The sequence below is a fragment of the Thermobia domestica genome, chromosome 1 (genome assembly GCF_964235325.1).
Source record: "Thermobia domestica chromosome 1, izTheDome1.hap1.1, whole genome shotgun sequence".
Taxonomy (NCBI): Eukaryota; Metazoa; Arthropoda; class Insecta; order Zygentoma; family Lepismatidae; genus Thermobia; species Thermobia domestica.
This window is the reverse complement of record NC_137454.1, coordinates 211,880,904-211,952,992: the sequence shown is the minus strand read 5'-3', so window position 1 is coordinate 211,952,992 and position 72,089 is coordinate 211,880,904. Positions and strand designations below refer to the sequence as shown.

The window sequence follows — 72,089 nt, the reverse complement described above, 5'->3', positions numbered from 1 at the left end:
CTGGGTTCGAATCCCCGCCGACCTTGTTTTATCTTGCGTTTTTTTCTTATCACGTTGCTTTGTTTTATCAAAATAATTTCTGTTGGCATTGCGTGAACAAAATATTTTCGTTATTACAGACATAGACGCAAAGGATATATTTATACGCTAACTGTTGAGATGGTCTCGAAACTAGGCAGTATGTTCGTGTAAAGTTTCGAGACGATACTGAAGTATTTAAAATCAAACATATGTAGCATTGGAAATGGAGCATCACCAGTGTCTCTATCGGAAGCAATGTTCGGGGGGGGAATATTACCCCGGGGGCACTGCTGATAACATTCTATTTGTTATTGTATTATATACGTATTATTTTGATCTCGCCAGGGGCGCTCTGAGGAGGCGGTGTTCCCCAAAAAGAGTCTGAAAGAAACAATGGTCATCTTTTTCACGATATAGTGTCCATACAAGACAACAATACATTTTGTCTCGCGACAACAGTGTCTACTTCAAACCGGAAACGATTGCAAAGTATCTCTCTCCCCTTTTATGTCCCTCGTTAAGATACCTGCGTATACCAAATTTGGAGAGAATACCACAAATAGAAAGTATAAAATATTAATTTTAAGGAAATACACACACATACAGGGACGTACGCAGGGGGTGGTTCCTGGGGGTCCGGACCACCCCCGAAATTCCAACTTTTGTGTAAATGTAGCCTAATTTTTGGGACAAGTTTAGGAATTTCAATATAAAATACACAGATATTGAGTTTTACCCCTCCCGAAATAAATTCCTGCGTACGCCACTGCACACATACGCTCATACACACACACACAAATGGGCCCCTCTTGAAAATTGTCTCGTCGGCAGCGTACATATTTATAATATATAAGATACGTGGGAAAGTGCCCCTTTCGATTTAATAGTTTTAGTTGCGGGTCTGGTTGGAATGAAATGCCGTATATGATAGGGTCAAGCTTATTTTCAATCACCTATGCTATAAAAATAAACTTTCAAAGAAAGAAAAAGTGAGAGAAAAACTTGTTGGGAATCGAACCCAGGTCTTTTGAACAGTAGGCTTACGTCGTTCCCCTACACTACTCAATTCGTTAGAATTTGGATTTCCTACTTACTGCTCACATAGTACTGGTACGTAGCTGGCCCGCGTCCGTGGAATTATATACCTCTATAATCGGAAACACACTTAATTGTTTGCATACTTCCACAAAGCATACAAACACCAAATTTTGCATACTTGTTCGTCATGGGATGCGAGTAATGGGAAAATTCCGATATCACGAAAAAGGCGACATTTTCCATGTAAATGAAGTGTCGAAATTTTTCGTCGGTTTGAAATGCTGGTTTTTAGAGTAGTTCCGCACACCATAGAAACGTCATATTTTGTCAGGCAGTGAAGCTAGGAACATAGTTTATGATAGAAAAAAGAGCATTAAAATTCGTTTTCGTTTCGCGGCGCAAATCGAAAAAATGTGAAATTTTTAATGGCTGTATCTAGGAGGTAGAAATTTCGAGGTGATGTTTATTCTGATGCGTAGTTTGCGAATCCGCCCTTAATCTTGAAAAAAATAGTCATGTTCGGTGTAAGAAAGTGCTAGGAATATTATAAGGGGGCGTCTAATTCTACACAATTTGTAGATATGGTGGAATCACGAAATTGCGTTCAAGTGTGTAGAGTACAGCGCATGTGAGGGGAAAATTCCGACATGTTGGAAAAGTCGTCATCTTCGATTCAAAATGGCGGCTCAAAAATTTGTAACCATGAAAATTGTAAGTTGTGCTCTTGGTAGGTAAGCCAGGTTTCGCTATGTTATTAAGGACGTAGTTCAGTTTAAGTGAAGAAACAAATCATTGGAGAAGTCGCCATCTTGAATTCAAAATTGCCATATTTTTGAATTGCCTTCATTTGGCCTCTTATGTGGTATATTGAGGAGAATAGAACAAGCAGAATTCAACGTAGTAAGTTAGCTCCGCGGTAAAGTGTCTGGTATCTGCGTAGCAGGTCTGGGTTCGAATCCCCGGCGACCTTGTTTTATCTTGCGTTTTTTTCTTATCACGTTGCTTTGTTTTATCAAAATAATTTCTGTTGGCATTGCGTGAACAAAATATTTTCGTTATTACAGACATAGACGGAAAGGATATATTTATACGCTAACTGTTGAGATGGTCTCGAAACTAGGCAGTATGTTCGTGTAAAGTTTCGAGACGATACTGAAGTATTTAAAATCAAACATATGTAGCATTGGAAATGGAGCATCACCAGTGTCTCTATCGGAAGCAATGTTCGGGGGGGAGTATTACCCGGGGGCACTGCTGATAACATTCTATTTGTTATTGTATTATATACGTATTATTTTGATCTCGCCAGGGGCGCTCTGAGGAGGCGGTGTTCCCCAAAAAGAGTCTGAAAGAAACAATGGTCATCTTTTTCACGATATAGTGTCCATACAAGACAACAATACATTTTGTCTCGCGACAACAGTGTCTACTTCAAACCGGAAACGATTGCAAAGTATCTCTCTCCCCTTTTATGTCCCTCGTTAAGATACCTGCGTATACCGAATTTGGAGAGAATACCACAAATAGAAAGTATAAAATATTAATTTTAAGGAAATACACACACATACAGGGACGTACGCAGGGGGTGGTTCCTGGGGGTCCGGACCACCCCCGAAATTCCAACTTTTGTGTAAATGTAGCCTAATTTTTGGGACAAGTTTAGGAATTTCAATATAAAATACACAGATATTGAGTTTGGACCCCTCCCGAAATAAATTCCTGCGTACGCCACTGCACACATACGCTCATACACACACACACAAATGGGCCCCTCTTGAAAATTGTCTCGTCGGCAGCGTACATATTTATAATATATAAGATACGTGGGAAAGTGCCCCTTTCGATTTAATAGTTTTAGTTGCGGGTCTGGTTGGAATGAAATGCCGTATATGATAGGGTCAAGCTTATTTTCAATCACCTATGCTATAAAAATAAACTTTCAAAGAAAGAAAAAGTGAGAGAAAAACTTGTTGGGAATCGAACCCAGGTCTTTTGAACAGTAGGCTTACGTCGTTCCCCTACACTACTCAATTCGTTAGAATTTGGATTTCCTACTTACTGCTCACATAGTACTGGTACGTAGCTGGCCCGCGTCCGTGGAATTATATACCTCTATAATCGGAAACACACTTAATTGTTTGCATACTTCCACAAAACATACAAACACCAAATTTTGCATACTTGTTCGTCATGGGATGTGAGTATTGTGAAAATTCCGATATCACGAAAAAGGCTACATTTTCCATGTAAGTGAAGTGTCGAAATTTTTCGTCGGTTTGAAATGCTGGTTTTTAGAGTAGTTCCGCACACCATAGAAACGTCATATTTTGTCAGGCAGTGAAGCTAGGAACATAGTTTATGATAGAAAAAAGAGCATTAAAATTCGTTTTCGTTTCGCGGCGCAAATTGAAAAAATGTGAAATTTGTAATGGCTGTATCTAGGAGGTAGAAATTTCGAGGTGATGTTTATTCTGATGCGTAGTTTGCGAATCCGCCCTTAAACTTGAAAAAAATAGTCATGTTCGGTGTAAGAAAGTGCTAGGAATATTATAAGGGGGCGTCTAATTCTACACAATTTGTAGATATGGTGGAATCACGAAATTGCGTTCAAGTGTGTAGAGTACAGCGCATGTGAGGGGAAAATTCCGACATGTTGGAAAAGTCGTCATCTTCGATTCAAAATGGCGGCTCAAAAATTTGTAACCATGAAAATTGTAAGTTGTGCTCTTGGTAGGTAAGCCAGGTTTCGCTATGTTATTAAGGACGTAGTTCAGTTTAAGTGAAGAAACAAATCATTGGAGAAGTCGCCATCTTGAATTCAAAATTGCCATATTTTTGAATTGCCTTCATTTGGCCTCTTATGTGGTATATTGAGGAGAATAGAACAACCAGAATTCAACGTAGTAAGTTAGCTCCGCGGTAAAGTGTCTGGTTTCTGAGTAGCAGGTCTGGGTTCGAATCCCCGCCGACCTTGTTTTATCTTGCGTTTTTTTCTTATCACGTTGCTTTGTTTTATCAAAATAATTTCTGTTGGCATTGCGTGAACAAAATATTTTCGTTATTACAGACATAGACGCAAAGGATATATTTATACGCTAACTGTTGAGATGGTCTCGAAACTAGGCAGTATGTTCGTGTAAAGTTTCGAGACGATACTGAAGTATTTAAAATCAAACATATGTAGCATTGGAAATGGAGCATCACCAGTGTCTCTATCGGAAGCAATGTTCGGGGGGGGGGGAATATTACCCCGGGGGCACTGCTGATAACATTCTATTTGTTATTGTATTATATACGTATTATTTTGATCTCGCCAGGGGCGCTCTGAGGAGGCGGTGTTCCCCAAAAAGAGTCTGAAAGAAACAATGGTCATCTTTTTCACGATATAGTATCCATACAAGACAACAATACATTTTGTCTCGCGACAACAGTGTCTACTTCAAACCGGAAACGATTGCAAAGTATCTCTCTCCCCTTTTATGTCCCTCGTTAAGATACCTGCGTATACCAAATTTGGAGAGAATACCACAAATAGAAAGTATAAAATATTAATTTTAAGGAAATACACACACATACAGGGACGTACGCAGGGGGTGGTTCCTGGGGGTCCGGACCACCCCCGAAATTCCAACTTTTGTGTAAATGTAGCCTAATTTTTGGGACAAGTTTAGGAATTTCAATATAAAATACACAGATATTGAAATTTACCCCTCCCGAAATAAATTCCTGCGTACGCCACTGCACACATACGCTCATACACACACACACAAATGGGCCCCTCTTGAAAATTGTCTCGTCGGCAGCGTACATATTTATAATATATAAGATACGTGGGAAAGTGCCCCTTTCGATTTAATAGTTTTAGTTGCGGGTCTGGTTGGAATGAAATGCCGTATATGATAGGGTCAAGCTTATTTTCAATCACCTATGCTATAAAAATAAACTTTCAAAGAAAGAAAAAGTGAGAGAAAAACTTGTTGGGAATCGAACCCAGGTCTTTTGCACAGTAGGCTTACGTCGTTCCCCTACACTACTCAATTCGTTAGAATTTGGATTTCCTACTTACTGCTCACATAGTACTGGTACGTAGCTGGCCCGCCTCCGTGGAATTATATACCTCTATAATCGGAAACACACTTAATTGTTTGCATACTTCCACAAAACATACAAACACCAAATTTTGCATACTTGTTCGTCATGGGATGTGAGTATTGGGAAAATTCCGATATCACGAAAAAGGCTACATTTTCCATGTAAGTGAAGTGTCGAAATTTTTCGTCGGTTTGAAATGCTGGTTTTTAGAGTAGTTCCGCACACCATAGAAACGTCATATTTTGTCAGGCAGTGAAGCTAGGAACATAGTTTATGATAGAAAAAAGAGCATTAAAATTCGTTTTCGTTTCGCGGCGCAAATTGAAAAAATGTGAAATTTGTAATGGCTGTATCTAGGAGGTAGAAATTTCGAGGTGATGTTTATACTGATGCGTAGTTTGCGAATCCGCCCTTAAACTTGAAAAAAATAGTCATGTTCGGTGTAAGAAAGTGCTAGGAATATTATAAGGGGGCGTCTAATTCTACACAATTTGTAGATATGGTGGAATCACGAAATTGCGTTCAAGTGTGTAGAGTACAGCGCATGTGAGGGGAAAATTCCGACATGTTGGAAAAGTCGTCATCTTCGATTCAAAATGGCGGCTCAAAAATTTGTAACCATGAAAATTGTAAGTTGTGCTCTTGGTAGGTAAGCCAGGTTTCGCTATGTTATTAAGGACGTAGTTCAGTTTAAGTGAAGAAACAAATCATTGGAGAAGTCGCCATCTTGAATTCAAAATTGCCATATTTTTGAATTGCCTTCATTTGGCCTCTTATGTGGTATATTGAGGAGAATAGAACAAGCAGAATTCAACGTAGTAAGTTAGCTCCGCGGTAAAGTGTCTGGTTTCTGAATAGCAGGTCTGGGTTCGAATCCCCGCCGACCTTGTTTTATCTTGCGTTTTTTTCTTATCACGTTGCTTTGTTTTATCAAAATAATTTCTGTTGGCATTGCGTGAACAAAATATTTTCGTTATTACAGACATAGACGGAAAGGATATATTTATACGCTAACTGTTGAGATGGTCTCGAAACTAGGCAGTATGTTCGTGTAAAGTTTCGAGACGATACTGAAGTATTTAAAATCAAACATATGTAGCATTGGAAATGGAGCATCACCAGTGTCTCTATCGGAAGCAATGTTCGGGGGGGGGGAATATTACCCCGGGGGCACTGCTGATAACATTCTATTTGTTATTGTATTATATACGTATTATTTTGATCTCGCCAGGGGCGCTCTGAGGAGGCGGTGTTCCCCAAAAAGAGTCTGAAAGAAACAATGGTCATCTTTTTCACGATATAGTGTCCATACAAGACAACAATACATTTTGTCTCGCGACAACAGTGTCTACTTCAAACCGGAAACGATTGCAAAGTATCTCTCTCCCCTTTTATGTCCCTCGTTAAGATACCTGCGTATACCAAATTTGGAGAGAATACCACAAATAGAAAGTATAAAATATTAATTTTAAGGAAATACACACACATACAGGGACGTACGCAGGGGGTGGTTCCTGGGGGTCCGGACCACCCCCGAAATTCCAACTTTTGTGTAAATGTAGCCTAATTTTTGGGACAAGTTTAGGAATTTCAATATAAAATACACAGATATTGAAATTTACCCCTCCCGAAATAAATTCCTGCGTACGCCACTGCACACATACGCTCATACACACACACACAAATGGGCCCCTCTTGAAAATTGTCTCGTCGGCAGCGTACATATTTATAATATATAAGATACGTGGGAAAGTGCCCCTTTCGATTTAATAGTTTTAGTTGCGGGTCTGGTTGGAATGAAATGCCGTATATGATAGGGTCAAGCTTATTTTCAATCACCTATGCTATAAAAATAAACTTTCAAAGAAAGAAAAAGTGAGAGAAAAACTTGTTGGGAATCGAACCCAGGTCTTTTGCACAGTAGGCTTACGTCGTTCCCCTACACTACTCAATTCGTTAGAATTCGGATTTCCTACTTAATGCTCACATAGTACTGGTACGTAGCTGGCCCGCGTCCGTGGAATTATATACCTCTATAATCGGAAACACACTTAATTGTTTGCATACTTCCACAAAACATACAAACACCAAATTTTGCATACTTGTTCGTCATGGGATGTGAGTATTGGGAAAATTCCGATATCACGAAAAAGGCTACATTTTCCATGTAAGTGAAGTGTCGAAATTTTTCGTCGGTTTGAAATGCTGGTTTTTAGAGTAGTTCCGCACACCATAGAAACGTCATATTTTGTCAGGCAGTGAAGCTAGGATCATAGTTTATGATAGAAAAAAGAGCATTAAAATTCGTTTTCGTTTCGCGGCGCAAATTGAAAAAATGTGAAATTTGTAATGGCTGTATCTAGGAGGTAGAAATTTCGAGGTGATGTTTATACTGATGCGTAGTTTGCGAATCCGCCCTTAAACTTGAAAAAAATAGTCATGTTCGGTGTAAGAAAGTGCTAGGAATATTATAAGGGGGCGTCTAATTCCACACAATTTGTAGATATGGTGGAATCACGAAATTGCGTTCAAGTGTGTAGAGTACAGCGCATGTGAGGGGAAAATTCCGACATGTTGGAAAAGTCGTCATCTTCGATTCAAAATGGCGGCTCAAAAATTTGTAACCATGAAAATTGTAAGTTGTGCTCTTGGTAGGTAAGCCAGGTTTCGCTATGTTATTAAGGACGTAGTTCAGTTTAAGTGAAGAAACAAATCATTGGAGAAGTCGCCATCTTGAATTCAAAATTGCCATATTTTTGAATTGCCTTCATTTGGCCTCTTATGTGGTATTTTGAGGAGAATAGAACAAGCAGAATTCAACGTAGTAAGTTAGCTCCGCGGTAAAGTGTCTGGTTTCTGAGTAGCAGGTCTGGGTTCGAATCCCCGCCGACCTTGTTTTATCTTGCGTTTTTTTCTTATCACGTTGCTTTGTTTTATCAAAATAATTTCTGTTGGCATTGCGTGAACAAAATATTTTCGTTATTACAGACATAGACGGAAAGGATATATTTATACGCTAACTGTTGAGATGGTCTCGAAACTAGGCAGTATGTTCGTGTAAAGTTTCGAGACGATACTGAAGTATTTAAAATCAAACATATGTAGCATTGGAAATGGAGCATCACCAGTGTCTCTATCGGAAGCAATGTTCGGGGGGGGGGAATATTACCCCGGGGGCACTGCTGATAACATTCTATTTGTTATTGTATTATATACGTATTATTTTGATCTCGCCAGGGGCGCTCTGAGGAGGCGGTGTTCCCCAAAAAGAGTCTGAAAGAAACAATGGTCATCTTTTTCACGATATAGTGTCCATACAAGACAACAATACATTTTGTCTCGCGACAACAGTGTCTACTTCAAACCGGAAACGATTGCAAAGTATCTCTCTCCCCTTTTATGTCCCTCGTTAAGATACCTGCGTATACCAAATTTGGAGAGAATACCACAAATAGAAAGTATAAAATATTAATTTTAAGGAAATACACACACATACAGGGACGTACGCAGGGGGTGGTTCCTGGGGGTCCGGACCACCCCCGAAATTCCAACTTTTGTGTAAATGTAGCCTAATTTTTGGGACAAGTTTAGGAATTTCAATATAAAATACACAGATATTGAGTTTTACCCCTCCCGAAATAAATTCCTGCGTACGCCACTGCACACATACGCTCATACACACACACACAAATGGGCCCCTCTTGAAAATTGTCTCGTCGGCAGCGTACATATTTATAATATATAAGATACGTGGGAAAGTGCCCCTTTCGATTTAATAGTTTTAGTTGCGGGTCTGGTTGGAATGAAATGCCGTATATGATAGGGTCAAGCTTATTTTCAATCACCTATGCTATAAAAATAAACTTTCAAAGAAAGAAAAAGTGAGAGAAAAACTTGTTGGGAATCGAACCCAGGTCTTTTGCACAGTAGGCTTACGTCGTTCCCCTACACTACTCAATTCGTTAGAATTTGGATTTCCTACTTACTGCTCACATAGTACTGGTACGTAGCTGGCCCGCGTCCGTGGAATTACACCTCTAAAATCGGAATAGTTATCGTGTTATATATGTGTTTTTTACGATGATTAAGGAAATGATCTCTTGTTATTTGATTGTAATAAGAAATTTGAAAGACACGATTCTAATACAATGTTTTACTACAGTGTAGAAAGTGGTGTTGTTTTAGTTGCTATAAACATTTTTTTTAAAAGCCTCCAATAATATTAATATTTAAATTACCTAGTAAATAAACGTCTTCATTGAAAATATAAGAGTAAAGATACAGGAAGACTGTATGTAATTGTCCAGTATAAATAATCATTTCAACAAGTCCTGCTGCCCAATAATTACTTTTGTACCAAAGGACAGCATTGTAATACAGTGTACTACGTTACTGTGCAAAAACTGGTGTTCAATCAAATGTTATGACTAATGTTTAAAAAGCGTTAACAAAATTCATATTTGTAAATTACGAACAAATTTAGTCTTCATAAAAATGCAAGACGAGAGATACAGGTAGACTGCAAGAAATTGTCCAGTAAATACGAAATATTTCGAAAAGTCTTGCTGCAGGTAATATGTACTACTATGCCGAAGGGTTCTTTTATAAGGGACTTTTCTATATTACAGTGCAAAATAGTGTTTTCTTAAATGATACCAACAAATGTTTAAAAAGCCTCCAACAATAATCATATTTGTTAATCACCTACAAATTGTAGTCTTCATTGAAAATACATGAATAAATATACAGGGAGACTGCAAGAATTTGTGCAGTATATATGAAACTTTTCAAGAAATCTTGCTGAGGTAATATGTACAACTATGCCCAAGGTTTCCATTATAATCCACTGTACTACATTATAGTACAAAAGTAGTGTTCACTCAAATGCTATGAAATAATTTAAATAATCTCCAACAATATTCATATTTGTAAATTATCTAGTAAACTGTAGTCTTCATTGTAAATACAAGAATAAATGTGCAGGAAGACTGAAATATTTTCCCACCCTTATATCACAGATATGAATTACTTTTCCTGCTGGTAATATGTACAATTAACTACAAGGACACTATTATATTACATTGTACTAAATTACACTGCAAAACATAATATTAAAAAATGCTACGAATAAATATTTGATAGGTTGCAAAAATCACATTTGTAAACAGTGAGTGTTTTCGCAAAATGCAAGGTTTAATAGGTAGGCTATTGGAAGACAGTGTCCGCTGTATATGTTTCAGAAAATAAATTCTGTTATTGTCTCTAACATGTATAGGTGTGCGCAAAGTGCACATAATAAGCCATGCACATGATAGCCAGAGTAGAAGTAGTAATAGAGTTCTTTCTAATAAATTGTGTTTGGTTTTCAAAGTTACATGGAAGGAATAATACCGGTTGAATTGAAGTATGTGTTGGTAACAGGTGTCTGCTGTAAAGGGAAGTGAATTCCTGAAGGAATAATTTTCTAGAACATGACACCTCATGGCAAAGGCCTGACCGGGGGCCTGGGGGCGAAGCCCCCAGCGAGCTTTAGCGAGTATTTAATATAAAGGTAAACAAGGGGAATAATAACATTTTCGAACTCGAAGCAGTTGTAATCATAGAATAGGAGCTTAACAGGTCAGAACTTATCCCAATGAATTTTGTCTATTTCAAAGACTGATCACAGCCAGTGATTTTTGTTTTATTTCATTGACATACAGTACGAAATGCTTTCAATTTGAATGAGTTTATTGGGATCATTTCTTTATCAACTACTTGTATCACCAGGATTTTTTTGTGCAAACGTATTATTTTTTGTGTGTGATATTTTTATCTATTTATCTACATACTATATATATATATATATATATATATATATATATATATATATAATTTCAAACACACGTAGTAGCCAAACTATATTTTAGATTTTAAGTGCAAACATTAAACATACTCTTCACCTCTATCGATCAATATTTAGAAACTCACAAAGAAGGCTACTTCTGAACTTCCGTTACATTTCACAAACGATTTTTTACCGTAAAAGAATCGAAATTAGAGTGCTATTTGTGTGACCACATACATAATACGATTACAAAAGTTTACAATTATTACTGGAAATTGATACTGTCACCCATTTCGAACATTTTAGAAGCGCGTAGTTTCTAATGTATTGAAATTTCATTTCTTACAGATAGTATGAAATGTTGTTAATTTCCATAACTCTTCTCCAAGTGGATTTGTATACAACCAAAGGTAGTTTTGTCAAGTTTAACAAAAAGTCCACAATAAGCGTCTTGAAAACAGCTTGTACACATAATGATCGTTTTCAGATGTTGCAATGATCTATCCAAGCAGGTGTTAAACCTGCGGAAATTATTTGTCGGATGCAAGTGCAGTATGATGACAGCTTTTTATCGCAAAGCAAGATCTGCAAATGGATAGAGCGTTTCAAACACGGAAATACTTCTTAATGTGACGATGGAACATCGGGCAGGCCATCGACATCAACGACTGAGGACAATTTGAACTTCGTTGAGGGTATGGTGTTGGAGAACAGACGAATCATAGTGGACGAAATGGCCAATATTTTATATATCAGTCTTGGTTCAGCGCATTCCATCTTATATTGAAGGAAGGGCTCAGGGGAAGAAGATTTGCAACCGATGCAGAAGTCATTGATGCGGTGCAAAATTGGTTACAGGTGCAATCGAAAAACATTTTTCCGACGGAATAAAAAAAAAAAACTTGTAAAAAGTTAGGAAAAGTGCGTTGAAGTGAGGGAGGTTATGTAGAAAAATAATATGTTTCAGTTTTCTATCATTAGAATAAATGCACCTTTTCTCATAAGTCCCTTTACTTTTTGACTTTCCCTCGCATATTGCATATGTCTGTGAATTTTACTGTTTGCAGATTGGAGTCTAATGAAGTTTACTGGGGACACTAATTTAGTAGAGTACGGGATAAAGTGGTCAGTTCCTTCTTTCATGTAGTTCGAAAAGGTATACGGAAACTGAAAATTAGAAAACTGGATTAAACGTATGGAATGAGAATTAGAAATAGCGATACTAAGAAATTGTAGCTTATTTAATAGACATTCGGTTCTACATGTTAATTAATATATGAATATGAGTATCAGTCTTTCTTCGTAGTTCATCACGCAAAACCTGTAAACTTTCTGTTGGCACATTTCTCTTCTTCCCGGAAAAGCAGAAGTAGTTTTACACCAGAACTATTGAGACTGTTGAAGGTTAGAACAACCCTGACCTTCAACATCCACTGTCTAAGTATCACCTTGGGTAAAACGTGTTGTTATTATATAGATACAATATAATTTGTGAATTTTTACTTTTCAGTGAAGATGGGTAGAAAAAAAATATATAGTGATCATGAGAAAATCTAATTCGAGATTTCAATGGAATTACACGATTCATGTATGGCACAATAATAATAATAATAATAATAATAATAATAATAATAATAATAATAATAATAATAATAATAATAATAATAATAATAATAATAATAATAATAATAATAATAAACATATTTGGATGAATCTGTCCGTTTGTCCGTACGTCTCGATGTAAATATGTTCACTTTCCTAAAGATCACACTTTTCAACATATCGAAACCGACTTTGGCGTGGGAGACTCGGGTTCAATTCCCGGCGGGAGCTCATGTGGTTCGGATCCCATATTAAAACTGTAGATTCACGTCTCATATATCCTCGCTGCTGAACGGGACGCTAAAATCAAATCCTAAACCAAGTATCGAAACAGAGTTTTTAATTTAAGGTTTTATGATATTCCCTAGTTTTTTTTCGAATGTTCTTCCTGTATCCTAAAAGAAGGGTAATTTACCGAAGTGTGAAAATAACTTTTTTATTATTTTCTGGAAAATGACCCTAATCGAAAATGATTTTGTTCATATTTAATTGATCAACGTTTCATTGTAAATTCTATAGAGTAATAAATCGTTTTCCTAAGAAAATCCAGAAAGGTAGTTCACAATTTGGGTATGAGTTCCCCTCCTTTTTTTCGAACGATTTTCTCAAAAAGGACTTAGTAATTTTGTTCATATTTCATAAATAAATGTTTCAATAATAAACTGACAATACGACATAAATCTTTGCCCTAAAATATTTTAAAAGGGGTAATTTACTGTTGATTGTGATTTTTTGGACGATTCTATCAGAAACAACTCAAGAGATTTTGTTCACCTTTATATAAAAATATTTCAACAATAACCTGATAATACGGCAAAAGTCATTTTATTTGAAGAAGGCTAAAGAAGACGTGATAATAAGAAATAAGTGAAATGGGGAAATGATGAAAGTGTGAGGAAACGGGAATACTCCTAGAAAACCCATGCACACGGTATTTGACCACAACAAAGCTCACTTGGAGCGAGCTTGGAACTAACCAAGGACACCATGTACCAGAGGTGAACGCTTTACCACTAGGCCACCGCTTTCCCATTGTCTTTGAAGAACCGAAAGTGATAGCTTATTATGGGGAGGAAGATATTTTCGAACGATTTCCTCAAACATAACTATATCAATTGTGTTCTTATTTCACAAATAAATGTTTCATTAATAACCTGACAATATGGGATAATTCATTTGGCCGGAAATATTAAAGACGACTGATATGATTTTGTTCATAATTCATAAATAAACGTTTCATTGACAACCTCATATTGTAGTATATTTCATTTATGTCGAAAAAGGCATGAGATAGTTTGCTCAAGGCATATAGCGATTTTCTTAGGCATTTTTTTTTTTTTTTTTTTAGGTTTCATCATTAAATCCACAAGTGGTACTTCATTGTTGGAAATGAGTTTATTTTTATTTTATTTATTTATTTATTTATTTATTTATTTATATTTATTTATATATATATATTTATTTATTTGTAAATATGAGTTTGTTATGTGTTCAACAGCGGCGCAAATCTGTCGGCAATATTGGGGGGACGGATAAGACCTTTCCCTCATTTTTTTTAAAGCGATGTTCAAAATATTAAAAACAATGCTGTGGAGGATCAAGGGAACAGAGTTGTCTTCAACATTGGGAGGCGGGCAGATGTGAAGCTTATTCTGGGCGGGACATCGATTTCATCTTACTTTCTTTTGTTTCAATTGGACACAAAACATCACATTTCTTTCCAAAAACTACATTTCAAATCGGATAATTGGGGGCTACAGTCCCCCCATTACCAAGATTGGAAGGGACATGTCCCACTCAACCCCCCAGGATTTGCGCCAGTGTGTTCAAATACGTGATTTTGTTATCTTATAAACAAATATTTCATTAATAACCCTAACATATGGTACGTCATTTCTCATTAAAAAAAAAAAAAGTCCATAAGAGGATACTTTTGTTTTAGGGCTGAATTTTCTTGGAACGAAATTTTTGAAAACATATTTTTCTTCGTATTTCATAAATAAATATTTAATTTTGTTCAGCTAGACTTAGGCTATCAATCTCTAAGAAGGATACACTCTCTTTTAGGGAAGTAAGTTTAATGAACTAGGGAAATTAGATATTGATAAATCGGCCATGGGTTGATTTAAATGTTTCGCTAATAACTGCAGCCCAACATGAGTTAGTTGAAGAAATTGGAACAATAAAACTGACCACTACTCTTTCCTAAAAATTAAGTTTTTAATGATTTTTCTGTTGAAGGAAATTGGAAATATGTTAACCAACCTTTTCCTTGTTACTTCTAATTTGAATGATGTACTTTGAAACAGAATCCAAAGGAATTAGGATTCACGCTCCATTTACTGACGAAAAATGGACGCCCTAGAAACTAAACCATGCAAGTGTGGGATTTGGTGTTGAAAGGCTTAATTATCAATTAAACGCAAATAGGCTTACAAACCACAAGTGTCCTCTATGTGGAGATGGTGTTTACACCTAGGTATATACCACACTCACCCGTGTTCAACGGAAGCTCAGCTAAGTGTTTATATTTCACACCCGTTTATAGAGGGTTAATATTAGTGCTGTCAAAGTAGAAATTTCAGGAAAGTCTATATCTAGTTTTCAAAATCGGTTTTTGGTTCCGGATTTTAAATTGATTTTCGATTTTCAAAACCGATTTTCTATTTTTAGTCTTTAAACCCGATTTTCAAAATGTTTTCAATTTTTAAAACCGATATTCGTTTTATGGTTTTTAAAATCGAATTCCGGTTTTCGTTTTCAAAAATGGTTTTCAGTTTCAGATTTCAAAACTAAAATTAACTTTTTTCTTCACTATGTTAACGTTATTTAAGGGAATGTGAACGAAAACAACGAAACGACGTGAAATGATAAATAGAAATATTACACTCACATCTCTGAATAGACCCCTATGTTTAATTTGTGCTAGAAACTGTGCATATGGTAGTAGTATTCTACAACACACAAACAATTTACATACATTGCATGAGTGCACGTTTCTTAGGAAAAATGCACCTGCGAGGCTTACCTCCAGGGCATTTTAGCCCTGGTTTGAGTCCGAAGTTGTTGCATTGGAACATAGTGACTGCAGCTGTCAAGTAGTATCTATTCCACGACATGTGAGATAGCATGAAAAGATACCGCCAGAATACAGAAAAAAAATACAGAAATCTGATTTGAATATGGATCGCCTGGTTGATAGTCACATACTTATTCGTACTCTGCACCGAGCAATGGCAATCCTTTGCTGCTAGACACTGATTTTGCCATCTGTCATGAGACGTTGCTCAATAGCCATATTTTTCTGGGATCTACCACCAAAACAAGGCCATGGAAGTTAAAAACTGCGTGATATTTTCGCCTTCTTTTTACTTCTAGTAAAAAGTATAGTGGAATTATACTTTACCTGAAAACCCTCTGCTAGTTAAGGATGTACCAACTGAAAATGAAATGAAATCTTTGAGGTTTACGTCCCACGATTATGCCGGTTAGGCTAAAGGAGACGGTGAAGATGAGAAATGAATTAAATGGTGGAATGAAGGAAGTGAACGAGGCGAGGAGACGGGAGAACCCCGAGAAAACTCACGAGCACGATGTTTGTGCACCTCAAGGTCCACACGGCGCGAGCTGGACCTAACCCCAAGCACCGGAGGTAAACGCTCTACCACTGAGCCACCGCGCCTCCCGATGTATACATACTGAATCATGGTCTCTCAATATATGTATAATTAGTGTTTGTGTTATTTTCCTTACTTAGCAAAGTGCATTAAACATGAATGTTCCCTAAGGCTGTTAATGGTCCCTTTATTATCCCTTAAAACAATTTTAGGTACGGTACTGCTTGTAAGATTGTTCTGTTTTATATAAAATATGGCATATTATTATTATTATTTTAAATGTCAGTTGTTATTTAAGTTAAGACTTTGATTATTATGTTTCAAGTTTTCACGTGAATTAGTTTACACGAATACAAAAGGAATACAATAGAAGCATGGCTCTTGAAAATACTCATGTAGTTATTGTAGTAAAAAATTAAAATAAATATTTAACCTTTACGTCCCACGATTATGTCGGCTAGGCTAAAGGAGATACTGATGATGAGAAATGAAGGAAAATAATGGAATGAAGAAAATGGGAGGAAACGGAAGAACTAGAAAATCACACACACGGTATTTGTCAACCACAATGTTCGCTTAGTGCGAGCTGGGATCGAACCAAAGATCCCATGCATCAGAGGTGAACGCTGTACCACTGAGCCACCGCAGCCCCGTTTGTAACTGTAGTTACACTCTAATGAGTAGGGGAAACTATACAGTCGTGGGCACTCTGATAGTGATGGGCACCTATGCTAATTATTTTCAAATAATAAGAGTCTGAGCGCCTGTAACGAGCTATTGACGACTTTCAAATGTTGGTACGCCTTTCTTCTTTACGCTCACAGTTTGTCAATTGTCTTCCTTCTTTCGTGTGTGTGGCAGGGTGTAGAAAGGTGCGCGATGTGAAACGTTGTGATGGTTGTTGTTCATTTCTAAAGAATTCTTTTAATCAGATAGGTGTACTGATTAAGGTTTCGTTTCATTATAAATGAATTTGAAATTAAAATTTTGTGTTTGGAGTGATTATTAAATGTTAAGAGTACTTCATGCTAATGAGATGTAAGTCTAAATGAGTTTTGCTCTCAAATCATGAGGTGCTCACCACTGTATTTTAATTTAATGGAACATGACAGTGATGGGCACCTAGTGCCCATAACTATATTTTACTATACGAATTTTTTTGTCGTTATTTTAAGCCTAAAGTGCATTTCAGACTGTTGTGTTTCTTGCTCGAAAATTTCATGAAATTTAAAGGTTATTTAACAGTGATGGGCCCAGTGCCCATTACTGTAAACTCACTATGCCCATCACTGTATGTTTATATTGGATTAAGCCAAGGCCTCCTTTGTTATACAAGCCAGAACCTTGAATGTCGCAACTGCGCAGATCGGCCTGCCACAGATTATCCACCTTCAACAGTTGGCAGTTCACAGACTATTTCTCTACCATTTTAGCGAGGATCCTCCCTTTCTCTAGACATTAATGCTGAGAATTTGGGCAACCGGCTGTGCTGGGTGGATAGTCTGTGGAAGGCAAAAAGGCGCAGTTGCCATTTCAAGACTGGCCTGTATAACAATAAAGGCGGCCGTGATTAAGCATAACAATAGAACTAGGCTTATTTTATAGAGACCCCTTTCTGGAAAAAATGTACAAGGGAGTGTATAACTACGATCTCGGTATAGGGCCCATTTATAATCAGGTTACTTAAGTAGATTTAAGTTTCTCGTGTATCTGATTACATTTAATTTTAGGGAAAAGGAGGAAATCTGCACTATTACCAATATGAAAGGAAGGTTTCGACGCTTCGACTCAGCTAGACCTAGATCATGATCCCAAAATAGAACAAGAAGGGAAAGCACTTCACAAACGTCAGTGTGCGTTGGAAGTCCGAAGCCTCTTTTTTCATATTGTTAAGTGTACAGTTTTTTCCTTGAAAATTAATAACAAGGCCTACAGCCCTCGCGCTAGGAGAAACGCCAGTGATTTACGTTGTGGTCATGCACAGTACTTACACGTCAAGTTATGGAGTATGAAATAGGCCTAGTTGCTTTTTAAGCTGAATTCTGTGATGTAATGGCCAGTGTCTATCGGTGGTTTTTGCATTGATGCCTCGGATGTGATTACTCAGCACATCATTTGCCACTGCTGTTAATACCGGCTTTTAAGAAACTAATCACTCAGGTAGCTACCCAAGTTAGTTTGCGGCGCTGAGTGAGGACTGAATTATTTCCAAGAGTATTTAAATACAATTTAAATGCAATCAAGTTTTCGTGATTTGACTCATGAGAAGTTTTGTGAATTACTTGGGCCCGAGAAGTATAACCAAATAAAACAGTTTACAGATAAATCTCCAAATGGTCATGAAGGAAAATGTGAAGATTTTTGCCTTTGTAAGATATTTGAAGAATTTTCTAAAGATGAGACGCTCATAAAAATCCACAAAATGATGAGTTGCCGTCAGATAAAGCCTCAAACTCACCAAGATTACAACAGACTGAAAGTGCTTTAGCAGAACAACTTGAGGAAGCAAGCACTTCTCTACAAGTTGAGGTGACACCAGAAGAGCAAAACAGAACTACTGACCGGCTAAAATGTATCCAATCAAGAAATCAGATATGCCGCTTTTTAAGGACTGTTTGGTATGGCCAGAAACGCCAAAGCGGAAAGGTCGCAATATTCAAAGGTTCTCATTTGTAATAGCATCAGATAAATGGAAAGAACTGCACAAAGAGGAAAGAATTACAGAAGAAAAACAAGAGAGGGAGAAAGAGGAGAGAAAGAGGAAAAGAGAAGTTAAACAGTCAGGTCCAGCTGGGAAAGTAGAAAAAAGACACAAAGATAATACAGGTATAACTGGAGCTGATGTGGAGAAATTACCTTGTGGCTCTCCGGCTAAACGAGTGCCTTTTGGCGAACTGCAAGAGAACAAAAATGAGGGAGTTCATTCTTCTTCAGCATCCAAAGAAGATTCAAACATATTGAAGGTGAGGGTGTTGGAAAACAGTACGGAGCAATCAGAAAACCGTCCTTTTTCACTTTCTGGATTGTGTAACCAGTGTGGTGAGAGTGTAGGATCTCGTTTACCAGGAATGAACTGCAAACGCTGTGGACAGGCTTTTCATAAAGCTTGCCTTCTTGCTGTGGAGAAGCCTACGATTATGATGTATGTTATTGTATCCAGTGTTTGCAGATCTTAGACGAAAGTGAGAGTGACAGCGATTAGGCAAACAGAGTGCCTAATTTCATAAGTTCTTAATTTTTTATTAAAAGTGTTACTATAAAATTACAAAAAATCAAAACGAGATGCTGTATTATGCATTTATGTAACAAAGTAATGTATCTTGACATCATTAAATAATTTTAGAAATTTCTGCACAGGTGCCCATAACTGTAATCAAAAGTGCCCAACTCAGTCTCTGTAGGGCCCATCACTATAAAAGTTATAGTACTTTTTTAAAAAATATGTTACACGCACCTAACATTACATTTCGGTCCGATATCATATTTATTTTAAAGCCCATACTGTAACAATATTATTTAACAAATATTAGATACATATGGCCAAATGTATAAAAGTTATAAATTAATTACTTTAAAAAAAAATGCCTTAAGGTGCCCACGACTGTATAGTTTCCCCTATGTGATGTTGTAACACGAAATTACAATTCGATAAACTATATTTGTCCGGTAACAATTGAATGGTTTTTGCACATGTTATGCATAAACGTATTTGCATTATCTAAAACATACACCAAAATCACACTCTCGACTGGTCTAGAGACCTTTGGCGTACGCGAACGTAAGTTGGATTCCTGGTGGCGATAGCGTGCTAAAAGAGAACATAAGAAATTTATCCATGTTGTATTTTCTTTCGTTCTTTCTACCATTCATTCTGAATATCCGAAAGTTAGTATTAACTAATGGTAGAAGTAGCTATATTCAGAGCCGTAACAATCGGCGTCGTAAACGTTCCTGACCCGCTTCCGAACCACTCTTTGATGCTAATATTACATATTACGACAGATGTTTGATTTCAAAACCTGAAAAACCGGTTTTGGTTTTCAAAGCCGAAAACCTATTTTCAGATAATCGATTGAAAAAATTAAAACCGAAAATGTTATGAAAGTGCAGAGATAATATTCTTCCATAAATTTTTTAAAAAAGTTTGGTTTCTTATAGTGTTAGTAAGCATATAGCATACATGTTCATACTCGCGAGTTCAGACCTTGGGCTCAATCGGTCTCTAGTTCAAAAGTCAATATCTTATTGTACTGGTTGTTAGGACGATTCTCACTGGAGTTACTGAGTTACTGAGTTATATATAATATCAAGCGAGAACATAATTTTACATGAAGCATTGTAACGCCGAAAGGATTTAGACTGTTATCTTCAAGTGTCCAAACTTCAAAATTTGAAATTTTTCAGGAGTAAAGTTTGAAGCTGAATAGCTCATGGAAAATTTATATTTCTGTTATATTTACTGAGGCCGCTGTGGCTCAGTGGTAGAGCGTTCACCTCTGGTGCATAGGGTCCTTGGTTCGATCCCAACTAGTGCCAAGTGAACTTTGTGGTGGACAAACACCGTATGCCTGGATTTTCTCGGGGTTCTTCTGTTTCCATCCACTTTCTTTATTCTTCCATTTCATTCATTTGTCATCATGTCAGTCTCTTTTAGACTACCCGGCTTAACCGTGGGACGTAAAACTTAAAAATTTCATTTTGTTGTTGTTGTTGTTGTATTGGCAACCAAAACTATACTCTATGGTATATAGTTTCATAATTTACATTTTGCGAAAAGTTTACAATATATAGGCCTATATTTTTTTAAAGTACCCGTCTACAGAATTGAATTAAATCCTTAGTTTTGTGTGTGTGTGTGTGTGTGTGTGTGTGTGTGTGTTAGACTTCGTGGCATTAAAACATTATGCTTCTCGACTTCTTTTGGTATAGACTACTTTTCCTTAAGGAAATACATTAAAAAATAAGAAAAGGAATAGACTCTAGTGCGCATCTGTGTTTGAATTTCCTTGTCTTAACTGCGTAATGAAGCGTCCGATATAGACATATCTATCGCTGTTTCCTGCATGTATAGTTTCCTCAGAGAGATATACAATAACAACGACTTCCTGTATTATTCATTTTGTAATGTAAAGAATACACAACATTACCATCATAGAAAACCAACACTCAAAAGGAAAGAAAAATTATGTATACTTCTAGATTCTTCATTTAGTGTAACAAGACCTCATAACTTGTGATAATAATATGCGTTTTGAGTGAGATGTTCCTGTCATATTACTATACAGTTTTGTTATTGCTTCCCTGAATTCTTATTGTCAGATTGATGACAAATCTATATCTATAAGAAATATAAAATATTAGTTGACCAAAATGAGTAGGCCTAATTAGTATTGTGCCAAATACCAATAAAGGAGTAAGGCAATACTTTCGAAAACAGCTATATAAATAATTCGAGTGAGTAGGAATAGGAAAATCAATTTGAAAGAAAAAATATATATATCGTGTGCATAATTTGAAGAATGCCAGTGCCAGCTGTGAAAATTCTTCTTAAAATTAGTGTCGTGTTTACGCTTATAAAGTGGACATCATCTCTATCCAAATGCTGTCCGAGAGATGAAAGCATAGATTTGGAATTAGGTTGCATTGCTAACTCTGAAAGTAATACTGAAAGCTTAGATAAAATGCTTGCAGGTTTTACATTTAACAAGATTGGGTTTCCTTCTTGTGGTTGGATGGATTTTGTTGACTTAGACGAAACGAGAACCGAAAATTCGTTCGGACTTTACGATAACGACACTTTGGTTCAGAAGACAAAATACAATCAATATCGTTATTTTGAAGATGGAAGTTATTGTGTGGACTTAAACAACAACAGTTTGATATTAGCATTGTGTCCTTGTGAAAGATATAGTTGTATGTACAAATGTTGTGATAAAGGTGAAATGATCGATTTAGTGGAACAAGAGTGTGTAACCTTACAGAGACAAAGTGGAAATCAGTTTATTGACGCATTCAAAGAATTTAATATCAGCAACTATTACGTGTTCAACAATCAGCTTTCAAATGGATTTTGTACTCGTGAGATGATTCAAGCTTCCGAATTTGGCCTTAATTTTGAAATAACCAAAGATGGTAGTGCTAAAATATCTGAAAGAGTTATCGGTTACAATGAGTTTTGTATTGATATTGCCATTACAAGAGACGGCAATGTAATTAAGGAACTGCTGCAGTGCTCAGATCAAATAACCAATTCGGAAGTTCAGAATACTGTTTATGCTATTTTCCTTTACATAGGAAGCCTATTTCTCTTTATTTCTTTTATGGTGTATGCATTGTTGCCTGAACTGAGAAGAAATATCCATGGAAAGAACTTCATGTGTTACTCTGGAAGCCTCTTCATTGCCTTTATAGTGACGGCTGTAAACAGAAGTCTAAAGGAAACTGAAAAATACGAGTGCCAAATTCTTGGTAAGAAATATTCTTTTCTAAATAGCTGTAATTTTTTTTTTCATTATACAAAGTAATTCCGTTATATGAACTCATAAATGTCAGCTAAGTGTATTGAGAGATAATTAGTATTTCGCGGTAGTGGAAAGCTGTCCGAGAGATACGTAGCTGTAAGCACAATGTTGTTTGACAATCGTTGCAGTATTATTTCATGAGGTTCCAACCAAGCTCACTGATTTCATTGTTACCGGTAATTGAATGCTGAACATCGTGACAAGTATTACAAATACTACTATTTTTGTTATGTGGAAATCATATGTTACAAGCCATTAACACAATACATAAGTTTTTATAAACACTACTCTGTAAGTTCTACTATCATGTATGTCTTAAGAGTTAGGAAAGAAGTTGGATATATTGTTTATATCACTTTGGTAATGTGATCTATCTGTCTATATCTATCTACCTTCTGATATAGAGTGAATGCTGATAATTTGTGAAATCTACACTTTCCCCATGAGACATATCTTGTGTATTTCTCAGTAAACAGGAAAACTGTCTATTTTGGAACTTAGTTGCCTTAAAACAACGCTATTGCTGTGCTGTAAATGTAAAAAATATATCTCCTGAATGTAGGAAAGTAGCTAATTCTTCCACTGTATAAGTGATCGTTTCAGTTATAATAATAATAATAATAATAATAATAATAATAATAATAATAATAATAATAATAATAATAATAATAATAATAATAATAATAATAATAATAATAATAATAATAATAAAGTTTTAAGAAGCTTTGTTAAAAATAATAATTATTGAAAAAGTGACTCGATTTATTAAGATAGTTAAGTAGTGTAAATAGGTAAAGAAGTTAAGAGTAGCATTTATGTGTATGCATTTTCAAATTTGTTGATAACGATATTTTCACTCAGTTGCTAAGATGAACAAATCAACAAATTGATAAAGTTTGATTTTAAAACGAACACGTGTCATTAGCCGGACGCTGCACAATGTGCGAAGCACGTAATAAGGAAGGAACACATTTGAGTGCGTAAGCTACAGGCCTTATCACCGGAAGATATCCCACTTGTCAGGAAGTTTGGTAATGGGTTTTCCATCAAACTCTTTTTTTCTGTTTTTTTTTTACCGCGGTGGCTCAATGATAGAGCGATCACCTCTGGTGCTTTGTGTCCCGGGTTCGATCACAGCCCCCGCCAAGTTAAATTTGTGGTGGACAAACACCGTGTGCGTGGGTTTTCTCGGGGTTCTCCCGTTTCCTCCCACTTTCTTCATTCCACCATTTCATTCATTACTCATTATTACCGTCTCCTTTAGCCGAACCGGCATAACCGTGGGACGTAAAACTCAAAGATTTCATTTCATTTTTCTTTTTTTTTTTACCGGATTTTCCAACACTAGTTTTGTACGCCAACAATGAAATGAAATGACATTTTTTAGTTTTACGTCCCACTGTTATGCCGGCTAGGCTAAAGGAGACGGTGATGATGAGAAATGAATGAAATGGTGGAATTAAGAAAGTGGGAGGAAACGGGAGAACCCCGAGGAAACCCAAGCACACGGTGTTTATCCACAAGAAAGTTCACTTGGCGGGAACAAAATTGAACCCAGTACCCCATGCATCAGAGGTGAACGCAATACCACTGAGCCACCGCGGCCTTGACGCCAACGAATTAGTATTCACAAAGAGAGATATGAGGCGCCTAGTATAAAAATCCACCAGATCCATTTCCCTTAGTTTCGACTAATCTCGCAAAACGTGCATTGAAGTCCCATATTTGAACTAGTTTTTTAGTATAAAATATTAAGCTTTTAAAGAAAATTCTGTTACCATGAAATTCCTTTAGATCAAACATATAACAAGCGATATATAACTCGATTTCGGTTAAAAACAATGGATTTGGCGGCTTTTGATGGAAGCCTCATATGAAATAATTGTGTGTAGGATATTGGAAATCCTCATGCTACTCCTCTGCAATACCAGCAACATAGATTTATATATATGGTGTAAAATCGCATAGGATAAGGTCCTGAAACCCCTTCACTGAAAAAGTTTGCAGTCATTATAATAGCTTAACAATTCTTGAAGTCAGAACCATTCATGTCAAGACTACTAAAGGTATCATTCAACCGATAGCATTTAACAATTCATTTGCTTTTAGCCGAATAAGTTTTAACTGAGAATGTAGGCACAAGTTATCACTCACATCGAACATAGTGAGAAACCACTAATTCGCTCTGGACGTTTGTCATCACGCAGGCCAATTCATAATGAAATGATACTTTGAAACTAAACTTAGGTCATCACCTCAGACCTCTTAAGTGATCTTAGTTTGTTCTTTTCTCTAACATTGATCATCAGTTAGGGCAGCTCCTAACAGAAAGGGAAAAGAATTTATCCTTTCTATATATGCCTGCTCAACTTTCTTCTTACGCTGGACGCCAATGACTATACATTGTTCGGCGTAAGCTCTAAACTACGATAAACAAAGCCACGTGAAACTAAATCTCGCTGATTTGCTGTTGTCCTACCGACGCTTGTACTCCTCCGCAAAATAGTTCATGTGATTGCATTATTACTTTTACTATGAAGCTTCATATAAACATGCTATATTATTATAAATGACAAAAATATAATACGGATCATCTAATAATACTGCAATCGAGTGTGGCTAATGAAACAATAGAAATAAACACTAAGCATGCGCAGTAATTATGGCGCCAACTCAACTGTGGACGGGTGTTCTGCTTTTAAAGTCTGAAAGATGACTGGCATGAATCCCGGTTCCGCGAGTGTTGTGAAACACCAACAAGGCAAACCTTTACTCACTAAACAACAATTGTTTACGAGGGAAATTCAAATACTTTTTTTTTTTTAATCTTTCGAGTTTCTTTTCTTTCTTTTCTGCTGCTGCTGTGAGTATCTGGACAACACGAGACAGTATTGTGAAAATGCACGTGTATAATTTTGCTCCTCCCCGTGGGGAGTGGGAGTGACACATCACTAGCCAATCGTATTTGTGACAAGCGGAAGGATACAAATATTTTGTTTATCGGAGTTTAGAGCTTACGCTGAACAATGTTTAGAATTGTGAGTTCGAGCGGAGAATTATAGCTGCATGACATTTTTCATCATTGTTTATAATGTAAAGGAAAGAAGACAAAATACAAGCTATCTATTCACAAGAATATACAAGTTATATGTTGAGTTAGTATGATTCAAATATTCAATTTTAGGGCCGGTAGAAAACAGCCCTCTGTATTGCAATCAATAGATGAACCAAGGTCACGCATAAAACGTCACAGATTCTATATATGTTCAAAAACCAGGCTAGAGAGGGTGCTCAGTCAGTTGGGGGGCAGTATGTTATTGAACAGGGTCATATGAAAATGCACTTCGGACTGTACAGAATTGCGAGAGATTTTCCGTTAGGAGTTTAAAGTGAGACATTCTTCACGTGGCAAAAAACATCAACAGATCATTTGAGTCAAACTGGTGAACAAACGCACCATACGCAGTTTGTGCAATTCAGCATCGATAACACAACATTGAACAATGAGCCTCACGTCCACCGATAAACTCCATGTACTGTTGAGATCCTCTGTATCTCGGTAAAGTATCACGTAATTGCAGACAACTGATTGGTTGGATCTTAGTTTAGTGCTCCTATCAGCACTGAGGAAGCTGCTACCAGGAATCGAATCCGAGAGTTCGCCGAAGGTGCATGCGCTAGTCATACAGGCACGAGGAACTTTAGTTGCAGACTAGTTAGTCATACACTATACCACTGTTGTTCGGCAGCTGTGTGTAATCGGTAAGGCCAAGTTGGGCTCATATGTGGCACATTATTTGACACCAGCTAACAAGGATCTCAGTCTTAATGTGTGCAGTTCTCTGAGTGTATGGAATAACTGGGAATATTTTTGTATGAGATGGTTACCTATGATGAAAAATTGATTTTTTTATGACAATCTTAAACAGGCAAAATGGTAATTGGGTCGTAACCAATGTCTACGATTATCTTCCGAACTTGTGGAAGGTATTTCTGGTACAGAGGTCTATAGTTGGAATGATCCATACTTTTCTTCCTTTTTCTTTTCATGGCGAAATCATCACTACAGATTGTTGCAATGCCACAAATATTTAACAATGATGAACACAGATAGCGTTTTCGTATTTCACGAATACGCACGCTCTCACATTGCTCAAATGATAGCGGAGATTCTCTCAGAGTTGTGGTTAGTCTGGAAGTTTCCTCACCTATCGTATTCTGGTGTACTGTTACTATCGTATTCTGGTGTACCCGCCGACTACTATCTCTTCTGGCATCTCGACCACTACATGGCGGGAAGAACTTCAGTGATGATCATATGGTGTAACGTGCAGTTGAGAACTTCTTCGCATCATAGATTACATATTTATTTCGAGATGAAATTCAATCTTGGCGATGGCAAGAGCATGTCGCACAAGAGTTGAGCTCCTTGCAACTGAGCCGCAGGTTACTAACAAACTAACGAGCAACTATCGTAAAATGTTATTCAATTTACAAATAAAGTATATAAAACAACATTGCATAAACTACTGGAATGGAATCAGGCCAATTTTAAGTGGGCACACCTGATATATTGAGATAACTCACTTTTAATGATAGCTTCTGGTCTTCTCTCTTGAAAATGAAATCTTTGAGTTTTTACATCCCACAGGTTAAAGAAAACGCTAATGATGAGAAATGAATGAAATCGTGGAATGAAGGAAGGGGAAGAACCCCGTAAAAACACGCATACGGTGTTTGTCCACCACAAAGTCCACTTACCGCAAGCTACGATCGAGCCAGGGAACTGAAGCACGAGAAGTGAACAGTCTATCGTTGAGCCACCGCAGCCGACTAGCTCTCTCTTTAATTCAGACTCTAGTAATCAAATTTTTAAAGCATTAAGACGGAAAAGTTTCGGGATATGGAGTGTCTATCTCCATACTGAGTTCTCTCAGTTTATTATTATTATTATTATTATTATTATTATTATTATTATTATTATTATTATTATTATTATTATTATTATTATTATTGCTACTACTACTACTACTATTAATAATAATAATAATAGTAATAAAAGGTACATACTAAGGCAGAAACAAAATACAATTCTAAATTACACAAAATCTTCATCCGAAATCACTCATAGGAAATTTTACATAAGATCTTCCAAACAAAGATTTTGATTCTCTCTGTTGCATATACCTTTTATTTCGCTTTACAATAAAGCCATACTAGAGATATTGTTGATGAAGACTTTATGTTAAAGCGAAACAGGCATTTTTGTTTTATTTTCAGGTATGATATTTTCATATACGACGTGAAATTTTTGGATCAGGAATTTTCTGTTCACATCGGGAAATTTCCACAACCGAAACAAAGCAAACTGGAATAAATGTAGTATAATTTGAGGAGGATTAAAATTAGGAATGAGATTTGTGGATTTCTGGCATCTATGGCCATGCTAGCACATCACGTATGAGGGATGACGTCCCTCGGCCGTGACACTATTTGAGGAAAGGGAAGGAAGGAAACGGCCTGGAAACTATTTGTTAGGTACCATCCTTCACTTGTCTGGTGTGAATGAAGAAAACTCAGGGAAACCTCACTCAGGTTGGCTGGCCTGAAAAACCTTTGACATTGTTTCAACAAAGTGTTCCCATTGGGAATCGAACCCGGAACCGCTCACACCAAAGACAAGGAGTTTGGAACACTGATTGATATGTATGAGAGATTTGGCAACATAATGTACGTCACCACGCTTGATATTACTCTCTGTTTACATGTTCTCGCTTGAATCTTTCCAACAATCGCCTACTTCACAAAGCAGCCCTTCAAACGCTTGTCCCTATGTATTATGTAACCAGATATTTTTCGTGACCAAAGGAAATATCTGTTTCGGTCAGCAGACGAAACTGTTGGAGAATAAGAAATAGGGTGGAGCTCATTGATTGTGCTAATACAGAGCTCAGCTTTCGCCTATTTCCTCTTCTCCAGCGATACCGTCTGCCGACCGAAACGGATTTTTTCTGTTATCACCTGAGCGAAGTGGGGAAGAATTTGATCCACTTCTTGCGCACACACAAAAGAATGGCTCATATTACATCAAAGAATCTATAGTAGAATATCGAATCATTGTTTGTTTGTGAGGCTCATATTCAAATCATTATATAGGGAAAACAGAACACTCTTCGTGATCTTACAATTTCGGAATTTAAGAACACCCGACTTATTTTTACGAAAGTTTTTTTTTTTTTTTTTTTGTAAGCATTTACGGAGAAAGTAAATATTCTTCAAGTATATTTTAAATTGATTTATCACTGAAAGGTTACCGCGAAGGCAAATGCACAAAGGCACAGACAAATATGTAAGTGTTACATTTGTAATTCTAATAAATAATGATAAAACACCAATAAGTAGAGAATAATCAATTTATCAACTCATTTAGAGTTGGTTTAAGACGGACAATACTCACAGGCTGTCAGTAAGTTTGTCTCAGGTAGATTTGCGAAATATTATGCAAATTTTCAAGCTTCCTCGTGCGTATATGGTTTGAAAACGTGTGTTTGGTATGGGATACAAGGGATCGATTCCCGATAGGAATACACGTGATTCAGAATCTACGTTAAACAGTAAATATAGGTCTTGTTACTGAAAATGAATGGTTGAATGAATTATTCATTTGGTTCGAAACGATTGGAATTGAATGCGTACTTGCTTCAATGCATAATGGAAATGTTATTGGATGTCTATACGATAAACGAAGCTAAATATCTTTTGATCTATGACTATGACGATGATCTTTCACTATGACTTAGTTCTTGAATTCGTTAATTACACTCTTTAGTATGCATATCAATGGATTTGTAACCGAATGAGTTCTACGGGATCGATTGAGAGAGGAGACACAGTTGCTCAGTTGCAAGGAGTTCATCTCTTGTGCGAGGCGTCCCTAGTTTGATCCCCACCCACTCGAGTTCCTGTCGGAAATTTCGTGTTTCCTTGGGTCTTCCAAGTTCTCTCATTTCTTCCCACATTTTTATTCCATAATTCAATTTCATAGCTCCATCCGTGTGTTTTAGCCTAGCTTAGCATGAGATGGGACTACACTTAGAAATTTGATTTCATTTACATTAGCAACAGAAAAAAATCAATTGAAGAAATAGGATGAGTAGTGTTGACAATATCAATTCTTTTTCATTTCTTCAGTAACTTGAATTCTTTCTGCCGAATAAAGTATGTAAAGTTAACTTGAATAATGTAAGACATATATATGTCTGTATGTAAGACATAACATTATATATTGTATATATCATTATACAATAACATGTTTCCTGTAGTATTTGTACCTAATATCACAATTTTTAAAGAATGTGTTTAAAGTAAAACACCACTCACAATATATGTGAATGTAATTTACACGACATTACCAAATCTTAAAGAGTCAAAATGTCGAAACAAATAATGACACAAATATAACGACCATCTGTTAGTCGTCAGACTCACGCTTTTAGATACTACTAGAACAAGAACCTATGAAAAATTTACACATAAGCCACATTATAAATCTCTTTTGAAATCAATCTCGTTCATTTAGTAGGCTCAACCAGTATGGAAAGTTAATCATTTAACATTCCATATTGGTTGAACCTATCAAAAGTCCGTCTTCTGTAACTGTAAGAAAATGTACACTCTAATTCTTTGCTTCAGTGAACTATTCGAATGTTTATGTTCCTCGTAAAACTTTCCCTTACTTTTCCTAAAATATTTCCCTGATCGTATGAAATTTCCTTTGAAATTGTTAGGTGAAATAGGAGTGCTTTTTATGCCTTTAATTAAAGTTTGATGTTGTGCTCATAATAACGCAAGGAAGTAGAAAAGGGTGGAAAACTTGTCTAAGTCGAAAAAAGAAGACTCAATAGGTTTTATTTAGATGCAAAAATAGCACATAAAGAGTTTTATTCTAAAATCAACAACTATTTTATTTATGTTGATACTAAGAAGTATTTCTAATATCCTTCTATTGGAGTAAAATGATACATAATCCTAGACTGCACGCGAGAAAGACTATAAGTCAAAAAAAAAAAAAAAACAGATTTTCAGGAGGCGATTTTTTATTTTACCAAGCATAAGTATGAATTACTTATACTAAAGTACCAAGACGCGATTATTCAACTCACGTTTAGAATAGACTTATGCGAAATTAACCGGAGATGGAACATGTCACATATATATCTCATTTTTGGTTTATCTTATTTTGGCCAATTTCTGACTTATATTGTTTCTCCCACGCAGTCTAGAATTCTTAGAATGCTGTATTAATCCATGCTGAAGGAGGAGGAGATTTCCAATTCAACTCAACGTGTTCATATATATATGTTTCGTAGGCCAAGTAATTTTATTTAAAGTTAATGTCCTATATTTAGTTTAGATATCTAAACTACTGGGATAACAACAAACTGGAAAATTTAAACAAACTAAAAACATAATAAAAATAAAAATAAGTGACTTCAAGAACACATTAAAAAACAATAATAATAATAATAATAATAATAATAATAATAATAATAATAATAATAATAATAATAATTTCCTTTCAAAAAACGTTAACCGATTTCAACGAAAGAGTTAAAAGGTAGAAATAATATAAATGCCAAAACGGAGAAAATAACGATGAAGTGTTTAAAAGTAGAAAATAAATCATTCCATTATCTATAAAGAAAGAAAATATCTGCAAAGTCAAACAAATTAATACCTTACCTAAAATTTGTTTCAGTATTAATTTCATGAAGCATTAATTTGTTTGGTTTCGCAATTACTTCAAATTATTTAATAGATAGTGATAATGAATTATTTTCTGCTTTAAGTGCTTTATTATTATTATTTTCAACTTATTAACGCTTTTATTATTTTCTACTTTTTAGCGCTTCTGTTGAAATCGGTTAATACTCATTAAAAAGAAAAAAATGTTATGTTTAATTATTGTTGAAATATCAATTTATTTCCTTGGAAACTAAACTGAATAGTTTTGAAAGTATTGATACGTTTGATGACTGTTGGAGATTTCAATGGTGAATGTGATTTTCGTTGGCAAGATGGTGTAGAATGTTTTACATCATAGAGCGTCATGCTCTTTAATTCTTTCAATTTAATTATTAACAACAATTTCCATTCTGGACATAATATAGTGCATTCCAGTTTTTATAGTGTTTTACATAATTTTTTTGTATGTTCTACGCTTCTGCCTTCCTTTTTCAATAACAAACTAGTGTGGAAACAGAACTATCTGAAACAGGCCAATTCGTCCATTTTGGAACGGGCCATCTTTTTACAATTATAATAACAACAAGAAGATTTAAGACAATTTTAGTGAAACAGTCAACTTGGCCTTAGTGCTGTGACTTTAATTTTAAAATCTCCCGCAAGGGAGATGCATAGATAGATTGATACGTTTACTGTCCATTTTCAGGACAGAGTCTCATTTGACCTTACACTTGTAATAAGTTCTTCAAAGATCAATTCGTTATTCTATAACGAAAGGCCATCTTTCTCACTGTTCATTACGTATCATTTGAAAGGTTAAGCATCTCATTTCTTTTCAAAACATCATCAGTCCTGGACTTCCAAGAACTTTTTCTCTAATTAAAGTATCTTCCTTTCTTTGACCGAAGCCCTGTTGTAAAGGAAAAAACCAAATTATTGATTTTTAGTTCTTTTAAGAGAAATGGAAATTGAAAACAGAATAAATTGTATATCTGAAGGCAATGCTCTAGGTGCAGTGTGTTATTCTACTCCAGAAATAATTCTCTTTTTTTCTTTTCTTTCTTTCCAGTATTGATAACGCAATACTTTTTTGTAGCATCGTTCCTTTGGCTCAATGTAATGTCTATTGACATTTCTTGGACTTTCAGGTAATGAACTTTTTAGTTAATTTAAATTTAAAATCACCTTTAATTTACATTCAAAAATATATTCAGAAACTAAATAATTAATTATCTTTATATGGCAGCAAACTCTTTTTCTTTTGGTTATAATTAAGACTTATAAAGTTTTTAGTATATATTTATATTTAATTGGTCTATTTAGTTATTAAGGTACATATGAGCTCACTGGCTCAACTTTCTGAAATTATCCTCTTACTAAGTTGTAAAAACGTTGTAAAAACTTAAAAACGTGCTGAGAAATTGGGCTTTGAAATCCTTAAAATTAGTATTGGAATAGCTTAAGATGGTAATTGTTATGCACCAGTTGACTAGTATATGGACAAAATATCGCGGCCGAAATCCCCAAAACAAAAACTCATACGTTGGTCTCATCCGAAGAGGATCAAACTTGGCATGGTAGTGCACTTTGATCTGTTTGTTAGCGTGTGAAATATTACGTTGTGTAGGCTGAGAGTTCTCAAGTTTGAGAATGTACAATTGAATTTATAAATCACTGGACATAATACAACATAATAAATGCCAATTTAATAACAATCAGTCAGTCAGTCTTGAACAAGAAAATAAGAATCTATGCGTATTTCACTTGTAAAATGATTATCTATGTCAGGGCGCAAAATTTCAAAGGCAGACGCATTCGCCGAGCCAAAAACAATGGTCGCCAGTATCTCTCACGTACAAATTATGAAAGGTCCCCTCTTCCACGGCCTTTGGTTTGACAAAGAAAGAGATTACATCAGGGCATAAAATATTAAAACCAGACAGTTAGATTCAGGATAATCAATTTTGAATTGGACAATTCATATACATGTTAGATGAATATCTTACTTTAAGACTTCACTTTTGTGTAATGCTCTTTCTCTGCACTGAAGTATCAATTGTCATTGCAGTTTTCGGATCAAAGTCCTTAAGTGAAGGGCCATTGATGGAAATTGTCAAGAAATCATCCAGTAAGGAAGGGCGAATTACAACATTGTGAAGACCTCATTTCCCACGTCCGTTGCGAAGATTTCATATTCCATGCTTTCCCTCACCCAGTGACAATTATTTTCGTACGAATCAAAAACTATGCAGCCCAGTGAGTTAGACAGAAACCATTCCTACTGAACACTGGTCGCCATTTCTAAATTGCTAGTCGCCAATAGCGACCTGGCGACTAGAAATTTTGCGCCGTTATCTATGTGCTACCTTTTAAATTTAAAGTTATAATGATATATAAAACATTCTACACGGAAAAAGTCATTGTGGTGGATTTTGTACTGTCGGAACTCTTTCCTAGGTGAGATTACATCCCGTGAGATTCTGGTCAGGCAAGATTCTGTCTTTCGAGATTTTGAACGGCGAGGTTGTGTCCAGGCAAGATTTTGGCCCTCGAGATTTTGCTTAGGCGAAATTTTGGCCAGTCAAGATTTTGGGTAGCGAGGTTTTGGATACGTCTCATTTTGGCCAGTCGAGATTTTGGGCCGCGAGGTTTCGGACACGCAATGTTTTGGTCGGGAGGATTTTCGCAAGCAAAATTTTGATCCGCGAGGTTCCAGGCGCGATGTTTCAACCAAGAGGTTTTGTATCAAAACCTAGTCGATCTTATATTACATCTTTAATTTATGTGGAAGAGCAATTTCAGCTTAAATCATTTTTCGTTATAGAGAAACATAGAGGAAAAAAATTCAACACAGGAAAATTTACTTAGGTTGTTAAAGTTTTCATGTTGTTAACACAAACATTGTCTGTGTTGTTTGAAACATCATGTATATATATAGGGCTAATTAACATATATTTCATATGCATACCTAATAAATGAATGAACTAGTGGTTGAGGTATTCCTAATCTTACATAGTTCAACGATTAAGTATGTTCAAATATGTGAACTCTGCATTTCGTAACATACCGGTACCAGTATGAAGAGCTTTTTTACAGTTCTGTTTCCCTCCTCCCACTTTGTTATGATTTCGGTACCTGAACTGATCGATATTTTGCTGGCTGTTTGGTATTCTGGTTAAGTTCAATTATATGTTTCAAGATTTAAAATTGAATTGAGCTGCTCAAACGAATATAATTGTGAAATTAAGTTATTAGGTGGAATGGATTGTGAACGAAACACGGAATAGTATGTAAGTAGTTTAATTTCGGAAATATATCTGTAGATAGCAGGAGAAAGTTGATTGGTATGTGATGGCTCTTAACCCAAGTTGTTAGAGTCTTCAAGATTTGTGGTTGTAAGCTGTAACTGCATTTATTTCCGGTGGTTGAAGGAAGCCATGCAAAAATGAAAGCTACACCGACAAGGCTCACACATAATTCATGGATTTTAAAAGAGTTGTCCAATATTTGCTGTAAAAGGTTAACAATATTACCTATTCATAATTGTGTCTATAATTCATCGAATATAAAAGTCATTTACACCATTTGATTGAACTCGCTTTCTTACTGTGTCCAAATACTTCGCATTCTATTATCAATTATTTCTGCTGGCCAAATCTTACATTTAATGGAATGCCTGTTGCTTTAAGTTTTAAAATAACTTTCTCACCGTTTTTCTAGTTTTTACTTAATCTAAGTTTTCCAAAATATGCATAAACAGAGTGTCATTTATGTATACTGGGTGTTTCAGATAAAACGTCCTGTGCTTTATAAATCATAAACAGTTGGAAACAAACGAATGAAACAAAACGTGAGATTGGGAAAATGTCAGAAGGTACATTAAATTGAGTGTTCTGCTTGCCCTACAGAGTCTCTTTTTATGTGACCTCGGGGCACTCGAAAATTTTAAAATTGTAAAGTAAATAATTTGATATTTTATTTACAGGATCATTGAAAAACAAATAACTTTTATAGGAATTACTTTTTCGTGTGAGGCACAGTTTAGGAAGTGACCACCATTTATCTGTGAGTTTTATAAAACTATGAAAGGATTCAGAATTCAATGGTGTCAAGTTCGCAAATAATGCCCTACTTGACAGATTATTCCCTACAAAAAAGATTTTCCATGAACTTTTAAATAATGTATCAATATAAAATTACTTATCGTGCAATATATATATATATATATATATATATATATATATATATATATATATATATATATATATATATATATATATATATATATATATATATATATATATATATATATATATATATATAGGGAGACGCTGTGGTGCATATAAGTTCCCTATTCGATATGTCCTCTGTCATCTTCGGATCTCACTTTTTATATTGTGTGGATTTTAGACCATGGACATTCAGAATTTTATAAATTTTGACTTTATTTGTGTGACGTAGATTTAATTTTTTGTAACAACAAATATAACCAATATAAATTTATTCTTTCTCTTAATCCTAGGGATGTAGCCTATTTTATAAGCTGATGTTGTTTTTACACACAAAATTAATTTTACTACTATTGCTGTCACTCAACTCCATCTACAAGCATTATCTTCCCGTATGGTTAACCTGATTCTATTCTATCTGCAGTTTTTCTTTCTTTCCTTTTTTTTTTTTTTTTTTTTGAGTCTTACGGGAAGAAAGTTATATTTATTCGACTCGGGCACATTTACATACCATTATTTGCTTTTTAGTTAAAGAAAATCTTCTGTATAAAAATAAGTATGCGTGTGTTTGTGATTCTTTGCTAGCAATGGCTTGTGTAATGAAGCTGTAACATAAAATTTGGAATTAAAAGATTTTACTATTTACTTTAAATATAAAAACCAGTAAATATTAACCCATGACTGATTTTTAACATGTATATTACTTGTAAATTTATTTGAGTTCTTATAAGGTGTAAGAATAAATTCAGAACGAGCGAGTTAGTTATTGGCATTCCACGTGTTTGTCTTGTTTAAAAAGCAATAGTGTTCACGGCTATAGAATGGAGCTGTTGTTCACATCTTTGGCTTGGAACCTTATTGAGACAAGAAACAGCTCATACGAATAGCGACGCGACACAGTGGTACAAAATGCCAAAAACGTGGCCAAAATTCAAAATCTCTTTCAAAGTGCACAAAAACGGGCATGCTGTGGTTTTTGTCCTCACTAACCATGAACTTGATATCCAAATTGAAAACTTCAAAATGGCGGATCAAATTTTGAAAAAAAAAAAGTAAAATAAGGTAACAAAAATTGTATACTAGGGGTTTTCATATCACTGAATACAAATTTGATATCAAAATGGAAAAATTGAATATGGTGGATCCAATATGGCGAATAAAATTAATACATTGACATATATGGGTACAAGTAAAGCCTTTTGCCAGTGCACTGTTTTCCAACATTAGGTATTTTCTTCTTGATATTCCCATTCATCATTGATATACACGTCCGTGTGTCAAGACATTGATGTCCCAGCTTTCATATACTTGAAAATAAAACGTCTTTGACAACTTTTGAAGCACTCAATTTTCCGAAAGGGCGAATACTCATTTGCTTAGCGTAAGCAAATGTTTTAACGTCATTATTATTGTGAATTTCTTCAGTTCTTTGGTTTGAACATTCGCTCAAAGATAAAAATTTCGAGAAAGGTGGTCGATCTTTGTGTTTCCTTGATGTTTTAGCAGTATTACGATGTATACAAAACGATAATATAACACTTAGCCATTCATTATTCTTGTAAGAAAAAAATTCGCTCATCCTTTCTATTGGCCTCTTGATATTTGTCTCTCATTCTACAAAATAAAGATGCAATGCGTGTCTTCATATCGCACAGTGGGACGAAATGTCGAAAACGTGGACAAAAGTCCAAAAATTAAAGGTTCGATTTAGTGATTTTTATCTTTTGGGTTGGCTAGAGTATTGTTGGCACTACTGAAATCCGGCAATGGGATCGGTCAGCTGTTGTTTGTTGAAGGGACGCAGCCGGTCAAATGTGGAGTTCGTTTATTAGTGTCGCGTTAGGATATATCCACGAACAATAAAGTGCATGTTCAAACGTGGATACAAGTTTGCAGTCAACACTGATTCCAAATATTGAAAATGGAGGGTGTTGAGCAAGGTATGTACTGAATTATAAATGCATAGTCACTTGTTATATGATGTATAAACCATTGTTATTGTTATAAACCATTGGTTGATATATAAACCATTGTTTTCAAAGAATTATATTGAAAAATACTTTTAAAAAATCATATAATTTAGTTGAAAGCAAGAGATAAGTTAAAAGTTCCACGGAGTTCCACTCAGTTACCCTTTTTTTTTCTAAGCTAGGCTATATTAACTTCAAGATAAAACGACAAACTCCTTCTACTAGCTTCTATTCCGTCAATGAACAACAGATGGAGACACGGCTGCAATATTTCATTTTTTCATATCTATATTTAAAAGTGCAGGAAAATTCTTAATAGTGTTCAATTTGGACGAAACTTGGTTTTGTATAGTAATTGACCTTGCAGATTACGAATATGATGTCAAAATTTGAAAATTCTAAATGTTGAGCCCAATATGAAGTAAATTGCAAAATTGATATACAGAAGTAGAAATTTTTGGTGAATAATTACGCGATATTTTATTTCGTTTTCTAATGCTATTGATTGTATGTTATGATATGATGTTGAAAGCTTCATTTTCTTTTCAATTTCTGCTAGTGACACTAATACCATGCAGTATTCCAGAAAAGAAATCTTTTTGGAAATAAAGCAGCATTTAAAGTGCGACATCATCGTCATAGTTGAGAATCTGGAAAAGTCTCTAAGTGAAAAGAGTGGGCATCCTGTTAAAATACCGGAAACCATGAAGTCGACTATTAAAGTGTTATGTACCAAACTAAAGACTAAATTTTGTGAGGCGAAGGGCCGGGAAGATTATTTCTTAACGAAAAACGAATCATGGCTGGATGCTAAGCTAGACTTCTCTGTGACCAAGACGACTGAAAAGCGTAAATCAACTGGACGACCACCAGCAGAATTTGATAAGATTTCAGATAAATCTAAACGCAGAAGGACGGAATATTTTCTTGCAAATTATTAGATATATAACTCATTTTCTAATTTTTGTCGTATTGTATCAACTATTTATCCTTTTGAATTTTGAACATTCCCTGTACGATTCATCATCACCTACTTATCAACATATAAACACAAGTTTCGGACTTGATTATTAATTCTTTTTTTAAAATTTTTACCGCCATATTGCATCCGCCGTTTTGAATTCCCCAATTGTAAAATAAAATTCATAATCTGCATGCTCAAAAGCATGTAAATACAAATTTTGGACTTATTGATTTGACTTTTTTGAATGTTTCCCGCCATATCAAATCCGCCATCTCGAATTTTGAAATTTGAACACCAAATTCGAAATCAGCATGCTTGGAAACATATATTTACACGTATTGGACTTATTTACACGATTTTTTCAAAAATGATGTCCACCATATTGGCTCCGCCATTTTGAATTTTGCAATTTTGACATCATATTCGTAATCAGCACGGCCAGTTACTATAAAAAGCCAAGTTTCGTCCAAATTGCACAATAATTAGACTTTTGTCCACGTTTTCGACATTTCGTCCCACTGTGTATCGCCACATATTTTAATACAACGGCCACTCTTCGAAGAGAGGCGATGTTTCAAATTTTCAATTATGATTTGTAGATCGCTTTTCAAATGGTCTTTCATCAAAACAAATATTATTCGATAATTGGATGATTTCATCTGTTGGATCTAAAATTAATAATTAATATTGTCAAATAATTACTTTTGTATTACTAAATTATTTACCGTTATTCAATTCAATTTATTGTATATATTTCTATGAATTATAAAATAATGGAAACTAAAATATGAATACATTGATTATCCTTTTCTATGTTATACTAAAGTATTTTTCTTCTTTTTTATTTGTTGCCTTTCACTATCTTATTTGCATGTATCTTGTAAACATCATTTTCATTTATTTTATAATAATTTTGGCTTTGTTTTTTACTTTTTGTTTAACATTAACAAAATACTTAAATATTCTTTAACTGCAACCTTTTATTCAATCGCAACGTAGAAAAAAAGGCGCAGGTAAGCGCAGCTGTTTTTATCACATTCTTGTGGTAAATTGATCATAGATTATGCGCTAATACAAAATTTAGCGGAATGGGGCGTCTAGTGTTGTAAAAAACGGTTTTTTTTCTGTGAAGTTTTTTTTCAATAAAAAACATCGTTCTTTTTCATGTTTTTTTTTCAAAAATCTGTTTTTTTTCTGGCAACTATTATTTATTGATTTATGTTGCAGATTATTGAAATAATCAACAGAACTTGAGTCGAAGCCCTCGTAACTTACAAATCGTTTGTTTCTTTGAACCTATACGAGCAAAATTGTGTGATTATTCCTTTCGGTCCCAGGTCATTTTTGGCGTTTTCCTACATTTCCAGTTAGTGACTTATTGCTCAAAAACTATTCATTCGATTGATATGGTTAAGGCCTTGTTTTTAAGAAAATGGATGTGGCTATTTTTTGGTGTAAGTTGCATTGCAGTGTTACCAACGGGTGGGAAATTATTGAGGGAAATGTAGGGGTGAAAATTTACAAAAAATTCCCTAACCGAATTGCAAAATTTTTTTGTATCTAGCACCACTGCTGCTATATAGGTTCAAGTCACCTAAACAAATCTTTGGTGTGTTGGCAAGGTACAGTGAAATCCTGAAGTCGCTGGCTTCCATTCAAAGAGGGAAAGAAAAAATTATGTCATACACATGAAATTTTGACACTTTTTACGCCTCAGAGGCAAAAATCAAATATGCCGGGGTACAGACAGCTTCTCTAATTATCCTATTGAAACTTTTTATGGTGCGTTCTATAGAGCAAAGAGGAAGCTTTCAGGTAGTGGTACATTTGTTTCAATGTAGCCAGTAAGAGGGTAATAATGGAGGGGAAAAGAGAAATTTTTCGAATTTTTTACCTAATAGCGGGAATTAATTGTTTTGGCTGGAAACGCTGCCATCAGACAGACGAAAGCTATCTGAAAATAAACCGTAGTACTCAAAGAATATATCCTACAAGTATCATGGCGATATATAACAAAGTAAACATGAAATTAAAAAAAAAACTCTCATTCTACCTCAGAAATTCACCATTTTCTTACAATTTCCAGAACATGGTTTATTATAAACCTCAACTGTGCTTCCCCTAATTATTCTAGTAAAACTTTTTATGGTGCGCTGTGTAGACTAAGGATGAGGCTGTTAGACACTGGTTTGAATGTTATGTTTGAATGTAGCCAACAAGAAGGAAATAATAGAAATAAAAAAGGGAATTTTTTCCAAAATTTGCCCCTAAAATCTGGAATTAAAATTTTCTGTAGCTGGCAACACTACTATCAGACACACACAAACTATCTTAAAATAAGCTTTGGCATCCCTCTAATATATCCTACAAGTATTGTGACGATATCGAATAAAGTAAGCATGTCAATAACAAATATCTCATTCTACCTTTAAAAAAAATCACAGTTATCTTTTCAATTAGAGAACAAGGTCCACTGTAAACCTCAACTGTACTTCCCCTAATTATCCTATTGAAACTTTCTATAGTGCGTTGTGTAGAGCAAACACGAGACCTTCAGATACTGATACGTTTGTTCCGATATAGCCAACAAGAGGGAAATAATAGAGACAAAACATATATTTTTTCCAAAATTTCCCCCTAAAATCTGGAATTAAAATATTCTGTAGCTGGAAACACTGCAACCAGACAGACGCAAACTATCTTAAATTAAACATTGGTACACCACTAATATATCCTACAAGTATTATGGCGATATTTAAGGAACAAAGCTTCTAATTATCAAAAATATATTACGGTAAAGAGAAAGGCAAGGAAAAAACTAGAAAAATCAAGGGCTAGAACCTAAATACGAATTTTACGTGTGTCCCCTAATTACCCCATGTAACGATCTGTACTTTCGTTTGTTAAGTAAGGACAAATGTTCGATTGGCGTAAGTTGACTTGCACTCGGACGTATAGCTACGGATTTATAAACAAAAATTTCTAATTTTTTGCCCAAATATAGGAGAATTTTAAATTCCCTAATTGGTAACACTACGCGCAGGCCCGTCCAATTGATGTCAACAGTTAGGTATCCATCCGAGGTATCTACCTGGCAAGTCTTAAGGATGTCTTTCTACAACGAAGGAAGCTACAGGGAAAAAAAGTAAAGGAAATTCGAAATTAGAAAATTATCGAATTTTTTACTGGGCTGAAATTCGACACCGGAAGAAAAAGAAATTAATATGATAAACTATAGTCCAACCACATTTTGCAAGAATAATATTCCGATATCTTAATTAGTGTCCACACTGGAGCGGATTAAACAAGTGACACACCTGTGTGTGCCACTTTGGCCACCTTGATCACCAAGTATACACTTGATTACATTTTTTTGACTACTAACTCGTGTTGTTGTTGTAGTTATAGTCTCGACTAATAATAATATCGTTGTAAACAATAACTTTATAAGGAATTTTTTTTCTCCTTTTTACATCTTAGTTCCAACACTGTTGGTGAGAAATGTAGGGTGTTTCAAAATAAATTATGGGGTTTTAAGTCTTCGTAGTGCTTATTACATTTTACGAACAATTATAAGCAATGCATAAAGTAAAAGAGCACCTCAAACAGTCTTTGCTACAAGTGTTCAATGTGAGATTCATTCATCACACGGCACACATCTAGTCGATAGGCTAGAAAGGCCCATAAACTTTCCGCCATATGGCACAAAACACATTCAATTTAGGGGAGTTTCGTTTCAATTGTACCATCTCCTGAGGATTTGCTGACGGCCAGATGCAAACATTATGAGTGTTCACATTAGCTCTTAGGTGAAAAGTCGATTTATCACTGTAGACGACACGATCCAGAAAATCTTCATTGTTATGCAGCAATATTTCACTTGCGAAATTGGCACGTAAACCGTAGTTTAGGTTTTAGACCTGTAGCAACTGTAAACAATAAAGACGTAGTTGCAAGCGTCTCCTTAATATTCTTCACACAGACGGTTGCACTGTACAGGTTCAGTCTTTATTAAAACACAAAAAGCTTTCTGCTCCCTAGTCTCCATCTTTGCTACTTGCTCTTTCTAACGGCAGCCAGAAGAAACAACGTATGCACATGCGTGCGTACAAAACTGTTTGAGTTGCTCTTTCATTTGATATAATATTTAGAATTGTAAGTTAATTGTAATAGATACTACAAACTGTCAAAAACCTAATATTAATTTTGAAACACCCTGCATTACTTCAAATTGAGTCATCCTATATTCAGATCCTAGTCAATTTGTCGCCTCGTGCAATGGCATAATTTGCCGCCTCCCCCTTTCTCCAGAAAGAATAAATCTTAGAAGTCATTATTTTAAGTATGCTACTCCAGCATGAACAACAAAGGTGAGGGTAAGTGCAGTGGCACTCAGAAAGGCTTAAATACTTACTAAAAATGCAATTCTATTTTTTCTTTAAATGTTAATCTATTATGATAGTGAAAGATAAAGCAAACACACCTGCATAGGAAAGATGGTAATCCTTTTTATAGAATTCACTATCGAGCTTCAATCTCAATGTTTCAGTTTGCAATTCCAGTGCAACTAGCTCTTTTATCTTTATTTCTTGATTTTTCTTCTACATCTTCTAACATTAAAAAAAAACTTATTTCTATCTTCAATGATAAGGAACTTGCTTCTGACAAAAACAAGACTACTTTCATATCATATCAATGGAACAGACATTCACTACTATTCGAGAATTGAATTCTTGCATTTGACAACAATCAAGCAATTTGTGCTCGGATTTATTCGACCATTTGCTTTAGCATTGTCCATGTGGCCTTAAACTAATGCAACCTAAACATAATTTATGAATGTAGTATTCAAATAGAAGGTCAGCTTAGTAAATGTAACTACCATCATCATGAAGTCTGTTTCCAACAAGAAATAATTAATTTAAATAATATACTTATGACAGATTTTGCCGGACCATCCAAGCTTGCCGTTCCACGCAAATGTACGTGTTGCATATATACAGTGGCGTATTTAGGAGGGCTTCCGGGCTTAAGCCCCCCCCCCGAAATCGTACTTACTTTAGTAAAGTATATGAAATATCTTGCAGAATTTTCACATTTTCAGGCAAAGCCCCCCCGAAAGTTAGCAAAGCCCCTCCCGAAACAAAATCGTAAATACGCCACTGCATATATGGTAGAGCCGGCTCTGCATATCATATATATCTAGTCGACAAATTATTTATATATGACATTTAGAAAAATACTATTAGGCAAATTAGTATTTGTTTTTACCTTTAGACAAGTTATTGGAATTTTATACTGTTTGTGACATTATTTTCGTACTTATTAAAGGCCTGCTTTCACAAAAAAATATTCATTTCTACTTTTATTTCTTAGTTGATATTGATGAAAACTGCTGAAACCCGAATTGTTAATAGGTATGGTATTCATATAAATTGTAAAATATTTGTAGCGTATCAGTATCTAGCGTTTAATTTATGTTGCATTTTACGGTGATTACACCTACATAAAAATATTTCATACTTAAATAGACGTAAGATGCATTACAAATGACTATTTGAAAAAAAACGAAATTTAGAAAAAAAACGGGAGGCAATGTTTTTTTTCTAAAAAAAAACGTACATTTCTGAAAAAATACGAACCGTTTTTTTTCTATTTACAACACTAGGGGCGTCATATATAACTTTTGAGTTCGAGTTTTAATTAACTTTGAAATAATTTCAAACATTTTTGATATAAACATTAATGAAAATAAATGTATAATAACTAGCGTATTATAAATAATATATGGTCTTAAAGTCCTTTACATACTTCCCGGAACAACGTCCATTTTGATTTAAATAGGTCGGAAAAGTATACAATGAACTATTTCATATGAAACTCGAGCTATATTTCTCGCGCGCATTAGGTATTGCGAGATACACAAAAGTAGGTTCACTTTGACTTCCAATACTAGCTCTGTTATAAACGGCTGGCTGTTTCTATGGGTGAAGTTTAGGAGATGAATTGTTACTGTAGCGAACCTGATACTTAAAAACAACCAGGTAGCAACTTTCCATTTTCATTTTTGGCCACGTTTTAGGCATTTCGTACCACTGTGCGACACATAAAATAAACCTAATATTAGAGACGAGAGAAGACTTCTTACAACATTAACAAAAGAAGGCTAGAAAACTGTACCCTAAGTCTCGTGGGGAAAAGTGCAACAACTGCATCATATTCCTTTGACTAGATCAGATTCTAACTATTTATTTTCAGTCGTTGTATTCTCCCTCACTTTTCGGAGAGGCATAATCGAACACGAAATACTCTGGGTGAGTGGAATGTAACGCTGATTCGTTCTTTCGTGATCACCTACCATCCATATCAATTTTCTCAAGGTCACTGTTTCTATCCAATCCATAGCTCATGCTTTCATAGACTCATGTTTTTCCTTCATTTGATTCAGGAGTAGGACGTTTTTCTACCAGAAACAACTTTATTGCGTACAATTAAGATATCTCGTCATATTTTTTGTTTCAAATGTACGAATTATGCTACATCTCATTTAGAGCTACACTTGTGGCGCCTATGCCTCCTATCATTTCCTAAAATAACGAAATCTCAGGTACGAATAATGCATATGGCCTTTGATGGAAACTTATACCGAGATTTCGTTCTTGAGTTCTGACTACTTTTGTTCCGTGGCATCAAATTTTCGGTGGCGTCTATCTCCGAAACGTTACACTTTGGGAACGTTGTGTCTATTCTCAAATAGTTTCTATTCTCAATCTGCTTTGAGTAATTCCTATTCTTAAATTACTTCTTTTGTCATCGACTATCATCACTCTGAGTTTGTTCCCTGGTCCTGGAAACGCCCTGTATGTATACTTTTTTTCAGTTATGGAGTGTCGTTTTATTTTAATTAAAGAATGTAAGAAAAAGCAATTAAAAGCAACTTTTTCGAGTTTGTACACTTTTTTATGTGTGTTGCCCTTGTCCTTGACTCAGGTATAACAATTAGTTGTTCACCTTCAGAACATGACTTATAAATTTCTTTTCTTTTTCTCGTTTTCTTTCTTTCTTTTTTTAAAGGAAAATAGCCAAGAGTAGAAAATTATTCAGGGAAGTGCATGAAGTGCAAAACTGACACAATTATTTACCATCTCTGCACATCTCCTCTTACTTTTGGCAAAACCAGTTGAGTCTAATTTTCTTACTGCGACGTACGAAAGACCTTCACTTGAACAAGAGTGTCAAGAAACACATTCTTACAAACTTTTTGCAATGTGAGATGCGTGAGAAGTTAATTTTATACCTAGGTAATATGTACGTATTTGTTTCACACAGGACCGCCTCTCGAATCAAGTCACTATCTCGGTTATTGTTTCTTGAAATTAATTTTCTCCTCTCAACACGAGGCTACAGCAGACGAGAATATACATTTTAAAATGTATTTGAAACTATGATGCGTTTAATGTTCTTCCATTGGGAATTCAACCTGAGGTAGAGGTCTGCATAGACCGACATTTTTAGCCCGAGCTCGGTCCGGACCGTGAATTTATAATGTGAGGTCCGACCCAAGTCCGAAATATGTTTTAGCATTTAGGCCTGAGCCCGGCCCGAGCTCATGTGATAATCAAATGAGACCGAAATATGCCCGAACTACAGAAACTTAATAATTACAACAAAATTGTATTTTTATTTACAGCCATTAGAGGTTTAATTTTGCAGTTGTGCTTTGAAAGCTATCCAGAAAGAACGATCCAATAAATATCGTTGTACAGTATATTTATATAGTTAGGCCCGAAAGGCCCGAAAAAATATGGCTTTATATTTTTAAAATTTACGGCCCGAGCTCGTGCAGACCTCTAACCTGAGGCTACTAGTATGAAAGGCGCATGCGCTTGCCACTAGACCACCGGTGGAAACTTGTAGAGTATTACGAAGTCAAGGATTGACACACGCCAGAACTTGAACTATTCTATCTATGTTGAATTTTAAGTAATGAGATTCTGTGAGGTCATAAGGATAGGGAGATGCATGATACTTCATAGTGCATCTTTAAAAGGGTCTAGGTCATAATCTCATAGTTATAGCCTCTATAGTCATGAAATGCCAGAACAATCTTTTGTTAGGTGTTTTGACTATTCGTGCATTTGAGCGGTTTATCCATTTGTGTGGGGGCTGTGAATCATTTTCTGGGTATTTTGACTTTTACTGAGAACGGTAGCTATGATCGTTCGTGAATTTGAGGAATTTATGCATTTGTGTGAAGGATCTGACTGATTCTGTGTCCTTTGCCACTTCCATAGTGTGAGGTTTGTCTGTGGGGACTATGGTATTTCTTGTATTATTATATGTGTATTCTATTTCTTGTATTTATATTTTGGGGATTAGTCCATTAGTATTTGGCCGTAACTAGTAACGTGAGTGTTTTGACATTTCCTGATGTGAGGGTTATCACTGTTAGTGAGATAAAATGAAAAATGAAATCTCTAAGTTTCACGTCCCAAAGTTATGCCTTGTAGGATATAAAAGACGGTGATGATGAGAAATGGCTGAAATGGGGGAATGAAGAACGTGGAAGGAAACCGAAGAACCCCGAGAAAACCCAATCACATGGTTTTTGTCAACCACAAAGTCCACTTGGCGAGAGGTGGGATCGAACCAGGGACCCCAAGCACAAGAGACGAACGCTCTATCATTGACTCATCGCGGCCGCCATCACCGTTCGTGTATTTCTAGAATTTGTTCATTTGTGTGGGGTTGAAAGCGTTACTGTAATTGTTTTGATATTTCCTGAGTTTGCGGGTTATAACCGTTGCTGTATTTGGTGTTTTTTTTTCATTCATTTGTGCGAGGTTGTTAGGAATTCTGTAAGTGTTTTGAGCTTTCTTGAGTGACTGTTCGTGCATTTTGCTGATTTTTTAAATTTAGGGTATATGTGAGAATTATGACCGATTCTATGGATATTTTGACATTTCCTACGTGTGGGGATTGTAACCGATTCTGTCTGTGTTTTGACCTTTCCTGAACATAGGGGTTGGGATCGTTTGTCCATTTGTGTGGGGTCTGTGAGGAATTCAGTGGAAGTTTTGACATTTTCTGAGTGTGGGGTTATAAACGTTCGTGCATTTGGAGGATTTGTGCATTTATGTGGGAACTTTGACTGTTGTTTATTTATTTAGTTCATTCATAAAGACGACACAACTGGCTCAATGCTCAGCTACAGTGTCGTGTACATTAGAATATATCAAACATGAATATTCGTTTAAGTTTGAAGACGTTTGAGTTTGACATTTGTTCTGAATCCATTTTCAGATACACTGAATGTACTAACTATATGAAATTTAACTATTTTGTTATATGAATCACATATTTTTATATAATACATTAGTTCTTGCCTTCTTCCAACAAAATGTTTCCATATTTGCTATTCTAGTTCTGTGTGTTGCTACTTTCAATAACAATTCTGAAATAATTAAGGACAATCAATTTTACTGTTTAATATTTTATAAGAACATCATATCAAATACATGTTTTCTGGTATGTAATTATTGAAAATTCAGATTGGTTACTAAGTCTTGATAAGTGACATACCTTGTGTAGAAATAAGTATTCTTATATGCAAGCATTCATAAGAATTTGATTTCAATATGAGAGATATGACTTCACGAATGTTGGTTCTTTGTAGAAATCCTGATCTCTTCTATAAGCAAAACCTAGATTTCTATATGCACTATTTGTTATTTAATCAATGTGGTGAGGAAAAGTTAGCCTACTGTCAAAAACAATGCCTAGAACTTTCATAGTATTTGGTTTAGACAAAGCAACTTAATTTACTTTGCAGACAAAATTAACATGATTTTCTTTCTCCGTGAAAGATATAGATTTAGAGCTAGTTTATTTTTATTACACCATATTTGAACCCAGTTTCACATAATCATCAGTAGAACTGATTTTGAAATATATATGTTGAGGTCGTAAGCAAACAGAAGAGGTTGACAACGTTTATTAAAAAAATAAATATCATTAATAATAGGAAGGAAAAATAAAGAGCCCAAATGTGATCCTTGAGGGACTCCTAACAGTGTATTTTACGTTCCAGTAACAGACTCTTTATATGTAGCTATTTATTTGGTTTAGTTACGTAAATATGATACAAAATACTCAACAGCTTTCATCAAAAAATTCATAAATGCTAGTTTATGTAGCAACTTATCGTGATCAACGACATTAAAAGTCTTTCGAAAATCCAAAAAGATGGCATCTACTTGACCACCTTCATCTAATTGTGCTTCAATAGATTTGTTATAACTGATAAGTTTGTCCAAATATGCCTTTTATATAACAAACCATATTGATAAGCTACTAGAACAGGCTTTACATGATTTTAAATTCGTGCATACAGTAATTTAGAGAATTTCAGCAAAGGGTCGCAACATAGTTACTAGTATGAGGTATTCTATTTCTCCCTTCTTTCCAGATTTTGGTATTGGACAAACTAAACCTTTCTCCATCTGTCCAATTGCCAGAACCACAAGACAATTTTTGCTTCGAAGCTGTTTTTAGAGTTTTCAAGTTTTTCAAGTCTTATTTCTTCTAGTTGAAAATTGTCTAATAGATTGAATTCGGTCCGATTAGCGAGCAAAGAGTAACATTATGTTTTGCAGGTACATTCTTGCAATCTGACTGAAAGCAACGTGTGAACGTCTGTGCAATTTCATTGCCATGTTTGATATCCTGTCCATTCAATGTAAGGATGCTTGATGACAAATATTCAGGTCTGCTTTTGATAAAACTCCAAATCTAACTTGGACTTTTATCGATAGAGCATTCAGAACTTAAAATAAATATTTTGTACGTTACTTTAACGTCAGTTTTACTCAGTTTTATGTAAAACGATGCACCTGAATAAATATTTATTTAGAGATAAACTATGTAAGATAAACTCGTCAGCAAAAATAAATAATAATTGTTAACATTTTTAATTCCCTATACATCCTGGTTATTACTTTTCATTTCTTAGTAACTTACACCTAAAGCGTGTTTAAAAAATGACAAAATAGTAGGGGAAAGTGGGGGAATACCACGCACTTAAGGTACATTTTCCAATATCTGGCTACAAATCATACAAATTAACATGAGGAAAATGTATGTTGTAACTTAATCATTCTAGTTTCATATTCGGTCGTCGGTAGTGCTCCTTGATTTTCATAGATTCTGTAAAAATAAAGTTTGTGGAAAACGAGAAACGCGTGGTATTCCCCACCACATCGGGTAATGACACGCATTACATCGGGTATTGGCACGCACTAATTCCTTAACGTGAAGCATCAGAATATCTTTCCATAAACTTAGGTCGTTTGTTGACTGTACGTTTAGGTCAACTGCTAGTTTGTCTATACTATGAATATACCTGTTTCGTCAACGTTAAAGATCTAATCTTCGCAGAAATGATATTTTCGGTAACTCTGTCAGGTTCTTAAAATACTCTTTCACCTCTTCTTCATTGAATTCGTCGACCCTGTTAATACTAATTGCTTCAGATTTCCTTAACCTTATCGTGGAATTTTTCTTTAAAAGCAATTCCAACCAATCATTCCCAGCAAGTCGACCATTTTTATTCAAATTGTGTTTGATATTATTAGCTTCTGCGTATTCATAAGCTTTTCTGCGTAGTTGAATTAAAGACATTCCGTAAAACAACTTGGCTAAATGTAAAGCGTGACCAGAAAGTTCCGCTTTTTGTGTAGAGCTCAATACAGCTTTTCTTCCCATTTTCTTAGAACAGACAGTCCCAGCTTTCACTTTTGTTCTTAATGTAGCCTCATGTATCCCAAAATCATTTACTACCTCTCTAATTTTTCTTCCGCCATTTATTGCTCCTATGGCGTTTGGTAGTTGTTTTAATGTCCATTTGCACTTCTCTGTATGCCTAATATAGTGTCATGGCATCTGCAATATACATAAAAAAAGGAAAAGAAACGCAGCATAAACTTTTTTGATAACTGCTTCGTGAAGGGGCAATACCACGCACAATGGACGACATGCGTGCAATTACCCCATTCCAAGCCGAGAAAGAAAAATTGAACCTTCAGAAGTTTCACGTCGTTTCATATAAACAGATTTAGCATGAACTTAATACTAACACACTACGCTAAAATATTGTATACACATTATAAAAATCAACTAAGTATTTCAATACATATCTCTAAATCTGCAAACGAAGTAAATTAGAAGAAATTACAACAAAACAACATTTCGCCATGCCATAAACCACACCTAGCAGCAACTGGCGCCTCGCTCATGCAATATGTCTTTCATAGTCTAAGCTTAGCACTAATCTGAATCAGTTTCGAAGCATTAGAACTGAGAAAATAGGGTGCGTGGTATTCCCTCGTTGCGTGGTATTCCCCCACTTTCCCCTATATTCGTATGTAATATATTGTACAGGTAGTATTTCACTGAATATATCCTAAAAAATCATAACACTGTTTCATTTTCACAGTGGTTTCCGACCTATTTATGGCGATGCACAACAAAGGGACAGGAAGAAGTTTGTATTCTATTCTCTGTATGTTTGGGGTTCTTCCGGCATGTTGTCACTTGCAACTATTATAATGGAGTTCGCATATAGCCCGGAATATTCGAGATATCACCCTGAAATTGGAGAAGCTGTATGTTGGTTTAATGGTAAGTCATTAGCAAGGAGTAAGGTAAAAAGAACTTTTAAATCAATACCATTGTTTTCAAAAACCAGCAATAATAACCAGCGGCGTAGCGTAAGGGAACGCCGGTATGCCCGGCATCCCCTGTTAATAAGAAAAAGTACGTATTTCATTATATATAAATTGTTTGCTTGTAATTATCACAATTATTTCCACTGCAATCTTCTGGCGCGCTCTCTCGACTTACTTTGACAAGAGGAACCTACGCATGCGCGTCGCTCAGATGCACATTTTTTGTCTTTCCTCCTGTCGTATGCTATTTTCCTCGGGCTTCCAGGCCTACTGAAAGCATCGGGGTTTTCGTCTGCTTTCTGTTGAATGCGCATGCGCAATACTTCCCTTCTCACTCCTCCTCATCCCTTGCAACCCTACATTTGCTTTCGATATACGCTGGCATATTTAAGTATTTCCAACTGTATATATTTTGAACTAAGCTATAGTTTCTGAACAGAACGTACGAGCCCTAATATAAAGGAAATAGAACAAAACGGAAATGGTTAGTTCAACGCATTTTTGAAGCATGCCGGTTATGTAAATAATAGTATTAAAATAGTTATGCCTTAATCGTAACTAAATGCATCGTAATTGTAATCTTCATCGTTAAGGAGCTCACAGACACAGGCATAAATTTAAAGCATTCTGTAGAATTACGGTCACCGATCTGGTAGGACAAGAGAGCCACCACTCCCCGTCACTCGCAAAGATTGTGCCAGGACCCTTCAGTCACTGGCACAAATCTCGGGGACATAAGGGGAACATGTTCCCTACAATCTTGTCCACCCCACCCCCCAATAATCCGATTTGAGATTGTGATGATGATGATTTCTATCCGATTGCCTCAAAGGAAACTGATGTCCTTTGACTTGTTTCATTTTTAAAAAAGAATCGTATTTTTTAATATTTCATTGTCATTAATTATTAGTAGTCTATTTTCAACTATTTGTTTAATTCCTGTAACAATTCCTATAATGCTAGTGTTGACATTGACAGGTTGAGGATATTTCTTTTAATGTTTTGCATGTCTAATTTATTTTATGTTCTTTGGTTTGTCATTTAATTTACATTTTTATATTATGTATGTCCGTTTATAAATTTCCTTTTTGTTAAATTCTAAATGTAAAAAATTGACATCGTTATTGCAAATTATATCTTAATACATATCACCCAAAAAAAAATAATAATGCTATTGTGGTAATCATAATTTTGCTCAGATAAGAGTATTGTTTAGCTAAATATAGGCCTGATTGATTTTCTTTTATAGTTTTGGGGAAGTCATTATTTGTATTGTTATAAAACAAATGTCCTAAATTTTAATGTGGATCATTGTGGATGCGTAAGTAGAAACATGTCAGTTATTATTATGCATATATTCAAATTTCAGAATGTGCTCACGGCACTGAGTTGTTATAATGATATGTACCACTATTTCATCTACATCATTTGGTATATAATATACGAGTACAACAGATTTACCTCAGAAATCTGATTCATCTACTGTAATATGAGTCCCTTCTCCCCTCCTCCCACAATAAGCCTTAAAATGTGCCCTCCTGCCGATGTTATAGACAACTCTGCTCCCCTAATCCTCCACAGCATTTTTTTCAACTTCATAAATATTTTGAACATCGTTAAAAAAAGGAAAGGATTATGGGAACAGTCTTACCCATCCAACGAACGTTGAAGACAGATTTGCGCCCTTGACTTCAGTATCTGGATACATAAACAGGCCCCCAGAGTTGGTTTAAGTGCTTTATATTTACATCTTCAAATGATATATACACTCAGGCCCATATTCACGAACGGGCGTCTGAGTTCCGGACCCAAGATGACAAATTTCTAGGGGCGATATTCTTTTTTTTTTTTTTTTTTTTTTTTGAAAGAACGAGATTAACGTGTGGTATGTGGAGAAAAAAGCCACCCACGAGAAAGAAATGAAGGGATCGATACTGGAAACAATGTTCATACAAAAGTGGGGCCTAGTTTTCTCGTCACAACGGTAGTGGCAAAAAAGGAGCTGAGACAATTGGTTATTAAATTCTAACGTAATCCACGCATTCTCTTCTCTATGCCCCACTAGACCTCCAATTAGGGGGCTTCCTCCTAAATTTTGTATAACCCTATATTTCCATTCGGAATAGCTATGTATTGCTGCTTGCAGTAGTACTATATCGCAGAAATGACTAACTTTGGCATCCCCCTTTCGGAATATCACGCTACGCTACTGATAATAACAATGAAGTCTTTAGTGCTCTTGAATTATCTTTAGCAACAAGTTCATAATTACTTAGGCACAATAATAATAATAATAATAATAATAATAATAATAATAATAATAATAATAATAATAATAATAATAATAGAATAGCGGTAGCATAGTCGATTAAGCTCGATCTGCCTACTGGGTGACCTAGGTTAGATCCACCACGAGAGCGGAAAGTTTTTCTGGTTTTACCCTCGTTCCAGTGCGATTCACTCTGCCTCTTTAATAGGGGACCTGTTGCAACGTAGAGGAAGTACAAGGAGCGGATATTGGCACTGACTACAGCTCCTCTATGAGTGCCGAGTTCAACAAGTGTGGGAACTTTTAGCTTTAGGCTTTTATGGGTGTTCCGAACGGAGAACTTTAAAATATTATTATTATTATTATTATTATTATTATTATTATTATTATTATTATTATTATTATTATTAAATCTAATTTTATTGAAAATCACGAGAATAAATCTTTATGAATGTGAGAAAATTTCCAACTAGAATTGAATGGATACTTCGGTAGACAGTTGTCACCTACCTGATAATTGTACCACCAGTAATTATATAACTTCCTCACACCTCTAGGTGTCGCAAGGTGAGCTGAGCTTTAAAATTTATTGGAACATATTAACAAAATGTGACAACGGGTTCACTTTATTCTAAACTTCTTGCAATAGGCTTTTGTGACAGAAAGTGGTATTTTCTGTTTTGTCTGTTTGCTTGGAACTAGGCGTAATTTAGGAGATTGCGTGTGCTTTGCCACTGTGACGTTTTCCACAATTCGACTTTGATGTTGTTTACCAAGGTATCGTTATTGCTGATTTATTTTATCTCATAATTATGAAGATTAACATAAAATCGACTCATAAGCTAAGGGTTGCCAGATGACTATATTATAGCAATCAAATCTATTATAGGCCCTATTTATAAACGGAATACATTTAGACACCATAAACCATGTGCACTATCTATTGTAAACGCTACAGTTAAGTTTGTTTAATTGAATTGAAGCACTCGAGGTAAATATTTGTGTACTTACAAGCCCGCCATCGACCAAATGTGTTTTCGAATTAATATGACGTACAATTTGGGTGTGTATGTAGGTGTAGGCAATGTTGAATCTACGCACATCATCAGGACCACTTATAGAGGGAAGAAGATTCTGCCAAATGTCGAGTGGCTACACTTTAGCGACGGAGGTGTGATAAAAGTTATCTCTTAATTTTTTATAACTTTTCTAGAGATAAAATTAAATAAGTTTAGATTTAAATATATGAATTTAACGGTCTTCTAAACACCCTTTGGTAACAAGAATAAACTTTAGTCCATTGATAATACAAAATTTAGTGACTTTTGCGTTGTTTCAAACCCACAGAAATTATTGTTGGATACACTGATGGGCTATCCATTTATTACCTTTCTGAAACAAATGATATATGCACGAACTAAAGCACTGAAGCCTTTTACAGAAAACCTAATAGTAATGAAAACTACAAAATACACAAAGCCAATGAAGTATGTCTTAAGTAAACGGGCTAATTAATTATTTTTCGAAGTTTGAACCATTGAGTTTCTCGAATATTTGGATTAAAATTTTAGATCATATAAACGTAAGGAATTGGATTCTGCAGTTAAAAGATAACTCCTATGATACTAAAACAAAGAGTGTTAAAACTCGTGAGGATACTATAGATAAGTATGCAAGAAATACTGTATATGGTCTAAATGGCTAAGGAGAGCCGAAGAGAAATCTTCAAATATTGGGATTGAGGAAGTTTTCTTTAAAAACAGAAGAAGAAAGAAGAAGAAGTTTTTCTTGGTTGAATCTGATTGTGGTAGCGGTGGAATATCTGAAACATTTTCAAAAGAAAGAGGAACAGTTTAAAATAATGGTTTTTGGTGTAATCATACACGAATTGTCGATGGTTCTTACAAGGAAGGGTCACGCAGTGGCTCCGCTGAGATCCGAACGAGACAATTGTGTTTCCATTTGATATGTTATAATTAGACGAATCCCAAAGTTATACGTGCCACCGAGCGGAATATCGTGAGTTACAACATATTTTGTAATGTAAGAACTACAAAAAAATTACCTGACATAATAGTTTGAACCGAGTCATTTCTTCGAAAACGGTTGAGTAAGTGGAAAACTCGGCCAACACGTATCCCATCATTTTCGACAAACATTTTTGGGGTAAAAACTTTGTCCCAGGGTCCCCCGCAGGGTCCCAGACGGGGTCCAACTCAAAATTTTCAAATGGCAAGGGGGGTTAAGTGGCACATCATTTGAAAGCTGTTGTAAAATGAAAGAAAATGCAGCAAGTCTCGACTCTCTACAACAACCCTGTGCAAAATGGCGATGTGTCAAAGTGTAAACGAAAACTTAATTGAAAAGTCTATGGTCACCCCTATAAATCGGAAACGGTAAGACAAATGTGAAAACAGGAAAGGATGTGTGGCATTATTTTCAAAGTACAACGCTTAAAGTGAAAACGTCTTGTCCCAGGGTCCCCACATGGTCCCAGGTGGGGCCCAACTAAAAAGTTTCAAATGGCAAGAGAGGTAGGACATCGTTTGAAAGCTGTTGTTAAGTGAAAGAAGACGGAGCGCATCTCGACTTTCTACGACAACCCTGTCCAAAATTGTGGTGGGTCAAAATGTAAACAAAAGCTTAATTGAAAATCTATTGCCACCTTGAATCCAAGAGGGCCGCTTCAAACCTATATCGAAAGGATAAGCGTACCAACTGCTGAAGTTACGAAACCAAATTTAGCATTAATGTTGATTAGTACTCGTAAGTGACTAAAATATGAAAATGTTCAAAAACGCAACATCCTGAGTTCAAAATGCCACACTATGTATCGAACACATATTCAGCTCACACCACTGGTGTTGGAGAAGCGAACGTTTATGGTTAATAGTAGATATCCACAAAATATCAAAGAGTATAATCTGTAATCCAATGTGGCTGCCAGCGTGAAAAATGAGTTTGTATATAAATATGGTATTTCTTGGAATACTGTGACCAAACCAACAAAGTTTGACGCAGCTCGATGTACTGAAATGACTTACACATGTTTGGTACTACTCGCCAATCTTGCAAATGATTTTTTTTTGGTATATTTGGTATTGCTTGAAGTATTGCGATCAAACCAATGAATGACATACAAATGTAACCATCACGAATACCCATCACGAATGCACCAAGTTCTTTCGGTATGAACTACGTATGACAAAATTAAAAAATATCCGAAGGTATTCAACTTTTGTTTAGTAGCATGAGTAGGAAATCAGAGTTGTGTGTTCATCGCATATTCGTTATATTCAAGTAAATAATGTCCAGAGAACCGTGAGGAACGTGCATTAAGGACAAAATATATGTGTTGTTACCGAATGAAATAATAGTTGAAGTGAATCGAAATTCAATTGTTCTTTAGTCTTCCTATTATTTCTAAATACATAATAGAGAAAAATAGAGATTTAGATTTCTACTATAAATAACATAGGTTTGAAGCGGCCCTCTTGGATTCAAGGTGGCAATAGATTTTCAATTAAGCTTTTGTTTACATTTTGACCCACCACAATTTTGGACAGGGTTGTCGTAGAAAGTCGAGATGCGCTCCGTCTTCTTTCACTTAACAACAGCTTTCAAACGATGTCCTACCTCTCTTGCCATTTGAAACTTTTTAGTTGGACCCCACCTGGGACCATGTGGGGACCCTGGGACAAGACGTTTTCACTTTAAGCGTTGTACTTTGAAAATAATGCCACACATCCTTTCCTGTTTTCACATTTGTTTTACCGTTTCCGATTTATAGGGGTGACCATAGACTTTTCAATTAAGTTTTCGTTTACACTTTGACACATCGCCATTTTGCACAGGGTTGTTGTAGAGAGTCGAGACTTGCTGCATTTTCTTTCATTTTACAACAGCTTTCAAATGATGTGCCACTTAACCCCCCTTGCCATTTGACAATTTTGAGTTGGACCCCGTCTGGGACCCTGCGGGGGACCCTGGGACAAAGTTTTTACCCCAAAAATGTTTGTCGAAAATGATGGGATACGTGTTGGCCGAGTTTTCCACTTACTCAACTGTTTCCGAACAAATGACTCGGTTCAAACTATTCTGCCAGCTTTGTAGCTTTTATATTACAAAATATGTTGTAACTCACGACATTCCGCCCGGTGGCAGGTATAATTTTGGGATTCGTCTAATTACAACATATCAAATGGAAACACAACGGTCTCGTTCGGATCTCAGCGGAGCCACTGCGTGACCCTTCCTTGTTAGATTCTCGATGTGAAGAAATGAGAAAAATATGTGCAACGTTTGAACCAATTCGTAGAATAAACACTTTGGATGGCAGTGACGCAATCACGAAAATAACTACAATTTATTATAGTTATCTGAGTGACAATCTTATCAAACAAAAACAGATGTATAAGTCAGTGTGTACAGCTACTTTTCAGTATCTGACCAAGTCAACAGAAAACAAATGCTTTCATTTCTTCTTCTTAATGATATTTACAAAGGCTGGATAAACAGTAATGGCAACATTGGTATAATTCGTACCTGGTTTTATGGAGAGAAGAAGTCATGTTTCTTCAATGCAATCGCTTCCCATTTTTATCATCTTCTGACACATGTGGAAGGCGTTGTACACTAGAGTGGGCCGAATTTAAACTTTTTTGGAAAATCGGTTCGGCGAAGCGGTTAAAGGGTGTCTTGTAGTGGGTCAAGTGTGCCAGATTTTTTTCAGAATTTTTAGTCAACGCCTTTAGTGCCGTATCGAGGTTTTATGGAAAATATGTGCAGCCCGCACTACACGGTATCATATTTCACGCTTTGTGGCTGTGTAAAGCGCATATATTCCAGATTTTTTTTTTTTTTTTTTTTTTTTAACGTTTCAGCCTCAGGGGTAGCTTGAACTATACATAATTCACCTTTCCGAAGCCCACTTATGCACAGTTCTTCGCTTAAATGTGCCAAATATTAAAGCTTAAAGCAAGAAAGTAGCGCTTTTTATTTGTATGTACAAAGAAATTGATTTATTTTGTTTAGTCTAAGAGTTTATGTATTTATTTATTTTTTGCTGTATTGCAATTCATTATCAACATTTATTCTTTGGCCAAAATAACCCAGAACTCACCACAAGAAGGTGACTGCACTTCGAGTTCCACCCACCCTTAGTTCTGCCCTCCTGCCCTTTCTAATTTTTTGCCATAGCCTTACTTGCTTGCGTCATCACATACTTGTTTTATTTTTCTAGATGGCATAGTATTTCCATCCGAATGCTGGCATTTCCTTGCTAGAAAGCAAGGCACAGCGTATGAATCCATCACGACTTGCCGGCCCACACCTATTAGGCACTTTTGGAATATTAACGAGTATATAGAGTAACGTTCGTTTTTATTTGTAGAGGTCATAAGAAGGAAACTTTTATATTTATTTTTTAAAACTAAAGTTGACCAGCGCAAATCACAAACTAAGCATACGAAACATATTGTAAGATGTAATGTTGTTATTTTCACGTAAATTTTGTCATCATAAAAAAGCTAAATATAATTTCAAATGTTCTCAATTTATTGACCAAATATAAAGGTTTTCTAGTTGAAATAAACTAAATAAGACTGTATGATTTACTGTATAATAGTTTTAATTTACCAATGCTACTCCTACTGGAAAGTGTCATTGGTTGAATTAGAGTGTACCGTAACTTTCAGCACCTTGGTAATATAAGACGAGGTTTTACAGTGTAAGGGGGAATTCAGATAGCTGTGTTTAGGGAACTTATAATCATTCTCTAGTTGCAACGTAGGAAAATTGAATACTCTCCCCTCTTTAATAGATACTTCTGCTCCAATACAAACTCCCAAGAAGATACTATCTCTTTATATTTTTTACATAGTACAGAGGAATTGTCAATCTGTTAAATGACAAAATGTCCTTGTTTCGATTGTAGATGAAAGGGAGGTAAGTTGATATTGAGTTTAACGCCCCTTTCAACAGCGAGGCTATATGAGACGGAACCTACTGATTAATGTGGAACCCGAATCACATGAACTCCGGTCGGGAATCGAACCCGGGTCTCCCACGCCAAAGGCGCGTACGCTAGCCGCTTAGCCGCGAAGGAGCTCTAGATAAAAGGGAATTCCAATCATTGTTCGATATATAGTTATTAAAAGTGAACCCTTTATAACTTACGTGCTTGATTGTTTCGGTGTAACTTACGTATCTATAAAGAAAAGCATTACTACGTAAACCAGAATGGGTTCGTTATGATTAATTATAATGAACACAATGATGACAACCAAATTGAAAGTAGGAGCCTATTATGTAGATAGTTTAAGTAACTTAAATGATTCAGTGACAATTGGAAATGGAATTAGTAGCCTAATATAAAGCAATTTTTAAGGTACAATAACAATTGTGAGCTTTCATATAAAGAGTTTATTGAGGAAATACACGATCATTAGACCCTCATGTAGTGCCAGACGCTGACTATGGAATACATGGTTATACTATTAATATGAATGTGGAGAAACATTTGAACTCAAATAGGTACTTAACATTCAGTATTTGCAATTGATACAGAAGAAGCTTAAAGTTATTTAAACTAACACATTCCGTTGGCCATGTTTCTGTTTATGACGCGTATTACCTTGTTTCTTTTTGGAGGTTGCTCTTTCGTCGTGTGAGTTGAGCCTCCATCACATTTACGAGGGTATTTGCAAAAGTTACCAGGCAGATAAAGAAATATCGTACCTTGGTGAGTCAATTCGTTGAAGGGAGTCGTTTGAACCAATGATTGTATCACTGTATTTTTAGCTTGCACACTGTATAACGATGATTCAGTCAACACGGCTGTTGCTGCCAAGGCTGCGAGAAGGAAGTTCAATACCTACACACACAGCTCAGATGTAGCACTGCAGTGTTGGGAAGAACAGTCGGTTCGACTGGAAGATTGTCATATTGTATGCAAGTTCAACACATAACGGCTGATTCAAATGACTCTCTCTAACAAACGGACGCAGCTGGATAGTTAAAAATGATGCATTATTTCTTCCTTAAATAACATTAGTTAAAAAATGAAATGAAATCTTTAAGTTTTACGTCCCACGGTTATGCCGGTTAGGCTAAAGGAGACGGTGATGATGAGTGATGAATGAAATGGTGGAATGAAGAAAGTGGGCGGAAACGGGAGAACCCAGAGAAAACCCACGCACGCGGTGTTTGTCCACCACAAAGTTCACTTGGCGGGGGCTGGGATCGAACCCGGAACCCCAAGCACCAGATGTGAACGCTCTACCACTGAGCCACCGCGGCCCCAACATTAGTTAATATGCCATGAACGGCTTACCAGTGGCGTGATATTTCATTGTCAAAATTTTTGGAAATACCATCATATTGGTGATATGCCTCTATTTAGAGACCTATTACTTTTGCCTAAAGGTGAACTTTGGGTTTTATAGGGTGAATACAGGCTGGCCCATTATAATTTTTCCACGGAAATATCTCGAAAACGGTTGAACATAAATGAACCAAACAAAAACTCAAATAGGAAATGCAATGGACCCAAGACTAAACATTAAAATTTTAAATGGAAACATAAGTCGAGTGATATCTCGTTCGATAGATCTTTAAAAACTAAAGAGCGCTGTGACAAAATATTGTTCATATGGGTCACTGTTTTCAAAATGACCTCCAAGACATGGCACCTGCATCAGATAAAACGTCCAATGTAGAGATGAGCACGAGCGAGTTTGAGCGAGTTTTCTTTGAAACTTGACTCGACTCGAATCAGACATCTTTCAGCTCAAGTCGAGATCTTGGCCCGAAAAATTTCCTCCAACTTAACTCTAAACTCGACTCGAATTCTGATCTAGTTTCGAGTCGAGTCGAGCCAAATCGAGCCAAATCCTGTCAGTAGTTCGAAGTACTTTCTTCAAGTATCCTTCATAGATAATGTAACAATTATCAATGATACTACTGTTTCTTCTTCTTCTTCTTCTTCTTCTTCTTCTTCTTATTATTATTATTATTATTATTATTATTATTATTATTATTATTATTATTATTATAACAATACCGTGTATGAAAATTAAAGATAGGCGGTCTGAATACAAAAAACTAGTTGACTGCCGATCTCGGTAGTCGTGAAGTTTAGGAGGCAAGGACACGTTAACGAGGTTCCGTGTTTGAGTTCTGGAGAAGCGAGTATTCTGGTTCGAGCCATCGGCTCAGTTGAGCCGAGTCGCACCGAACCAATGGACTTGTTTCACCCGAACGGCTCGAGCTGATGGCTTACCTGAGCCGAGTCGGTGGTTCATCCAAACAAGCCGGCTCAAGCTATCGGCTCAATTGAGTCAAACCGATACCCCATTCCAACCGAGCCGGCTCGAGCTCTTCGCTCAGTTGAATTGAGCCGAGCCGGTTGACGTCACTACCCAGATTGGGCTCCTTATTGGGCTCAAAAATTCGACAGTCCAGGTCTCAGCTTTCATGGTGTGAACTACAGTGTGTACTTATATTGGTTCTACCGACATTTAAGGCTATCTCTTACAAATGTATTATCGTCTAATTATCGAGACAAAATGAGAGGCAAGCACTCGAGCAGTGTCCCCTCTCGTGAGCAACACTAATAGTATTCCACATTACTGCTTACATTTCTCATGGCTTTCTGTTCCCAGTTTAATCAGGACATGTTTTCAAACCGAGCTAAACGAGCGAGCCATTTATCAAACTCGACTCGTCCTCAAAAACAGTGACTCGGCTCAGAACTTGACTAAAGAAAATTGCTTTTGACTCGACTCGAAACTCGAATAGAATTCGAGTGGAGTTTCGAGTCGAGTCAAGTTCTAGCTCGGTTCGTGCCCATTCCTAGTTCAGTGCCCATAAAATGAAGATAAATGAACAAAACAAACAGGAACAGGAATAGGAAATCGCAGGAATAGGACCCAGGAATAGGAATAGGAAATTTCGAATAGGAAATCACAGAGGGTATTTGCCATTACACGGCTCGAGAATAATGCAACGGAGGAATAATGATTAGAGTGAAAGTGCTATAATGCAAAGGAGGAAATCAAATTCCTAGAAAATTATCGCTCCAACCTCCTTCCGTAAGTGACTGAAGCGGGAAGGAACAGTGAAATTGCAAATGAGAATCTTTGTTTTTGCAAATTTAATATACGCTACAAAATTATCTGAAATGTGTTTTCATAAGAGATAGATGTCTTTGTAATGGGAAAAAGTAGGTAAAATTCATGTTAAATGCACCTTACGTTTTGATTGCAGGCAATGATTTGGTGCAAAAATGAATCAACTGAAATGTGAAACAAAATTTTTGAACAATGCAATTTTAGAACAATCTGTACAAACATTGGTTTTGTTCAACAGTCGTCTGCGCAATATTGTTCGATTCTTTTCCTTCTATGTTTTCTTGCATGCGATAGAATATGAGGTTCACTGAGATGTTGTCCACAGTTACATTCCGCGGTAATTTCAGTTGTGATCCTTAGCAACGAAACGGTACATACTAATGCAGATGTCTCCCAAAGATCTTGCAAGCATTGCATTAAATTATCAGGAACGGAGGGGGCAAAATGTTTACAACTTCCAAAAATATATTATATATTTTGAAACGCATTTCAGTTGCTTCTTTTTTCCCATCAAATCACACCTTGCAATACAAATGGGTGCTACCCTTGAAAGCAAACTTCACCTTATTTTTATTCATTACATTACTAGTCACTTGTACACACAAATGTTTTAGACAAACCATACCCATTGCAGATAAAAGTGGCGTTCTCATTTGAGATTTTACCATTCGTTCCTGCTTCACCCACTGACGGAGGAAGGTCGGAAAGATTATTTTCTAAGAATTAGATTTGCTCCTTTTGCATTGTGTCACTTTTACTTTAATCATCTTTTTCTCTGTTCCATCATTCTCGAGCTTCGGAATAATGAACATCTTTTGTGATTTCCTATACGAGTTTTATTCTGTTCATTTATCTCCAACCGTTTTAATATTAGTGGTACCGGACGTTTTATCTGATAAGGCACCATATCTTGACGGCCATCTGCAATACGGTGACTGATATTAAAAATGTTTTGCCACAACGCGTTTTATTTTTTAAAGATTTATCGAACGAGGTATCACTCGCACCATGTTTCCATATAAAATTTTAAGGTTGAGCTCTGGGTCCCCATTAAAAGCGACCCTAGGGTGCACCGCAACAACACCATTCAATGTGTCCCAAAGCATTTCCTATTTGAGTTTTTCTCGGTTCATTTACATTCAACCGTTTTCGAGATATTTCCGTAGAAAGAATAAAATGGGCCACGCAGTATGACATAGAAAGAGAGCCTTGTGTTAGGAAGGATACGGTTTTCTAATTCCAAAATTAGCTTCGGGAATAGATTAATGGTCATAAATGGAACATATTCTGCGACTCAAGTTTTCGTTTGTATGATTTGGTGTATGGGTCGTATTTTGCTGTGTATGAGTTTGCGCACTTCTTGATTTTCTGCAGCAAACCGTAGTGCTATAAGCTTTAAAAGATGGTTATATATTTATGAAAAACCGATATATATATATATATGATAGAAATATTACTACTAAAATAAATATTTTTGTTCTTTTGCAGAAGATAAGGCGGTTCAAGTGATTTATTATTATGGACCAATAACCGTGATATTGCTAATGAATCTAGTGCTCTTTGTTTACACACTTACTAAGCTGTTGACCCATGCAAAGAAAGTGAGAAGCTTGCTCAATCGAGCGGAGAGTAAACTGCATGGTGATGATGCCATTAACAGGAAAAAAAGGTAATATTGAGCTTGTAGGAAACACAAAATTTAGAGGATGCTATTAAACATACTTCCCAACCATTGTCGTCTTCCAACAAACTGTGTTCTCTTTCTCTCTCTCACTCTGCAGCACTAAAATTATGAGTGCTTTGTATATATAATTAATTAAGTACGTAATTCGTATTTAATTATATATGCATCATGATGACATCTGATAGATTAGTGGGAATGTTTATATAAGCTTTCAGTGAAGTGGTATTTGATTCACCGCAAAGGTAGATTTATCTTTTAAAATAATTGAACCAGTATAAAAGGTGGGGCGTACTTGCTTCGATTTTATTGAGGCAACTTTACCAATTTTGAACCAAAGATTTTGCAGTCGATCACATGACAAACAAAGCATATTAACTTCTATGAAAGATCGAATGTCTGTAGCAGTTATGCTTTATTCATATATACATCTCTATTTACCCATTTTCAAGAACATTACCTTGTTTCAATTTTTGAAATTATAGACACTGAAATAAGAGCAACTTATTTTTGTGAACAGGTTTCAACAAAAACTACTTCTTTTTATGTAAATCCCACGTATATTTACTCAAGACTGAATACCCAGCACTATTTCACGTGCTGCCATAATTAGTCACAAACTTTGGGCATTCACGCAGAGGCGTCTACTCTCTACGAGGCGTTTGTACCAAGCAACATACTACTGTATATATACATAGGTATATATTGATTTACCTTCATTTGCAGATAGACTTTCTACTTTCGGCTATGGGTAAGGCACAAATAACCTAATACTTTTGTTTATTAAAATTTCATTGCAGTTTTACTCAAACATAGTGTGGAACTTTCAATATGTCTTCAGCCATAATGGAAAAATGAAACGAATTCTTTAATTTAACGTACCACGATTATGAACCATATACTAAAACAGACGAATCATTGGAAAAATTGATGGGATGATAATACAATAGGAAACGGGAGACCGCATTTGTCCTTCACAAATTCACATGACTTGGGAACGAATTAGGGACTTCTCAAATCGTAAGGAAGCGCTCTATCAGTTACCCTTAAAACAACGTTCGTTCCTTATTTTCTCTTTTTATACTTTCCATGACATGTATATTTTTTATACTATACAAGCACACTAACGCAAACATTCAGGACGGTTTAAAACAGCCATGCCCTTTAGAGGGACTTCAACCTGCGATAGATTTTGCTTCCTATCGTCAGTCTAACGCATCATATCACTCGAGTGCACTTCACACCGGCTACCACTCAACTATCGTGCTATTTTTAGTTGAGTTGAGTTTGAAATCGAGCTCTATACTTTCCTGTTCCAAGGCGTATACAGCAATGATGAAATGGATCACAAACTTCTAAGTGATGTTCTTCTTGACCTATGACCTGGAAATCCCCGACCCATGAGACACTAGGCCTAATGACCCAGACAGATCCTATGACCTAAGTAGGCCTAGCAGACTCGTGACCCGGAGACGACTGAACATCATCGTACATAGGGGAGAATGTGCGAAGTTGCTAATATAACCCTAACGAACAATATTCTCTAATCTCGCTCTGATTTTTCACTACATCTATAATTTCCTTTTTCGTTTGTTGTGTGCATGCTACTGTGTCAAAGCATTGCAATGAAGGATAACTAGAAGGTTTAACAGAATATAAACTCGTGAGAATCACAGAAAAATAAGCGACAGACATGTTTTTCTTATGAGTGGCCTCAGAAGTTTAATAGAGCGTAGCTGCAAAACTTGTCATGTACCTAAAATATAAAAGATGCCACTGAAGCCCAACGAGTGTTTTGTCAAATCTTGTCATATAGTCTATGTTCAAAATCTACTAGATTAGTTTTTAGTATGGAAAGACAAATGCACTTAAAATTACATTTGAACTATTGAAGATATGGTACTTTGATTAAGAAATGTCATGCTGAGAATCAAACCAATGAATGCTGCAGTAATGCTGCAGAGTTATTATGTTGATTGCTTTCGAGTTACTGGATAACCGAGTTTGTCTGGGTCTGTCTGGGTCAGCGGGTCTGAGAAGCGACACCCATACACTGGATGACCCAGGCAAGAGTCGTTAACCAAGTGACCCGCGACCTGTTCAATGGCTTGAATACACAACTTCAGTTGTATTACATTCTTCTTAAAATCATTACAATTTAATATTTGTTTCTTTTATACCAATAGAGCAAATCATGTTTCTATACAAATAAGGAAACCTAATACCTATTTTTCTTCATTTTACAGTTTCCGTATGTGCTGTAAGCTATTTATCTTGATGGGAATTAGCTGGATGTTCGATGTAATCTCTTTTGCTGTTGGCGGATCTTTATATATTTGGTTTATTACTGATATTATAAATATGCTAGTTGGATTTTTTATATTTTTAATGTTTGTGTGCACAACAGAAGTTTACCACCTATTCACCATTCGACTTCCAGTATTGAAGAGGATTAGTAAACATGAAGACATACCTGTATCAGACATGACTGCTGAAACAACAACGGGGTTGCCATTCGAACCGAAGAAGTAAATTGGAAGAGCCATTTGATAGTCTACAAGGTCATATTGGATTCCTTTGTACAACATAACTATAAGATTATGTTCTGGAATATTCGTTGCAAATAGAATAGAAATGTGTTTTGATTAAGAAAGAAACGCTTTGTCATTACGGGGCATCCACTCAGTTAAAGAAAGTACAGCAACAGCAACGTAATCTGAGATTTGTCCAGATCTGAGATTCTAACGCTGTATCAGAAGCAGTTTTTCTGGAAAATCACGTAGGTTAAAACTTAAATTTTATCGCTACACGCTAAGGAAATGTCGCCTACTTTATGTACGACTTTTTGTATACAATTTTCTGAAACACTTTCCCCGTAGCTTTTAACTATAACATTTATTACTATTATTATTACGTTCAGTGCCGGTTTTACGTATAAGCTAAACAAGCTGTAGCTTAGGGCCCCACTCGCTAGGGGGCCCAAAAAATTTAAAGAAAAACTGATTTTAAAGACATTTCCAAAGAGCAAGAAAAAGTAAACAAGATAAAACGCACATACAACAATGGTGTTTTGTATTATTATGTACTAAGCTTTTATGAAGCAAGTAATAGGGCTCTATTTCTCGGCTCCATTTGTAATGAGACCCCTGTTATTCAGCTCCGCTTATAATGGAGCCCTGTTTCTTAGCTCTGGTTGTAATGGGCCCTTGTTTCCATTTAGATATCCATTAGGTCCATAAATTAGCATATAGCATATATTCAAACCTGAAAAAAAAACGGTGACATTTTGTTACTGAAAAAGAAAGCTTGATATATAAAGAGCCCCTTTCAATAGCTTAGGGCCCCTATCAAACCTAAATCTGGCACTGATTATGTTATACGATGTCTCCTTAAGAGCCGTCACTGCACTCCGTTAATGATATATGAATAAACTGGTAATTGTACAAACCCTAAGTGTAAATGACAATCGGACACGCTGTGCAATGGGTAGAAAACAAATGCACATTTGTTTTTTCTTTCCTTTCTTTTGCTTCTTAAATATTCGTAGTTTGCCTCTAATGAACTTGATCAATTCTCGTAAATCACTGTGTTATTAGTAGGACTCTGTTATATTAGAACATTATTTTCCTTTCTGCTTTCTCAGTCTACATCCCTGAAAAATTACTATCTCCTAACGAATTAATCCTAAAATGCTATTGTTTTTAAAATGGGTCTTCACCTACAATTAAATACTTTTTTCTTTTAGTTTGGCACATATATGCTTTATACATATGCCTCATTTCGACTACTATTAGCACTACTACGACTACTATCAAGCATTACTATCTTAAGAGTTATGTTATTACTTCATCAGCTGTGGATGATAGATTATGTATAATGACGATAGTTTTCCATATATTTAAAATCGATCATTTGTCAAAATTGGAAATATATAGGGTGGACCATTTATCTTGATAATTCCTTGTAATATTTAAACCAATGGACGGAAATAGCTGAAATCTTGTACTATGTAAATATCTATAGGGATCATTGTTTGGCATATTCCATAATATCACAAGGTTAACAGTGTTACCAATCCAATATAAAATTGAATGTTTTATGGCACTACTATTACATATTTTAAATCTACATGTAAAATGAAATGATACAGAAGCATATTTGTCATGCTATGTTGCAAAGTAAGGACACTGCAGTATCACAACCATTCGTATTTTGGTAGCCTCTCCAGCAGTAATAACCTGAGACAGGCAGGACAATATACATGCAAAGTACTTTAGTGTCTAACTATGATGGATTTTGAATAATTACGAAGGAAGTTACAATGTAGTGAAGAATTGGCTTTTTTCAAAACAATCTATTCAGATAATTACCTCATTGAATTGCATAGGCGGTTTTCAATAGATCATAATGCCGTCTACAGCAATTTAATATCTCAAACTGTTCTGGAGAAATAGTAAAAAAAAAAAAAAAAAAAAAAAGCAGTTTGCTACACTTCTTAAAATTATGTAATTCCGAGACATTATTGTAATTATATCTACAAAGAGATATTCATGTAACGTTATAGAAGCAAAAGGAATCAATCATTATTGTAAAAAGTTCCTACAAATACGCCATTTTAAGCAACATGCTAAATTTTACCATTTTTTCATATTTCCCAAATGGTCTCAGATATCAAATCGCTGTTAAGTGGCATTGTGATCTTTATGCATATTAGAAGCTATATACGTAATTTGTTATGATTCGCATCTTAACACTTATTCGAAAGAAACTACTTTTAATAAAAGTAAAATTTTCAATTCCTAGTGACTTTGTTTCTATTTGTTCGAAGTAAGTTATATGATGACTGCAGTATTCGATATTTAGTTACTTTGTGCATGTATTACCTCGTCCGTCTCACTTGCATTATTACCGTTGTAGAGCCTTCCAAAATTTGGTTTCGATGTTTGTGACACTGCAGTGTCTTTAGTTTGCAACGCTACATGACAAATGAGTTATATTGTATGTTTTCGTTTCACATGTAGATTTGAAATATGGAATAACCTGACGTAATACTGTTTGCTAAAATAAACGTTATGTAGAGTTATCAACACTGTTAACCTTATGGTATTATTGAGTATATCAAACAATTTCTTCTTGCCAATATTTTCATGGTACAAAATTTCAGCGTTTTTCTCCATCAGTTTAGAAGTTATAAGGTGTATCAAGATAAAGTGTTCACCCTGTGTACAGTAGGGTGTATCGAAAAAAACTTTTTGTCGAAATCCGGTTACGGCTAGTGCGGATTTTTGGCCAAATGGCATCAATAAAACGTATAAAAAATCTCAACTCGATCAGACAACTCCTTCTGCTGCCGAGTAGAGCCCAAATATTAGAAAAATCAACAAAAGATTCACTTTTCAACTGATTTTCCAAAAAATATTTTTTAAATATTTCCTATATTTTTCGGTCTTTTAAATTATTGAAATAGCATTGGAAAGGAGAAATAAATACATAAAACAAATTTATTACGGTTATTTCTGTACACCATAAGCATAAAAACCTAGTTAAATATTTGTAAAAATGCACTGATTTTCTGGCGTATCGTATAATTAAATTTTAATATAAAATTATTGAAGTCTCTTGAATAACGAAGAAAACACTTTAGTGCTAAATTCTAAGAGCAGTAATAGTATAAATAATTTGCTTCCAATGCCGTATGCATATGCTTATCACACTAGATCACCTGCCGCCCACCTCTCTCCGAACGCCTCTTCTCTTGTACTTGCCCAGCTAAAAGGATCGGTCTTATCAGTCGCCAGTAGTCAACCAGTTGTGTCGAACGTGATTGTCGCTGCTTGAGTTATTTATTAGTGCTGTAGGAAATTTTAACTAAATAATTTGTTTTCGTGTGAAGTGCAGTATGTAGAAGTGAGAACAGTGTTTCAGTTGTGTTAAGTACTTTTTATTAGGAAGAGAGTGACAGATATGCTGACGTTATGGCATCGACAAGTTTGTTACGGTCTGACGTTAGGAATAGCATTATTGGGACACCCAAGGAATTGGGTAGAACACAGCTACCAACCGTTGAAATGTATTGAGACAATACCTATGGGAGCAAGAAGAAAAAATGAGAATTTCGGGATCCCGGAAAGAACCTTCAACAAAGGATTTATCTTCTATCGTCGCCAGGAAGATTGTAGAAAATTGAGATTACGCCTCAATCAGCGGCGAAGCAATTTTCAGTGTCAGAAAAGGATTGTTGCAATGATATTGAAGTACCATAATATTGTCCGTGACTTGCAAAACTCAACAAAGTCCGGTTTCCAAACTTCTGCGAAACGAATTGCTGATTTTCAACAGTCTGCCAAAAATATTTCATTTGATATAGCCTTTTGTAAGTGTTCCGATCCTCTTGCCTGCAACTGCGAAAAAGGTAGAAAAGCGCCAGTGCTAGAGGCACCTTTTCTTCTAGATCAAAGAACCACAAGATTGAGGCGTAATCTCAATTTTCTACAATCTTCCTGGCGACGATAGAAGATAAATCCTTTGTTGAAGGCTCTTTCCGGGATCCCGAAATTCTCATTTTTTCTTCTCGCTCCCATAGGTATTGTCTCAATACATTTCAACGGTTGGTAGCTGTGTTCTACCCAATTCCTTGGGTGTCCCAATAATGCTATTCCTAACGTCAGACCGTAACAAACTTGTCGATGCCATAACGTCAGCATATCTGTCACTCTCTTCCTAATAAAAAGTACTTAACACAACTGAAACACTGTTCTCACTTCTACATACTGCACTTCACACGAAAACAAATTATTTAGTTAAAATTTCCTACAGCACTAATAAATAACTCAAGCAGCGACAATCACGTTCGACACAACTGGTTGACTACTGGCGACTGATAAGACCGATCCTTTTAGCTGGGCAAGTACAAGAGAAGAGGCGTTCGGAGAGAGGTGGGCGGCAGGTGATCTAGTGTGATAAGCATATGCATACGGCATTGGAAGCAAATTATTTATACTATTACTGCTCTTAGAATTTAGCACTAAAGTGTTTTCTTCGTTGTTCAAGAGACTTCAATAATTTTATATTAAAATTTAATTATACGATACGCCAGAAAATCAGTGCATTTTTACAAATATTTAACTAGGTTTTTATGCTTATGGTGTACAGAAATAACCGTAATAAATTTGTTTTATGTATTTATTTCTCCTTTCCAATGCTATTTCAATAATTTAAAAGACCGAAAAATATAGGAAATATTTAAAAAATATTTTTTGGAAAATCAGTTGAAAAGTGAATCTTTTGTTGATTTTTCTAATATTTGGGCTCTACTCGGCAGCAGAAGGAGTTGTCTGATCGAGTTGAGATTTTTTATACGTTTTATTGATGCCATTTGGCCAAAAATCCGCACTAGCCGTAACCGGATTTCGACAAAAAGTTTTTTTCGATACACCCTAGTGTACAGCTAAGAATATATACAAATATTTTATCACGCAAGTTTAATTGGCTGACCAATTTTATATGGTGTTAATATCCTACTTTCAGTTTAGATATCTTATTAAACTACTGAGATAACAAATGAGTGCAAAAATTAAATAAACTTAAAAGAATAATAAACGACTTCAAAAGCGCACTAAAAATAGGAAATAAAAAGAATATCAAGAGACATCACGAA

At 35.6% G+C, this 72,089-nt stretch overlaps 1 protein-coding gene across 1 annotated transcript; it reads left to right on the top strand.

Moving 5' to 3' along the window:
- Positions 1-21,372: 21,372 nt before the first annotated feature.
- On the top strand, positions 21,373-68,797 carry LOC145693522 (G-protein coupled receptor Mth2-like). Its single transcript, XM_081769593.1, has 5 exons — positions 21,373-22,665; positions 32,533-32,611; positions 51,120-51,304; positions 64,240-64,420; positions 66,679-68,797. Exons 1-5 carry the CDS (start codon positions 21,717-21,719, stop codon positions 66,962-66,964), a joined length of 1,680 nt encoding a protein of 559 aa, XP_081625719.1. The 5' UTR covers positions 21,373-21,716; the 3' UTR covers positions 66,965-68,797.
- The last annotated feature ends 3,292 nt before the right edge of the window (positions 68,798-72,089 follow it).

What these genes read in the sequence shown, in the direction of transcription:
- LOC145693522 (XM_081769593.1), top strand. Translation starts at nt 21,717, where the DNA reads ATGCCAGTGCCAGCTGTGAAAATTCTTCTTAAAATTAGTGTCGTGTTT. An exon ending in GACATTTCTTGGACTTTCAG is followed by an intron (nt 32,612 to 51,119) that starts GTAATGAACTTT and finishes TCATTTTCACAG; the next exon opens with TGGTTTCCGACCTATTTATG. An exon ending in AGCTGTATGTTGGTTTAATG is followed by an intron (nt 51,305 to 64,239) that starts GTAAGTCATTAG and finishes GTTCTTTTGCAG; the next exon opens with AAGATAAGGCGGTTCAAGTG.